This window comes from Phasianus colchicus, chromosome 2 (genome assembly GCF_987193195.1).
Source record: "Phasianus colchicus chromosome 2, bPhaCol1.hap1.1, whole genome shotgun sequence".
NCBI classification, from domain to species: Eukaryota; Metazoa; Chordata; class Aves; order Galliformes; family Phasianidae; genus Phasianus; species Phasianus colchicus.
Genome location: NC_143437.1, coordinates 36,829,214 through 36,901,302, shown reverse-complemented (window position 1 = coordinate 36,901,302; position 72,089 = coordinate 36,829,214). Strand labels below are relative to the sequence as shown.

At 36.4% G+C, this 72,089-nt stretch overlaps 1 long non-coding RNA gene across 2 annotated transcripts; it reads left to right on the top strand.

The window, feature by feature from the left end:
- The first annotated feature begins 31,725 nt into the window (after positions 1–31,725).
- On the top strand, positions 31,726–68,563 carry LOC116232896 (uncharacterized). Of its 2 annotated transcripts, XR_016464684.1 has the most exons (8): positions 31,726–31,808; positions 32,873–32,958; positions 46,274–46,365; positions 50,581–50,715; positions 50,919–51,042; positions 58,774–58,984; positions 59,291–59,378; positions 68,523–68,563. It is a non-coding gene; the product is annotated as an uncharacterized LOC116232896 (long non-coding RNA). The 2 variants fall into 2 exon arrangements; XR_004167816.2 differs by lacking the exons at positions 58,774–58,984; positions 59,291–59,378; positions 68,523–68,563 and adding an exon at positions 52,534–52,748.
- The last annotated feature ends 3,526 nt before the right edge of the window (positions 68,564–72,089 follow it).

Below are 72,089 nucleotides of genomic sequence, written 5' to 3'. Positions count from 1 at the left end.
ATTACTTAAAGACTTATGATTGCTTACATCTTACATTGCGTGTATCTCTAGCTGTAGCTCTAGATGTTTCAACAATGCAACTGAACCAATGCAAGCTTTTCACTTTCATAGCAGTGAATACCCCCTCTCCAGGGAGCTCTCGCCATCTCTTATGCTGATGGATTCTTGTCTATTGCCATACTCGCTTGATCATGTTAAAATAGCATGCTACTTACTCTGCATTACTTGTATGACTTGGTGGTTCACTGCTTTTTCTTTAGTTCTTTAGTTTGATTTTATTTTTTTCTGCTTAGAAACAGCACCAAATAAGTGATTTCCCCTGATGATCTCTCCGTAGCTAGCAAGCATCTCATATCTCTGATCCATTTTCTTCTTTTCCTGATTCAGTATAATCTTTGTCTTTCCTTCTCTGACTTTGGTCTTCCTTATTTCCTGCCTATTATTTTTCTAGTTGCTTTTCTGAGACTCCAGGGAAAGACATCATCTTATTCCTCTCCTATTTCAGGTACTGTCTGCTTTCTTGAAGTGTGCTGAAGGCTCTCCCCTGATGGTCTAGATCCCTGATGCATCTGATTATGATTATGTGTTTGTCCTGACCTACTCTGTTTCATTCATTTTGTACAATTATGATAACTCTCTTGGCCCGTGGAATAGGCTGCACAGCTGTATGCAGGTGGAAAAGATACTTTTTTTCCCTTTCACACCATTAGCACTAAGAACAAAGGAATGCTATATTGTGTGTTTGCAATAAAATAGAACACATTTCTTCCCAGTTTTCATTTTTCTTTCTCTCTCTTTCTGCTCCCACCCTTTCCCCCCCCCCTCCATTCCCTTTTCAATCTTCAAATGACAAAAGAAGGAAAGACAGAGAGGAAAAAAAAAAAGGAGAAAGATCAACCAAAAGGATATTGCAAGACATATTTCTCATCTTAAAAGCCTTTCAGTAAAAACATTTTAAAGCAATGTTTACTGCTGTTTTTGATAATTAATTTTAATTTCCTCAGACAGAATCCCTTATTCATGTATACACTTTGTCTCCTTTCTCCTGTAGGTCTGGACAGTCTACTTGAACCTCACTACCCATAACATCAGGCAGACTCTGAATGGAGCTCTGAGGGCTCTAGCAGCAGATCTAGCTCTCAGACCATGACTCGTGGAGAAGAGAATCTTGTCTGCTTTATTCTGCAAAAGTAGAGCTTTATTATCTTCCCTCTTCATCTGGCTTGCCTAGACAAGCTTGCATTCAAGGAAGTTTCTACAACTTTTCTTCAAGTCTTTGCTACTGCTGCTGGGACCTTATATTCAAGATCCAATGACAAACCATTTGCTGTTACGTTATTGATTATCTTTGTGATAGACCTTCACCCAGTATTCAAACGCTTATGGCAAAATTTGCTCTTTTTTTCCCCAGTCTTTGGCTTCCTGGTTGGCTTAAAATAGGTAAGCAAAAACCTGAGTCGGCTCTGGGATTAAATATTTTTTTTTACATTCTCCATTATTGTTCCGTTATATTTTGATTTCTGTTCTGATTTTAGAATGTGAAAATGTCGAATTTACTCCTCAGTTTCTATTGATAATTATATTTTAAAATTCCCTCATAATATTTAAGAAAGCAGGTATTACAGTCTTTGTTGTTGTTATTTTAGGGACATTGAAGAATTGTAAATGTTTAACAAACATCAGTGGAACTTAACAGGAGACGTGAAATGTTTTGCACAATTGAGGGAAATAGTTTAGCTGATATCCAACAACATTCCAGTCTAACACTAACTGGCTGTTAATCTGCCGCCAAATAGATTTACAATGATAGCTTTTCCTTTCTCTGCAGGACAAAGCAAAACTTGAAATATCAGAGCTTCCCTCAAGACTCAAATTTCAGCTCTGATTTGCTGTAGTTCAAATCTTTTGGTTCCCAGTGTGGTGATCTATCCCTGACTATATTCCATGAAATGCCCATCCAGCTGCAAGACAAGCAAATTGCCAAGGTTCCCCCTCAAGCTAATCCTGAGTTACTAGAGTCAAGAGAGAGTCACTTAATTCTTCACTTGTGATCATATTTCTTCTTTGCTTTATCTTTTGTACTTTTGCATCTATCTTACAGTTTTCATATGAGGTTCATGCAGAACTCCTGATGAAAGTAGAGTAGAGATCACAGGTAACCGAGACCGCTGGATTGTCAGAGAATACACTCTCTGAGAAATTCAACCTGTGTTTAAAATAATGATAATTTTTGTTTTTCAGGTTGCTCACTGCTTCTTGTGCTTTTGCAATATGCATTTTAAGAATATTGCTTTATTCTTCTGTGTGTAAGACTTCAGCAGCAAATAACACTCATCGTCTAGCAGAAGAGAGGGAAGAATATGCAGTGATTGGAAGAGCATGTCAGTTTCAAAGTAAGTAAATATATTTACTTTCTGGTCTTAGTTGAATTAACCTGTTGTTTGTGAAAATTATTAGCTGAAAATCTACTAGAGATGAGGAATTTTTCAGAAAATCTTCAAGATTCCTATCACAAGCAAGAGTAATGAATTGCTAGTAGCTGTTCTAACAAAATCAGAGCTGGTGTTCTGGAAGAATAAAAATTGAGGCTCGGGCCCATTTATGCCAGCATTAGTCCTCTTCCTCTGGGCTAGAACAAGAGAATAGGCTCATGCATCAGGAAAAGCATGGGAGTAGGAAATAGCAAATATAAGAGTTATAAATCATGTTTTTTTTCCCTTTTGTCTCTTATGTGTTTGTTCTGGAGTTATGACCACTTGGGAATGATTATTGCAAATATCAGGCAGACTAATCCAAAACAGTGAGCATGTGGAATTTTTTCTTTCTGAAAACAAAACCAAGTTCCTTTCTCTTCTTGAAAAGGAAATTAGAAGTTTTAACCTTAGAGGGTATGAATTAACGATCAACTAGTGATACTGACTAGGAAGCTGATCTAAAGTCTGCATGTAATGGTTTAAATGAAGTATGGGAGGGCAAATTCCTGTATGATTGGCTTGGCAGATCTGAAAATGAACCCAAGCATACCAGAAGGAATACCAAGAAACAGATCACCAAGATTTGTACTAGTCAGGCAATCCAAATAATATAGAAAAGAAGCAATTTAATTTAACTGTCTATTTATGCATTACAGTGGTGATTCCTTCACTTGTTACACATAAACTCTTTTGTTTTACGGAAATGATATCCTGGGTTGTTGTTAAATACTTAAATAAGGTTGATGTTTAGCTTCAGGTACCAAAAACTATGAATAAAATCATGAATCTGCCTTAAGTTTAATCTTAGTGTACAAGCTGCTGAGAAAACATAAAGTATGACTGCAAAAAGGTTGTACTTTAATCTTCATGGTGAATCTTTTCTGAGCATATCAGCACATTTTCTTTCCTCTCGTTCACTTTGTAGAAACTTCTGATGTCATTTATTGAGGGAACCTTATCCAAAACTTGTTAACTAAATTCAGATTTTGTAATGAAGGTGCAAAATGCAATAGAAATCCAAGACTCTAAGGCTTAGGCTAGAGGTTTTAATATAGTCAAAGTTGGTTAGTGCTCAACAAACTGAAGTAGAGCAAAAGTACACTACAAACTCATATGATGAAGGGAACATGCTACTTCTTCATCTACCAGATTTTTGAATGTATACGTATTTGTGTTTATTCACATTAGCAAATATGTCTTTTTCAAGTTTTTGAGTAGCTATAAGCATAATGAAATTTATGTACAATTGAGATTTCTTGGTATTAAGGAAATGGTAATAAACAAGCAAATCCCAAAGAAGCAGTTTCTGCAAATATTTTAAAAGATGTGAAATTAACAATAATAATGAATATTATCATATTCCAAATACCATTTAACATTCAGTTGAAATAACTCATGTCAGCTTCTTCTTTAGTCCCCCCTAAGAAATTGGTAAAAAATTAATACAGTAATTCAGGATGCTGAAGTAAAACAATGTCTCACAAATGTTGAGGTAAAACAGAGTTTAAAGTTTTAAAGGCAGGGCCACTTCAAAGGCAGCCATGGAAGATGATGAAGGGAATCATGCAGCTAACAGTATTTACAATATAAAATAGAAAAAATAATAAAATGCATCCTTTCTTTGATCTGGTAAAGTTTATGTAGAGTTAAAATCATGATATTGGAGATTTATCAAAATACATTTCTTTCTTTTTTTTTATAACTCCTGTGATATCCGGGTTTTAATATATACTTCTCTCTCACACACACGACATTGTATATGGAAAAAATGATTGAAGGCCATCAAGTCACAGAAAAAAAGTGAGTTTGTAGGAAAACAGAGGAAGGAAATAAAGTATTATTAAAGGTAAATACATTTTAAAAAATCATAAATTTCCTCAAAAATTGATAAATGAAATTAGTTGAATCTTTTCATAAAATCTTAATCTAACAGAAGATATTCAACTTGAATGCTAAAAAATGGTAAAAATTAACACCTGAAAACAAAGGTCTACAATGAGAATTGTGAGGAAACCTAATTATAAGTGTTGTGAGTGACAAAGTATAGGATAATTAAACTTTCAATTCTTAATTGGAATAAGGATAAGCCATCTGGCAAAATTATTCTGTGTAAAAGTTCTTAATCTCAAACTGAAGAGTCTATATTAATTATCTCATAAAGGAACAGCTAAGTCCATTGTCCTTACAGCACTGCTTAGGAAAATTTATATGCTGACATATGTGTGTTGTTGTTTAATTATAATTGGAAAGAAATTAATGCTCTGCAGACAAGAATACTTCTGAACATATGAAAAGAAAGCCTATATTTTTAGTATAATTTATTTAGTTAAAATACTGCTTCTTGAAGTTGATGACAGCTAGAAAGCAGGGTGTGTTTAGAAAAAGAATCAACTTTATAGTAACATTTTCTCAGAATGAAATGAAATATATAGAGAAAAAAAATGACAGTACACCGAAGAGTAATATATTAAAAACAAGGAAGGCCTCATTATTCTACCATTCAAATGCATTGCCTATGCTGCATGAAAAGGTCTAGTGTCTCTAAAATATAAATCTGCTTCATGCTGTGGGACTTACAATTCTGAGGCTGTCTTAAGTCTGCAGTGAGAATCTGATAAAAGAGCAAAAATCACCGTGTGCAGATTTTCCCATGGCTTTCTGCATGATCAGTGCAAGGAGAGGCTACAGTGACAAGCATTCTACACTTTCGTCTGTCAGGATCTGAGAAGATCTGAGATATATTGAGTTTACAGTGGAGGAAAACTGATATACAGTGTTCTAAACGTTATTCTCAGAGAATAAGCTGGGAGACACTTTGCTGTGCATCCAGTCCAAAAGTTACAACCCAAATCCCATTTCAGAGCACTGCTAATCTTAGCAGCAGAAACAGAGTGTGTACAGAGATAAAAGAGTTCCAAATCTACAGGAACAAAAATGTAACTGGAAAGATAGGTTGCGTTTCATCCAGAAAAGATGAGACAGTTGAGCAATTTTTGCATGAGTAAATCCCAGATAAATTCTTCAAGCAGTGAGAGCAAAGGCTTACAGACACTTAAGAAATTGTAAGCTGATACAGGAGAAATTCTCTGGAAATTGAAATTAACCTCCTCTGAAAACAATTCACTTGTTTTGGCTCAGGGATTTGATCCTGATTTATAAACACAGCATACAATAATGAAGGAAAAGAATGGATATTTTGCTGTCAAGTTTTACCTGGCATTTTGAAAGCAAGATCCTGAGACTTAGAATATTATAGGATTAAATGTGAAAATAGATAGCAAAAAAAATCCCCTTTAATCAAATAATGAGTCACAGTGGTAGCTTTGGTCTCCTCTGAGTCCTGTAATGCGAGGAAAGAGAATGAGCAAGCAGCATGAAGAGCAACTTTGCATAGCTACTCCAAGATTTAGAAACAAGAGACCTACCTTCATTTAGTCTTCAGCTCTTTACAGAGTCCATGATAATTCTCATTTTTTGATTGCTCAGTTCTCCCTCCCAGAAAGAACAAATCTGTGATTATTATTATTATTTTTTTTTTTAGGAAGGAAAACTTTTAGACACAGTAGCTGATGTTCCCAAGACAAAGCGTGCATTGCAAGGACCATGATACTTGCAAGTTGTAGAAAAAGGAGAGCAGGAATTACCAAATTCTTTCAAGGGAGTAACATCGCCACATTTATGTTTTCTTGTATAAAAAAGTATACATTATCTGTTGAAAGTAAATTAGAACAGGCTATATGTCATGGATGAAGTGTAGATATTTACCCTTCCAGCTCTGAAATAATAATTTTCTGAGTTTTTTTCATTAGAAATTACATCTTTTATGTCAAATGCAATAGAAGTAATCTCCCTTCAAAGATTAGGGTAGGGAAATATGTTTGACAATGTGGAAGAGAAAACAATTTTTTTCCTTTTTTGTCTAAGTGGAATATTTTGAGTTGATTTCAAACATAGTTTTCTGACTTTTCCCTCCATTACTACTTCTCCATGCAGAATTAATTTATTTCTATTATTCTTATCATTTCAACTTATTAAAGTTCTAATTTAAACTCTGAAAAGAAACAATCTAATACCTCTGAAATAAATAAGTTTTATCTTTCTTAATCCATTGATATTTTTTCAGAAGCTTCCCAGCTAGGATAGAGTCGATATAAAGCACAAGCTGCTTGGTACTGTAACACTGAACATGGTGAAATTTTTTTCTGAACAGGTTCCTGCGTCTTTCTTTCCTGTACCAAATTGTGAGGCTAGAAACCTCAGTTAGTTTAAGAAGAATGTAAACTTTAATAGAAAATTCTTTTAGTTCTCACTGAATTCTTTTAGATTTTGATAGGAAGAATCAAATCAGTTGAAACCTTTTGTACATAGCAGGGATTTGATTCACCATGTAGTTTTTTTCTATTATTGTTAAGCATGTTTATTTATTTCCCAAACTTCGATTGCCTAATGATGTATTTACGGAAATATTACAGTAATATATTGCATATAAAAGGTTTGTAGGATTAAGCTACAAAATCTATATATCCATTTCCAAAACATCATTTTTTTTGGACTATATAAACTCTGAATGTCCTTTCTAAGTAACATTTATCTATGTCCTATCACAATCAATCCATGTCCTCTTAATAATCTCCCTTTAAGTACTGAAAGGCTGCAATGAGGTCTCCCTGGAGCCTTCTCTTCTCCAGGCTGAACAAGCCCAACTACCTCAACCTTTCTTCTCAGGAAAGCTGCTCCAGCCCTCTGATCATCCTCATGGTTCCCATCTGGACCCCTTCCAACAACTCTGCATCTTTCTTGTCCTGGGGACAGTTCTCCAGATGAGACTTCATGAGGGCAGAGTAGAACGGAACAATTACTTCCCTTGCCCAAGGGGCCACTCCTCTTTTGATACAGAGCAGACCTTTGTTTTTTTAAGGATCCCATGCTTTCCAAGCCAACTCAGCCCTGTTGGGGAGCACTGAGGAAAAGGAGACTCTGGGTTTTGTCACACTGGACTTTGTCAAAGGCGTACAGAGACTGGGAGCTGGAAATGAGAAAAATACAAAACAGTGCAGGATACATTTGCCCTTTCTGACTGTAAGCACACACTGCTGGCTCATGTCCAGCTTCTTGTCCATCAGGACCCCCAAGTCCTTCTTGGCAGGGCTACTCTCAATAAGTTATTCTCCCAGTCTGCACATATATCTGCAATGGCCCTGACACAAGTGCACTTGGCCTCCTGGAATATCTTCAGGTTCTAGTGTGCCTCCTTTTCAAGCCTGTCTTGCTCCCTCTGGATAGCTACCCTTCCTTCTATTGTATCAATTGCATCATTTGGCTTTGTAATCTGAAAACATGCTGAGAGTGCAGAAACTCCTTCCACTAGACCAGGTTGCCCAAAACCCCATGCAGGCTGGCCTTGAGCACCTTCATGAGTGAAACTATGTCAGCTGCACAGAGCAGAGGCATGGAGATGCATGTTCAGTTATACCCCGATGATGAAATATTCTCCAATGCTTTACTGTGAGTCAGGGGGCTTTCAAGTGCTACCAGCAGCCTCTACAGAGACAATTCTGCATCTACTGACACTCTTTGTTTGTCTGGGTAGTTAAGCTGGAGGTTCAGTCTGTCACTTACCCATTCAGTGCAGTCTCTGTTGTGCTGAGGGGATCAGATTCACTGTTCCACTTGCCTGCTTCTAGTTCTGCTTCACACTTGTGAGAGAGCTGCTTTGTTGTTATTCTGTTATGTTACAGTTTGGTCAGGTTGAGGAAAATAGATGAAAATTTTTTCAGAATATTGAGAATAGAACATGTATTTTGGTACAGCTTTTCTTGTACACTTTTAATTCATCTTCCATAAATATCTGTGCCTGTGCTATTCTAGCTAACTTGAATTGTCAAAAAATATGTAAGACTATATCTGAAAGATGTTTCCTCTTCCGTTGTCGGTCATGCTGCCTCCCTTCTGAAATGTTGGTAGTCAGAGGGGTGTGGCTGTGCATATATGTTCCTCTGCTCTTGGTATATCATGCTAGCTCTCAAAGCCAATCTCCTCTTTCACATCTTCTAGAGGTTTGAGACCTGAAAACTCATCCTGTCCCCTCAATGTATAGACAATCTGTCTGCCCTCTTAAAGAGAATGGGGAGACAATCTGTGCACCCTTTTAATGCCAATAAATGTTGTTTCCTTTTTTCACTGACTTTTGACAGAAAGCAGATGTGGTAGTAATTATTTGCTCTACAGATGATAGGGGCTAGTGGTGGCAACTGTCTACTCTGAGATATACCATAAGAATACTAACACAGAGTAAAATGCATCTACCCATTGTGATACAACAGATTTCTATCAGGAATCCACTGATTATTGATTACTCACTGGAGACCTTATTAAGTATTGAACTCGGATATTTTTATAATGAAATCAGCTTACCATCATTGTCACGTTTTTCAACTCTTACATGAGTGATCTTCAATACCTGAAAAAATTCAGACACCTCAATGCATCGATGTTAACCTGTTTCTCCAGAAACATAAGGGCTACTTAAACTGGTAAAAAGTCAACTGAAATTGATAGAAATGCACCAGAAAAGAATTTGACCTATAGGTAAAACTTCAGTGAATGTCTTCTGAATAACATCCTTCTCAATTTATCAGTAGTCACAGAATCACAGAATGGCCAGGATTGGAAGGGATCTCAAGGATCATGAATCTCCAGCCCCCCTGCCACATGCAGGGCCACCAACCGCCACATTTAATACTAGACCAGGCCATTTAATCCATTTAATCATCATTATTATTATTATTATAAGAACTTCATCTGTTGTTAATGAACAGTGTGTTTCTGAACTATTTTTTTTTCTAGTTTGAAAATTGGCAGCATTATACACGGTGTCAAAATTCTTCAAAGCCATGTGTGTATTTGCTAGGGCGAGTTTCAGTAAACAGATATTCTCAGAGAGGCATTTTTCTCCTGGGGATATTCTTATCCTAGCTGCCCATGGGGCTTTCATAGCTGACTCAAGAGGAATTAGTTTGGCTGCTTCCCCTGTAGTAAGTGACCAAAGCACAACATTTTATTCATCCTGCAATCTGTGGTTATTGCTGGGAAGGTCAAGTTCACTTGTCTCTTAACATGTAATGGTGGTCAGAAAGAAGTATGTTATTAAGACTTGAGCAATTTCATTGTGTCAACTTTTCCTTTTGAGGAGATTACTAATAAAAGAGAGAGAAATAATTTAGTCTAGCTAAAGTATTTATTTGGCTCAGCCCTAGTTTTTCAATAGTGGTCATATAAAAGGAGCCTGTGGTTAGTACTTAAAAAGTGCAGAGTTGGCTCTTCAGAGCTACGGATGACTTTTATGTAATTTTTTTTCTCCAGATTTTGAAAATACAAGCTTTGTGGGGTAGTAAGGAAGCATGAGTATAGGAATATAAATCATAGAAAAGGCTTCACAATTCTGTGAGTCTTTTTTTTATTTTTAAACTGATCTACTTTTGTGGAATCAGCATGACCATTAATAGTTACACCTGTGGAAAAGTTAGTATTGTAAATCAAAATAAGAACTAACCAATGACAGTGATTTCTAACCGTGTATGGTCATTCTGTTTTAATAGTGTGTAATACACTTTAACTAGTCTATTGGGTTTTGATTCAGCATATATATTGTAATATACTATTTTATATATGTATATATACACACACATATATAGAAAGTATAGATCCAAACAAAAGAATTTGAAATAAATAATTTAGGTTGCAATGGAATGTTAAACTTTATGATTTTTTTTTTTTTCTCAATCCTTTTTGGCACATACAGGTGATTAAGAAGGGCAGGAACAGGGAGGAAAATTCATTGCCCTAATGTTGAATAGGAACATTATTTTCCATTTTTCCTCAATCTTGATGGTATATTGGTGAGGATCTTCTGAACTATATGGAGAGACTGAATTAATGCCACAAGTATTTTCTTTTTTCTTTTTCTGGCAAACAGCTAACAGTCACTGAACAGCAGAAACTTTCTGCTCAGGTGTTAGGCTTGGCCGCGAGATTCTCACTAGCAAGATTCCTGTAGTTCTTAATGGACGATAGCAGCCCCAAGCCAAAGGTAGGAACTTTACTTTGTAATGTTCTCCAATGTGTCACTTGCCTAGTTATTCCTCTTTTAGATTTTTCACATCTTTTGCAAAACACTTCTCTACCTGTGCCAGAAATCTCTACTATGATTTCCTCTATCGAACATAGCTGTCATGAGCTTATTAGTGCAGAAAGATCAGTGTGAATGCAGAGTAAATCTCCAGTGCCTCTCAAAAAGGGGATTTTCTTGAGTATAATACCACAGGGACACACTGTCTGTGAAATCTGTGGGGACAGCATGTAATACTGAATTTGGATGGCAATAAGCTTTAAGGACAAAAATCTCTCTCTGGTGATACATTAATAGACAATGCCTTCAAATTTTTTTCTAAAAAAAGGTGTTAGATGATTTCAGAATCAAGTAGTTAAACTAGCTTGAGCATCAGTAAAGCTATAACCCACTAATTTTTCATTAGGATTTAATAAAGCCATTATTAAATATCAATTAGATATTCATTGAAAGAGAAATTTGACTGCATGCCATAAAGCATTTTCCTACTTGCTATGTCATTACTTTAAAACATCCAAAAATACTGAGTGCAGAAAGTAATTATATTGTTCATACTATGCAACACAATCCACAGAGAACAGATAGGGTTCTAGAAACTTAAAACTGCAGTGATAAATTGCCAAATATTAATTAGCAAAAGTCTATCTTAATGCTTTTCTTGATTCAGATTTCTCTTTATGTAACAACTTAAATATGTTAGATGTCATTTTTAGTAGCAGCACGAGAAAGATACTGTATGGGAGCTGATATTCAATATTTCTACTCTGTAATGTACAGGACTGTTCCTATCAGCCATTAGTCCATACAGGCCTGCATTTTTCTTGACTGGATGATTTATGAAAATTAAACCTTTTATAGAGTGCATTTAGAGGAATTGCACTGGAATTGTGACCTTCTAAAATGAATTTGTATTATTAGTGAAAGCCTGATAAGGCGCTGGATTAGTCTGGACATTCCTTAGTCCTGTGCAATCGGTAAATCCATCTTAGATCCACGATATCATAGAAAGATGTAAAAGAATAAACTCTGGTTCATTTTGTATGATGAGAATTATTAATGGAAAAGAAATTATTAGGAATTTTTCTAAGCACTAATCTTCCATTTCTTAGTGCAAAGCTTCCAAGCAGAGTGTCAGTCTATGATTATATTGTGTTTTTCTCTCATTCCTTTTCAGGGTGATTCAGATTCCTACAATGTTCTTATCTTATCAGTGCTATCCGGTGCATACATAAGATGTAAATGATCTGTGTATATTTGCATCAACCATCCTATTGTTGGGTAAGTAGTTTGGTTAATTACCTTGAGCATCTCATAGATGGTCAATAGAAAGAATAAATATTTACTGAGGGGGAATCTGAGCAGGAGATGAATGTAGTAGCTCTTTGCAATTGCTCTCTGCAGATCGTATTTATTTCCTGCCATAAAAATAGGGATATTAACAGAAAATTTGACCTAGAAGATTGGTGAGAAAATGATGGATGGTGTAAATATACATGACCTTATTGCATTTCTCAGTGTACAACAATTTTCATTTCTGTTGAAGAAATTGGCATGATATTCTATTATTACTATTTCCCTCAAAGTTAATTTAATCTTTCTTGTTATGTCTGCCTCACTCATGATGATGCAGTCATCTCTGATTTCCTTGAGTGTTCTACCTGAATAAGCATGTCATAAACATTGTGCCAAGGAATTTCAGAACATTCAGAGCCCAAATGCAGTTAAAAAAAAAAAATCTGGAAGGAAAAAGGAAGCTAAAGTTCTTACAAAGTCCACGGTGTGTGTCTGTGATGTCCTAAGTGGTTAACTTTTTCACAAACTTATTAAACTATATCTTTCACCCCAATTAAACATTGCAGAAAAAAACTAATTCCCAGGGCATCATGCTATGAAAAGCTGGAGCCAAACCTAAGTTTTGTTAGCGGTTGTACACTCTGTGAAGGGTCTCTTTTTTCTTTATTGGTAGAAGTATGTAACAGTACTCACTGGAGATTTTGTGAACAATACTTCAAGGTATGTTAACTGAAAACTGAAATTAAACAGACAGCGCCTGAGCTCATGTCAAAGGGATTCTGAGGACAAGGCTGAGTAATGAAAAAAGATTCATCTCCTGAGTGAGAAAGGCCATAGGCCAGTATTTTAGAGCACTGTACTTTTTTACATGTGATTATTGAAACATACAACAGATACTTGGTAGAAACTCACTGTTCACAGAAGAACAATGCAAAGATCTTTTACCTGTAAAACTTTTTATTGCCATTTAATGATTTGTTAAATGTACCTTCTAAGTTATTTTGCCCTATATCAACCAGCTTCTGTCAGTCTCTAACTTAATATGATGCATTTACTACATCATGAGCTAAATGTGCTCAATTGTGGAAAACTTGGCAGGGAAAAACACTATTTTTCCTAAGAACAACAGAAAATATGAAATGGGCATTCATAGATTGCCTATAATTACATCTCACAATTTTAGACATGAGAACAAAATAAGGTCCACATTTTTTGAAGAGAGATTTCTGTCTTCAGGGCATAGATAATTTCAAATTGTTTTTGGAGTTAGCTTAAAATAAAATTAGAATCAAATTTTACTTACAGAGAAATTGCTCCATATTTCTTCAGAATGTCATCTACCCAATTTTTTTTTCAGTACCTTATGTTATTTATAATGAGTGGATCACTTTCAATGTTTGGGTTTTTTTTCAGTCAAGACAATAATCCTACAGTCCTAAGGGCAAAGAAAGACTAGCACTGAGCCAAGTGTTATTGTTTTCCTGTTTGCTTTGTCATTTGTACTCATCAATATTAAACCATCTATGTAATGGGCTTTTGTCCCCTTTCCTTTCTAAAAGGAGTACTTAATCTACTTTCAGGCATGTTCACATGCATCTAGTGGCTTACAGTTCTTCTAGGATTTTGAGCTCGATTAGGAAACGTGGCAGAATGAAACTCATTTGTCAAATTAATGACTTTAAAATAAAATCAAGGAATGGTTTAAAATAATATATTTTAAATAAAATAAGACATATGAATTATGAAGTTCCATGCTTAATGCATACAATCTTTTCAATGTTTAGAAATGGATAGTATTTGGAGAAAGTTACCAGAGTAAAAGATGTGAAAATATTTTTTGTAGCTTGTTTTTCTTTTTTTTGTGCGTGTGTGTGTGTTTGTATATGCAAAAATCTTTTCATGGTTTCTAATCATTAATAAATTATTTTTTATGTTAATTTCTAGGGGGAATATATAATGATTTTTCCTGCATTAAACAAAAGCAAGGTGGTATAAGGAGGTAAGGCTGCTGAATAAGAACTGACTTTTTACTTGTTGTATCTGTGAAAAAGTTGATTCAGTGAACTAACTGTTCTTTCTAACCTTCATTCAAATATTCTTATGAAAGTGTTAAAAAAAATCTAAATTTGTTCAAGTCGCTTTGTTCATTAGTGTGAGTAACTGAAAACCAATTACTTGATCTGGTAGCCCCGCTTTTTAATCGTCTATTCTCAAGTCTGTAATCTAATTCCCCCCAAATTTATAAATATTGAGTCTAACCGTGTATTCTTCGAACGGGTGGAAAAAATAAAGTTTCTGGAACACTCTTGCTGTCTTTTCCATATGTTCCTGCAGATAGTATTTAAGGCCTACATTTCAGAAAATCAGATCATATTACTATCTATGACCCCACAGCCATGGACATTTGTTGCTGTGACAATTCAAATAATACATTAGAAGAATAGTTTTTAGAGTATATTTTGCCCTAGGTACTCATGGGAAGTAGAAGTATTAGGTACTCATGGGAAGTAGAAGTATTAGTGAAACAATCTATCTTTTGTTGCCATGTTATTTCCTCTGAGAAAAAATTGGCTTATTTCTTACAACTCTCAAGACGATGAAGGCATCTTCACTGAACAGACTCTTTTTTTTTTTTTTTTTTTTTTTTTTTTTTTTTTTTTTACAATAAAGAGCTTTTTGGTTGTTACTCTGCTGAAGAAATGACTCCTTGAAAAATAGACAAATGACTATATTCTACAACAAATCAAAGAAACAAAGTCAGAATACTGCCTAGTACAAACTTTTATGAGATGGACGGACTGCCTCTTCAGTCAATAAAAAGTCATTGATTCATTTGTAACAGACTTTTAATATCCTTTATTATTTATAACAAATCACACAGAAGATAATATATTTTAAGTAAAATACATCTTCCCACTCAAGTAAATGGCTACACTTAGTGACATGTTGTGATTCTGTTGCTTAAAAGTATTTCATGACACTGTAATTGATTTAAGGCATCCTACACGTTCTCCAGCCTTTGCGTTGGGAGGAAGGGCATGTGATACCCCTTAGCTTCTGTCCTATCTGTGAGGGCTGTACTGAAGTAAAAAAGTTTGTTATTTCTAGATGATTCATATGCTTTCCAAACTGAATTGTGCTTTCACTGTCTGAAATATTATCTCTATTACTATTAATGCTGTTAAGGAACAGTATACTGTGTTTATTTAAAAGAATAACAAAATCATGACTCCTCTAGGTTTGTGTCTGCATCTTACTTAAACTCAGTGTATCTTTCTGCAGAAATACTTTTTTTTTTCTGTAACCTGAAGGTATAATTGCAATTATTTGCAATTACAGTAGAAAGTATCATCTTGCAATTGTAAACAGCAAGTAGGTACTGTATTTTACTTAGATAGCTCTGTTTTTTTCTCAAACATCTTTTATGTCTATGAATAACAATTATTTTCAAACAGAACATCAAAATGTTTTACTTTAATAACTTGTTCAGCTTCCTGACGGTAACGAGGAATATAGTTATATTTGAAGAATAATATTTATATATTTATATATGCCTAGTGATATAACTGGGTGGAAGTAACACAGTTTTAATGTGAAACAAGTGTCCTGTTGCCATCTCAGGAAGATGCAGTTATCTTACAAGTCCTGGGTGTCTATATATGGATGGATATGCTGTTTTCCATTTAGAGTCTAGTTCCCGGCAATGTAGCCACAGTATTAATTTCAGTTGGAATTTCTCCAGATTACAGCTGAGACTGAACTGAATGAGAGAAGACATGAAGTTTTCCATTAACTTTGAGTGATAAAAAAAAATTGTAATGAAACAAACAAACAGAACCCTACAATTTTGTGGCGAGAAAATAAAAACAAGTCTTTCTCACTCTTCCTTGATACCTTATCCAATGCATTTTTTACACTGTAACCCAGACAAATCTTCTTATCTCTTGAGTTCGTGCAGCAGTTTTATTTTCTTGAAGAAAATGAAAGCAGTTGTCTCCTTGCCTTGGAGGCAAGAAGGATTAAAAAACAAAAGAAAAAAGGAAAAATCCTATATCTCTTGTTACTGTACCTCAGTTTATGATCCTTTTCCTTTGCAGGACAGAGATAAGGGAAGTGGATATCGCTGGAGAAAATGATAGCTGCTGCAGCTCAGCAAGTTTGGCCTGCTAGTCCCCACTGTCTTGCACGTTTTGTAAACTGTACCTCAGACATCCATTTTCCAACACATTTTAATAATCTGAAAGCTCAGAACTAGAGCAGAAAGCCAAGAAAGGAATAGACTGGATCAAAACCCATAGTTAAAATGGTTATCTAGCTTGAAATCTTTCCCTCATTTCTACCAATTGCTCATCATTATTACAGACACTAATTTTAAACCTTCATTACTATGCTGAATTCCAGGAAGCCTCCTTAGAAAAATGCAGATAAAAAGCTACAAAAATAGGTTAATGCATTACAAAAATAGGTTAATGCATTAAGTTTATGAGAGATCACGTTTGATTCACAATTTCAGCTCCTTTCTTCCTTCTTTTCCTTTCCTTTCTTCCCTTCCTTCCTTCCTTCTTCAGGACACTGCGTCCTCCGTATCTAGGCTTTTCGTTCAGGTCCCCCAGGGTTTCTCTTCATCCACACCTACAGGAACTGAGAGTCTGTCTTCAGGGAAGCTTAAAGAATGCTGTTCAACAAGGCCTGTTCCCTTCTGACTATATGGCAATTGAAATCACCACTCAGTATTATTTTCTTCTGCCCAATGTTGTACAATTGTGCCAGTGAAACGAGTCCCTTGGTCAATCTTGGCTGCCTAAAGGACATCTCAAGCCATCATCATCTTGGCAAAAACCTTGGTGGTATATGCTATTTTGCTCTTGGCACTGGATAAACCTGCATTAGCCCACTTGCTGTGTGGATGCAGGTCAGGGCATATCTCATCACATTACTAGGAGATCCGGAGCTCATTTTTCTTCCTCCCATGGCTCAGTAGGAGTGCTCTGCCATGACAGGCTGCAGATATATCCTGGAGGTATTTTGCTTCTGCCAAAGCTGACAGACTTTAGAAGGGCAGGTTACTGGAAGAGGAAAGCTCCAGCAGTCATCACCAGCATAAATTATTCATCTTGCTTTGCTTCTAGTGTTACAAAAAGGGGAAATGACATGATAGGCAGCTTTGTCTCTCTTTTTCTTCCTCACCCTCTCTGTCTTCCCTGGGGAAGTTGAGAACTGACATTCATGCCAATGTGAAGGGCCCCAAGTAAGAAAAGAGGCCAGCTTATCTTATGCATATTGCTGTGGTGCATCTCCTCCTTCCTAGTCCTTACCCTGCCATTCACACAACAAAGTGAGGTCAACATGAATGTGATGAGGGGTATATAGTTTCGTCTGGAGATGCAAGTTAAAGCAGCTGTATTAGACCACACTCCCTGCCAAACTATTTTAAGCATTATACAAACACTGCATATTATCCCTGCCTCAGCAATGCTCTCTCGAAAGTATTAATCTGACAAAACCAAAGTGTTTTATGACAATGTATCAATTCTGTCCAAGCTTTCCAATAAAGCTAGTCAAGAAGATGGGGCAACAGGTCACTTTGTCCCCCTTCTTCATATGTTCTCTCTTCTTTCCTGGGCTTTCCTCTCCCCTTCCACTCATCTGGAGAAATGTGTTGAGCTTCTGCTCCATTGCTTCCAGCCAGGTGGGCTGCTGAAAAACCAGGAGGCAGCAGCCCAGCCTGTGCCACGGATTCTGCACCCTGCTGAGCACCTGCGACAGTGGCCAGGGAGTAGCTTTGTTGTCTGGCTTAGCAATTATTTTTTCACAGCAAGTTGGAAAAATAAGGGGAAAGATATTGGGTCTGAACACCTTCTTGCTGGTTCTGATACAACAAAATGTGGTGACATTCTCTCATTTATTTATTCATTTTTAAATTCTGATGCAAAATGACTTTTCTATATAAAATTATATTTTCCATGGAGAATTATACCTATGATTCCCAAAGAACTTGCAATTGATCAAGGAAACTATACTTTAATTCTTTCTTGATAAAGAAGTAAGTATCTTAAGCTTTCTCCCTAATGTTTCAGGAGGATCAAAGAAAGTGCTGAATTGCCTTAGCATGAATAATTGGACTTGGGAAACTTTGTTGTGAAGATTAAGGATGACCTTTGTTATTGATGTGCATCTTCTTTGAAACTGCAAAGGGACTCAGTAGATATCATTTTTGTTTGTCTTTCACCCAATATTCAGAAAAAAATTGGTTGAGTCAAATGAGTTGGATTTTTTAATTTTATTTTTTTATTTATTACTTGATGGTTTTCCAACTTCATTTTTCAAGACTTTGAAATTATCTTGTTATAGTAAAAGCAAACCAGAGAAATAAAATCAAAATCAAGCAGTGAATTAAGCCTCTTTCCTTAGATGAGATATATTTTTAATATTTAGTTCTGTTTTGCTGAATGAATGTTAGGACGATTTTTCTTTCAAATTGAGTTCAGTGGTAGAGCTTTTATTCTAATAGAAGAATACTTATCTAAACATCTGCCATTTATCAGCCCATTTGTGCAATGTACTGCTAGAACCATTAGCAAAAATGACAGGACTGAAATCTGCTATCAGAGTGATGACTGTCAGCACCTGAGTTTTCTCTTTTTTCTGTACGCAGTAATTCATTCATTCCATCAAATATGTTTGACCCTAGAAGTTCTAGGCATGCATTCTGTGTATATGTACAGGTTTTAAAAATTATATCAAAGAAAACTCACAATCAAAAGTCTTGTTAAATTCTCTGAGATAGTAAATGGAAGTAACAAAACATTTCAATTTTCTAATGAAGGCATGCGACCTAAAGACATTTTGTTTCCTTAGGGAACATGTGAAAAATGTTTTTTGTTCAGTAATCAGAAGTTCTTTGCATGCTATTTTCTTTAATGTAATCATATGGTGAAACACTCAGTTAATTTATTACATAACACATCATGTCTGAAAAGCACTCCTTTTTTGCCTGAGTACAGGAAGCAATCCAGAAACTTTTTTTTTTTTTTCTTCTTTTTCTTTTTTTGGAGGTTCTTTCCGGCTTTGGTATTTTAGTTCAACAAAATGTGATATTAACAGCCCTAAAAAATAAAAGAAATCTAAGCTTCTGATTATCATATAGCACAAAACAAGCATGTTGAAAAACAAATACTTGGATGAAGATTGGCACAGGCTTGAATTAGAATGAATGGAGAAAGGTATCTTTCTATTTAAACAGGTTTTCAAGAGACCTGTCGTAGGGATTCAGCCCAGTTTGTCATGGCAGTCAGATCTAAACATTCACTGCTGGATTTGGGCTGTGTCTTCATTCCCTCTTGCAATTCTGCTATTGAACCTGAAAAATCTTCTTTCATCAAAACTGGCTTATTGTCTCACCAGAACATTTTGATTTTGCCAAACAAGTCATTTTTTATAGTAGTTCAGATTTTCATGATAAGTTCTAATTACGAGAATGGTTTACCCAGCATGCTGATTAACATTTTTTCAGCATGTTGATATTTAGACACTGCCACATCTCCCTTGCAGCCAAATGCCATTGAGAGATACTCACCCAGTTTATCAGAAGCCAGAGAAAACAGGATATAAGTTATAATTTTCCAAGTGGGCAAGTGACCTGTGTCTTTTCATGAAACTGCAGAACCTGATGAGTGTCATCACTTCGTGCTATTTTGTGATCAATGTGTTGGTCAGTTAAGTCAGACATTCCAAAGGTTGGTTTCTCCAACTGTGAGACCTCCAAGCAGTTCAGTAGAGGCATTTTATATAAGGAAAGCTTTCGGTCCTAATTCCTCTCTACTCCTACATGGAGTGCACTGTAGACATTTTCCTCATGGGCAGCATTTATGTTTTGTTACACTGAATTTTACTTCCTACAAATGCACATTGTGATTAGAGAATGTAAGCCAACAATCTGCACAATCACTCTTCTCACATCAAATTCTGAAAAATGTAATTCCCACAAGAACAGAGGAAGAAAAATAATACTGCCTTCTCCTCCACGTTCAGTTTGCTTTATTAAATTTTCACAACTTTCAGGATAATTAAGATTTTGTCACTTTTGCACCTCGTTACTTTGGTAATTCACAGTATGAGATGTGTTCTCTTATGGCCTGAAGTATAATTCATTAATTGAGGTCAAACTCTGCTTATAAGCTCAGAGTTTACTCCATCACTAGCTTAGCTAGCTGTCTAGAAGGTGATATGTTGCTCATTTCTTAGTTTATCATAAAATGACAATTTTACATGATAGGAAAGCAGTGCCTTGTATTTGCTTTATAGTCCATTGTAGTGTATTTTAGAACGGAGAAAAGGATACTTAATCCTTATGTGCTCATGGAGAGTTCATAGCCCAGACTGTGCAAAGCTCTTGTGATGCATCTGGAAAATTAGGCAGCCCTACAGAAAGTTGAGCTAATAAGGAGTTTCCCAGCAGCCACTGGGAAAATCATGGGAAGGGATGTGACTTAACCAACTCCTCTGAAAGTGTTTTTGTCTTAGGATGTGCATGAGGAGACTAAGACGCCCAGTGTGGAAATGAAAATTGTATGCAGTAATGATGTCAGCTGCTAAACAGGTATCACAGTGATTCAGGTACTTCAGCCCAGAGAGGTTTAAATGTCTTCACTGTTAAAAATACCCTAATGTCCAGGCAGGAAAGCTGGGGAAAAGGCATCAAAGTACTTTCATATTGTCCAGTTGAAGCTAGAACACTGTTCATCTCAAATTGCTAAATAACGAGACTTGTTGGACAATAAAATAAATAAGGCCTGACTCTCTTGTTAGGTGATTAGTTTAGTCTCTAGCAGGGATATTTTCTGGCTTATATGCTGAGAGAAAAAAAAATCAATAAGAAGCCTGACTTATTTTAGAGTTAAAGAAAAAATTAAATATGAATGGAAGAGAAAAAACAGCACGACATGCTGACTCTTGTCATCTACTGTTTTCCTGCATGAAGGAAGAATTTTTGCTCTTGCTCTTATAGAGGTTAGTATTAGAAAGGTGGAATGATTATGTTTCAGAAATAGTGTACAGATAAAGAAACAACTTTTTTCTTGGAATTTCTTGTTCATTGCATGTCATTTCAAATACCATAGCCAGTAATGTTGTATTATTTGATGGTGCTTTTGATGAGGAGCAGTATTTTGGCTGTAATGAAGTGTATTATTCATTAGTATTTTATCGCTGATATCTTGTTTGGTAGTGAGAACCAAGTTCCCACTGAGTATCATTTTCCTTTATTGTTGTGATTATCACTAGATAATTCAGTGTGATTCATGAATTAAATATGATTTTATTGTTGTAGGTATTTTAGAGAAAAATAACTGCAGAAGATGTGGAGGGAGAAGTAATTTAAACTTTAATTAGTTGAATTGGTGCTACCAGTTTTACTGAGCTATATTCTTATTTCACAGCTCTGATGAGCATGACTGTAAGGAAATGTAGCAATTACAAATAATACAGCAGTATTGCAGTGATCAATAAAAATTCAACTTAAATGTTATCTGTAACAGGCTCTGTGTCTTGATAAATAACATTTTTCATTAATGGTCCTAGCCTGACACTCCTGAATGTGAGATTTCACACCACTGATCCCTTCAGGTTTTTCAAAAGCACCAGCTTTTAGCAGGATTGATAAGGAATAATGACTCCATAAGGACTCCAGCATGCTTGACAGTGAAACTTTTCTGAGTTCCTCTGCATCCCCGGTGCCTCATTTGACAGATCTACAGCACAAAGGGACGAAGGGGCCGAGCTGAGAAGGACTTGAGTGATTTCAGTAAGTGTAGAATTGAATAATTCCCACTCCCTTTAAAAGTGCTTGTGGAAAAAATTATATTTTTTTAATACACATAGCACCCCATGGAGTGTTCTATTAACAATTCCTATTTTAGTACAGTTATTCCTTTGAACCTAAAGATTTATTTCTGGACTTGTGTGGATATACCTCACTAATTGAGCATCCTAAGTTTTATCTTCTGTTTAGCTCAAGCAGAGTCCAGAACTTGTGTGGTCTTTCAGTCACCTTTGGAGCTCACTTGCAAACTGCATTCATTTTCCTTTCAGAAAAACCCCAGAGTCTGGCACATTTAAGTAGACATTGTCATTGCTCACTATCATCCACCTGTTACCTCACATCTCTTTATGTCTTTGAGTACAATAGAAAATGTGAGTAGTAATATTCCAATTCTATATACGGTTAGATATTAGGTATTTTATTAGTGTAGACATGAGATTAAAGCAGTTTGTACCAGACTGATCTTTGGCTGACATGACCTTACTAGTTGGGTTTCAGGAGAGTCACTGAGATGGGATAGGTGAAAGAAAACATAGATGTAGGCAACAGAAGCACAGCAACACTTTTAATAAACAGTCTACCTCAGAGACATGTAATTGTTTATGTAAACCAGTGAATAATTTTTTTTGTTTGTTTTAAAGCTTTTTTTTTTTTTTTTTTTTCACCTTAGCAAATACAACTGAAATGTTATACCAAAATGTCAGCACACAGGAAAATCTTTCAAATTTTATGGAGGATTTAAAGCTGCTATCCATGTCTTTATTCTACATGCCCTATTTTTTTTTTTTTTTTTAGTCTGGGTTCCTCTTTCCTGTGGATAGGTGATAAGAATTGTAAATTGTTTCCCTGAAGAAGCCTCACCAGGGACTCAAGTAATTTCCAGTATCACTGGAAATAGCTTTTGAAACTGATCTTTCCAAGTTTGTATCACCTTGAAGCCTTATGTTCTTTATTGTTCTTGACTACTATATGCAGAGTTCGTATTCCTCTTTTATCATTGCCAATTGCCAAGGGTGCAGATTACAGCAAAAGTTCTTACAGTTGTTCTATGTGTTTCTAACTGTTGTACATTTGGATTCATGTGCAGTTTATGCCAGTTCTAAGGATTAGCTAATTCTTTCTGTCTGAAACAGTGCACTTCTATGCTTTCTACAAAAGTGAACTGATACATTTTTGTATTTTATTTTTCCAGAGATCACTTTCTGATGCATGTTATTCATGAATGTTATTAAAGCAAAATTTCACCTTTTGGAGGAAGGAGTGTTTGGTTCAAAGGGTTTTACTGATGAATCAGGATTGTATTGATGATTACACATTGCAGGTGAGAGTGATAAACATTCAAACTGAACAAACTGACTAATGGGAGGATGAAACAAGTGCTACTCTGAGTGTATGGGTTAAAGTGAAGAGGTGAGAACAGACAGTTTTAAAGATGTATTCATGCAACAAGGATAGAAATACAAACCTTAGTGATTCTATTTTGATCTAGAGTAGGAGACAATTTATTCCTTTTTCTTTTTTCTTTTTTCTTTTTTTTTTTTCTTATTTGGGTGTTTTAATAAATTGTGGGCTGCTTAGGAAATTGTATCTTACAGTTGGAAAGATTGATTTTTTTTTTTTTTTTGTCTTTAAAAATGTTTGGGCTCAAGGGAATAAAAAGTGTTTGAATTATTCTCTATTGCAGTTCTACCTCTTCCTCTTCTTAGGGTTTACTCAGTTTTTAAGGTTTTATTATGGCCCTGTTTGAAGGTAAGAGGAAGATGCTGGACAAAAGTTTCGGCACTTCTGTGCTGTTACTAGGAAGAAAAGATGACAGAAAGGGGGAAAAAAGATAAAAGTTTCACTCCCTTTCATTATTTATTTTTCAAGATTTTTGAATCAGAAGGGAAAATATCCCTTCCATTTTTTTCTGTTTTACCTAATTGATGCTAGGTAAAGCAAGACTTAGAGCAAATTCTGTCACATAGTATTTCTTTACCAGGTGGATTTGTAATGGATGACCTTGATAGCAGTGGGCTGACAAACAAGAAAAATATTGATTGCAGATGCCAAAAGGCACAAGAACAGAGCAAGGGTAGGTGTCAAGTTTTTCAGGGGACATTATGACAAGTATTAAGCCCTTGTGTTCAGCTCAAATGAAAAATTATTATGTAGGTAGCAGTACAGCGGTAATGAACCAGAAGGGGGAGCAGATAATTCCCGTGCAAAAACAAAATATTGTTTTCCTTTGTTGTGCAGTATTTTACTCCACAGAATCCAATGTTGGAGCATTAGGACTGCTGAGAGAATGAACAGTAAATATAACCAAAGAAAGCAGCAACTGAAAGATCAAGATCTGGGGGAAAATATGTCTGTACTGAGAATAAAGTCTGTATGATTCCCTACTCTTCGGGATAGAAGTATAATTACACCCTTAGCATTCAGAACTTTTATCCTGAAAAATGACTGATTTTTAATGCCAGTTGCAGATAGCCCCTCATGATATATATTTTCCCTCTCTGGCATATCTCTGAGTGTCCTGTGGCGTGGTAGGCATGACATTGCACCACCTTAGAGATTCTCAGGGTCCTTTGGAACCAAAAAACTGGCTACACAGAAAGAAAATATCTATAGAATAAGAGCTATAAAATGAAAGCAAAAGTATAGGAAAACATCTTATTTGAAGTGACATGAACACTTTTATTTCCCTCTCAAAGTATCTTCAGTATTTTTAAATGAACAGTTACCACAAATCTTGTTCATTCTTCCAAATGAGACCTACTTTTTTTCTCTTTATTTCAGTGCATTATTGTTTTGATTTTTAAACAAACAACAGTTCACTGACATGAAATAAAATTGTAGTTATGGGTGGTGTGAGAAGTTAGAGTGGGACTCCTGTAATTCACAGAGCTTATAGGAATTTGAAATGTGACTTCTGTGCTAGAAGAAAATCAGCAGATGATGCTCATGTGACGATGAATGTTCTCTTCTGATCTCTAATGGCATAAGAGCAGTGGGATCTGCTGTGTCCTGAGTGCTGGTTACGTGGGGATTGAGTAGAAGCAACTGCTTGGGATGCCACAGAAGGATTCTGTTATGGGAGTGTCAAGCTGGCCAGGGCTGGCAACCACTGCATGGCCATTTTCTTGATGAGAACATTTGGAGCAGTGACACAGCTTCTGCTAAGCTCTGAGTGTCCCCTAGCCCTACTGTGTACCATTTGCATGCAGCCTTTAGCTTCATACCACCTGTGAAATTTGCATTTCTGTAACAATTAGCTCATATTTTTCCAGAGGAAACACTTGAACTAACTCACGATTATTTCATTCAGAACTGTAGCTTTCCAGTCAGATACTAAGAATGGATGTCTGTCTTTTTGATAACTCTTTCCATGTTGTCTTTTCAGATAAGAGCTTTCATTCTGCAACAGTTCTTTGTTGTATCTTGCTCATTAGTGGATGCCTCGTGTCCTAAGTTTCACCATATGCAAGACTGATCATTTTAAGACTCTAATTTTTTTCCTTTAAAAATTACCATTATTATTAGTATTATTATTATTCATTTTGGTCAGCTTCTCCTCTTCCAAAGTACTTCCAATAGAACCTGGGAAATATTATTTATTTTTTTTAAAGTGATCTCAGAGACCCTGTTCTCTTCCACAGATCAAATAAATATTGCTCTTTTTTCTTTCTCCAGTTGCAAAGCCTGGTGCTGAATTATGCTTTTCATGTAGCTTGAAGCAGCCAGAGAAGCAGTGCAGCAAAATCTTGCATGGCTGGCACCCCTGGGTGTTCTGGGTAATGGCTTCTCAAATGTTGACAGAAGACTTGACTGAACAATGTTTGGTTTCCGCTGGGAAGAGCTGCTTGTCATGGTGTTTGAAGACCCTAACTTGCAAATAGCAGTTATGCCCATAAGGGGGAGAATGTTGTTTTCAGAGATATCAATGGAGCTTCTCAGATGTTTTCTTTCTGGAATTCTCCCTCCTTACTTAGATAACAAATGTAATGCAAGAATTCTGGATTGAAGTCTGAAACATGGCTATTTTCACTGTTTTTATTTCAGAAGGGTGATGCTATGTGGTATTAGTAGTCCCAGAAAGAAATTTTCTCTCTACATCATTTGTTCCAAGAACAGTTGTTTCCTTTTGTTGAAATACCAGGTTTCTTCAGACTGAATGCTCTGTGAGAAAAAAATACAAAGATAAATGATTACTCCTCTGGCTCTGCAAAGGTATGATTGCATACTCCCATTACATGATAAATGAATGGAAAAAGAAGTGTCCCTAAAAATAAGGAATGTTCTTCAAGATAAGAGACTAGGATAATTTAAGAGTGAAATGCTGTACTAGAGTTTGGTTATTCATTCCTGTAAGACAAAAGTTGGAATTTCTTTTTGCTGCTCTGAAATACACTGAAGAACAGGAAGTCAAGATGTAGTATCTCTCAAATCGCAAAATTAAAAAAAAGTCCTAAAACACTCAGTGCATAATGGCAATCAAAGTCACAAAATATTCACCTTTCCAAAATAAATGAATATATATTAAAATCTTCAGGTTAATTGATGAGAAGTGGAGATTTTCAGATCATCCCGCTGGTGAAAAACATGGTTTTTTACTTTACAATTTTTTTCCCTGGTTTTCACTACTGAGCCAATACTATCCTTTACAGGAGCACATGAGGAACTGGAGCTATCTAGAAACTCAAAGGAAAGACTGTATCTTTATATTAGAAACATCCCATCCATGCTCCTGGCACTTCTTAAAAAATGTCTTCTAATGCAAATGAGATCATAACCAATTCTCCATCTTTAAGCAGCAAATACTTTCTTCATTGCATTTTATTTTTTAACATCTGTTCTTGAATGCTTTTCTGCAGTAGCTTCTGCCACAGCTTTTAACTAGCTTGACATAAAAAGTTGTTAATTCTGATATTGTATCACTGAAGTTGAGGAGTTGGACTTCTGGCATAACTGTTGTCATTGCACTATCTATGCTGCAAGAAAAAGCACCATGAATTTTATCATGAGCAGAGGCAGAGTAAAAATATTCCTCTTCTAAGCTACCTGTGGGTCTCTTACCTGCAGTGAGGATTTCCATTACCCTTTTTTTTGAAGTAATTTTATATGGATGAATCACCGTGATGACATGCAATTTCAGTGCTCAGCTTCAGACATATTCATGAAAAGTCTCCTATGCACATAGAAAATGTAGACCTGGAAGGGGTGAAAGTTACTTATGGGATATGAAACACTTGCTGGTATGGTAAGTACTCAAGAATAACTTCAAAAATATATATATATATATATATATATCATGAGCAGAAATACCCTAGTTACATGAAAAAAAGGTAAACAGATCATTGTTCTGAAAAAGATGTTCAAAGGAGACTAAATTCTAGAGCTGAACAGGAATAAAAGGCCAGAATTTCAGAGTGCCATACGACTGTTGTAGATATCCATTATTTGATTAAGAATCAGCCCTTGGAGTCTTTTTGAAAAACACAGGTCAAAGAGCTTGGCCTTGCAGTAGCTACGAGCTATTGCTGAAAATCTCCTTAATAATGACAGGGAGAATGCAAAATGCACAGGTAGCCATACCTTATCAAGGGACATATCTCACTCTGGGGACTGGAAAGAAAACTGTGTGTTACCTTCCTCATGGTATTGCAGATGTGCAGTGTGAAGTAGCTGCGTTAAACTTGGAAAAAGATTTCAGGAGACTGAATGTACTGCTCTGTGTTAACTTGAAAATTTTGCTGGAACTGATGCACAACTTTGTGTCGCTAATATTTTTTTCCCCATTTTACTTGAAGTAAGTGGTTGACTCATTTATTTGACATTCTATAATGCCAGAGGCATGGACTGAATGCACTGATTCTTTCTCTGTGTATATGTACCATGATGTTAGTCATCATGACTCAGTGTGTATTTTGACCCATTTGAGACGTGTGTTTCTTTCTAAAACAGTTGTGGAATAATCCTTGGGAAAAAGGCAATTTAATGCTTTTGGATAAGTTTTTCAGGAATTAATTTAAAAACCAAAATCAGTCTAACAAATAAAAAAGCCTGAAGTTATGACTGAAAATGGTGGGCAGTTTCCTAGACATTACTCTTTTCTGTCTGGTGATGAGCTGAAAGCTCCTACAGGTATGTTTGTTGTGTAAGTTGGACTGGAGTGCAAGAATGCTCTTCTTGCAAGTCTGTGCTGTCACGTTTCTTTTTCTTTTTCTTTTTCTTTTTCTTTTTCTTTTTCTTTTTCTTTTTCTTTTTCTTTTTCTTTTTCTTTGACTATTCAAATCTATGTTGATCCCTCACTTCTTTTTCCTCTACTAATTTGGTCATAATTCTGCTTAGTATCTGACATTGTCAGGAAGCCACTTACTGATTCTCACACCGAAACTACTGAATTTGCTCTATGAATTGCTATAAATGTGTGGTGTTTTCTGTAGTTCACAGAGCATACCCTATGGAAATTGGCTGATACCTTGTCATTATGTTCAGGGGTCACAAAAATGCTGAATAGCTCACATTAGGTGACCTCTGGAGATTAATTTACAATCCTGTCTGGATATCTCTCTAGTACTATGTGATTCTGCCATGGACAGGTTTTGGCTTAAATGTGGCTTACAGGAGGGTAAATTTAAATCAAGACCATCACTTAACTTGGATTAATTTTGAAAGCATCTAATTCTCCAGTTCCTTGCTATGGTAGTTACCACAATAAAAGTTTGGTATCAGATGTGGTATGTACCCATTTCCCAGAATGATTATCCCACAGAATCACACAGAATTGCAGGGGTTGGAAGGGACCTCAGGAGTTGAGTCCAGACCTCTGCTAAAGCAGGTATCCTACAAGAGGTCACACAGGTGAGTCACCAGCTGGGTCTTGAATATCTCCATAGAAGGAGACTCTGTAACCTCTCTGGGCAACCTGTGCCAATACTCCTTCACTCTTAACATAAAGAAGTTCTGCATGTTAGTATGGAACTTCCTATGTTCAAGGTTTAGGCCGTTAGTTATTGTCTCATCACTATACAAAACTGAGACGAGCCTGGCCTCATCCTTCCTAACTTCCCTTATATATTTGTAAACATTTATCAGATCCCCCTGTCTTCCTCTCCCCAGGCTGAACAGACCCAGGTTACTTCAGCATTTCCTCATGTGGGAGATGCTCCCAGGCCCTTGCTTCTTTTTATAGCCCTCTGCTGGACTCCTGCTAGGAAATCCCCATCTTTTTCAAACTGGGAGCCCAGAATTGAACACAAAGTTATCGCTAAGTTTGTTAGAAGAACAAGTATATAGTCCATAAATTCAGTGCAGCCTGCTTATTATACAGCTGCTTAATTATTTTTAGATAGCTCTTTTCTATCCTGTTTACTATAATTAAGTATTTTTAACTTGATGTAGAATGGAGGTTCTGTGAATTCAGACAAAAATAGCAAAGTTTAACATCTTCAAAGGTATGTTAACTGTAGAAAATGAAAGTCTACTCTGCACTGTTTTTGGAAAACTCCAAGGCATCCACCACATCCCAGTGTATGACCTGTCAGACTCTCAGATATGCTCTGAAGGTGCACAGACATTTCTGAAGGGAGTTTTCACTCCAGCATAAATCTTTCTTAACAGCTTGAGAAGACATTAGCCAAAATTACTGATTAATTAGCTCTAAGTCCTTCTGTATAATGTGTGCCATAGGGTTTTAGTAACATTTCCAGACTAAGTGCAGTTTCTGTAATGAAGCAATTCATCTACATAGAGCCCCTTGTGCTATTGCTGGTGAGTACCGAGGTCAGCTTGATGCAAAACTGATATCTTCACACATTTGTGATGCCAGGATTAATTATAATTAAAGGTTATTTATTAGGCTATGGTTTACAATTAGCCCCAAAGTTGTTTCAAAATAATGTATTTCCAAATCATGTTTGAATGTTGTGACTTTGCATTTCCACTGTAGTAACTTTATTGTTTTTGCAGGTATCAGTTTATCAGTTTAGTATTCTCTTGACAAAAAAAAATCATAAAATACCTGTGTTTTTACAGTTCACTGATTAGACCTGAAAGCTCAAAATGTCAAATGATTAAACTATTTGCACTTACAGTAGTTCAGGGTTTGCAGTGTACAAGGTGAATGTTCTGGAAAATATCCAGCCTGCTTTGCAGAGATGAAATCTCAGGCACAAAACTGTATGGATATGAGTGGGAAGCTGCTGGCTACAGCAGCATCAGGGCATTGACTGCTTCTACTTGAGCAGAGGAGCCAAGCAGATCTTTGCCCCACACTGGTGTCTTTTTGACTTGGCTGTAGAACAGTATGAGTTTACTTCTGTGTTTTGATGCAGAAAGAGGCTGATCTGCAGCAAAGTTGAAAGAGTGCAGTGAGTGCAGCCTGGGGCTGAAGCAGTTACAGCCTGGCTGCCTACAGCAGTGCTGATATGCATGTCATGCTTTGAGTGGTCCCCTGAGAACGCTTTCTTGCTGAATGATGTCTGCCTGAAAGACCTCTCCCCCCTACTTCTGTAAATTATGCATTACAAATCTACCACCACATTTTCAGCACTCAAGTTTCCTTCATGGTCTTGAAAATGTCCCTTTCTATCACTTTCCCCTGTCAGAATTGGGGATCTTCTAATGGTAATTTGGATCAGAGTTGCTATGACCTCAGAGCAGAAACAGATCTGTGCTCAGTAACTGTTATGATTCTTATGGCCCTTGCCCTGGGCATAATCTGTCTTTCATTGTTTTTTTGACTGGGCTCTTCTTCAGCAGGAGCAGTGATTTTTTCTGCACACTTTTCCTAAAGTTTTACTGAGGCCTGCAACTGAAATAGCAATATAAAATGACTGAGTTTTTGTTGCTGAAATTAACCAAATAAATTGGTTCAAATTTCTATGTTGATGGTTTTATTCAGGTCAGTTTCTTATTGAAATTACTATTTGATACTCTAAGTTACTGCAAAGTATGCATGATCAGGTTTATGGAGAAAAGCAATTTTTTTTTTTTTTTTTTTTTTTGCCATAGTGTACTGTCAGAGAGATGATGCAGTCATTTATTAACAACATAGATTAATGAAAATAATGTCAGAGGTCAAAGAATGATTCATCCTCTTTGATGTCTTTACTCTGTAACTTGTGTTTTATCTCATCATTTTACCATAGGGTAGTAAAGTAGTGGAACTCATGCCCTGAAACACAGATGGAACAGATCCAAAGCTATTACAATCTGCAAAATATCTTCTGCTATAATCAAATTCTTGCCTGTAAGATTTTGCAGTCACTATAAGGGATGCCTGACTGTTTACCACGCAGCATTCTCTCAGGAAAGGTGTGTCAGTTTTCTTTTCCACAAGGTTTAATCACAAAGGCTTGCAGCTTGAGAATTTACTTGAGGACTTCACAAGCCTTACAGATAACAGTTGCCAGCAAAAGCACTTGGTCTAGGGTGATGTTACAGCCACCTAACTGTATTTTTACCATAAATTAGTAAAGTACCAGCAAAAAAAAACGAGTTTAATTCAAGAGGCAGCTGTAATAATGTAGTGTTCTCCTAGGTTTCTTGGGCCTGGTCCTGGGGCATGTAATACATAGATTATTTACTGTTACACAGCACATTTATTACTGGCGTAGACCAGCTATCAGCAGTTCTCAAAAGAAAGAATTGTAAACAGGGGCTAGTAATATCCTGGTATTTTTTGGTGTGTTGTAGTATCAGCTATCCCTGCAAAAAGGACACAGCACATTGAGTTTTTCAAAATCTGTGAAAGAATACACTATTGAATTGCCACTCCTAACAGAAATTATTTAAATGTTTAATGATGATCATGTGTTTCCAATGTATTTTTCAGTTTTCAGGTGACAACCTCTAGTGATATACTTCTAAGTACTTGTAGAAAGAGAATACTTCTGTCACAGAAATGCTAAGTCACCGTCTGAACCAGTGATTGAGCACCTGATAGGAAGGCAGGGCTAACCCAGGGGATCTCAGGTGCATACAATTTACCTGAGTGACTAGAAGAGGTAGAGCCAGGATGTACCCCTTCCCAGACCTCATTTAAGGGTTGGTAATGAAGGAGAGAGTATCTTGCTGGAGATCTTTGTGTACCTGAAGCCTCCTGAAGGTAAGCAGCTTCTTTCTTTGTTTCTGTGACTGTTGCGTTTGAGCAAATCCTCATTTTCTATGGCCTTCAACTTTGCTGCTCTGCTCTTTTTGCTGTGCTTTCTATCATGCTTTCCATCATGTTGTGGTTTCTAAAAAGCTTCTGTTTTATGGGAAAGTGATTAAAATATCCTCAGGAAGAAGCTATCAGGTTAAAAGAGGCCTGTTTGGATGCTAATATACCAATGACAATTGCCTTTACTGGTGAGCTTGGCTAAGGCTGAAGTTCTACTATGACCTTCTGTCATGAGGCAAGATAAAAACAATGAGGTAAGAAGACACTGAGGCTGAGAGCTTCTTTGGTGATTCACATCTGATTTTATTTTGTAGCAGAATTCAGGATAGTTTGGGTTTCATATCAACAATGTGTTTTGGAGCAAGTTCTAAATTTTTGTCTCGCTTATTGCATTTTAGCTTACATCATGGGATGGTTTCAAAGTCTACGAAGGGTTTTTTCTTGGTGAAGCTGGAGTTCTCCGGTAATAGACATTAAGCTAGTAGACTAAATCCAATCCTAAGTAATCCCCCTCAATCCAGAAATGTATGAAGAATGAATAGGCTCTTAAAATTTTACTGCTATCTTCCATTTATCTCAAAAGCTATCTTTACTGAGCTGTAAGACTTGCTACTAATAACGCCTCTTTGTCTTGTTGATTATCAAGCCGTTTCTGGTTTCTTTTTTATCTCAAACCTATCAGCATTTAAAAACTTTCAGACAATTGGGATATGACTTCTTTTAGTCATCTTCATTTTGGATGGTGTGCCAGGAGCAACTGATACGTGAACACTAGATACAAAACTAGATGTGTTAAAGTTAAATCAATTAAGTTCACGTGTCTATTCCTCTATTACTGTAAAACAAGTAATTGGGATAATTTTTCTTTGCTTTCTTGGTAGTTCAGTGTGGGCACTTAATTGCGCTGGGATGACCTCCAAAGATCCTCACAGCAGGCTCTAGGCAATGAAGAGGCCAAACTATGTTTCCTTCTACCCATTGTACTTATCAGCACTTGTACTCTATTACAGCCCTTACCCATGTGCGGAACCCTCACTTCAACAACTGCATTTTTCAGCTTTTGCTGCTGGGTGCTGTACTGGAGGATTTAAACCAGGTGATAATTTTATGCTCTTCATGTGATTTATTGGAATAAGTAATGACTAGAAAGAAAAGATCTGCATAGGCATTTGGTATGGAAGGTGCAGTGGTTGTGTAACGATGGAACTTTGATTTGAGAGCTTACTCAAGGTTCTAGAAAAAGAGCTGCAAAAAACTAAGCTATTTATCAGCAAAAGAGTTAATAACTGTGTAAAATCTTTTGTTTTGAATAAATAGGAAAAAGTAACCTCTTTAGCATAGCACTGCTTTTTTCTTCTATTCTTATTTAAGGTTTCTTCATTGTTTAAGCCAGTAATTCTTTTTTTCACATTATTCTCTTGAGATCTGTCCCACTGTTTTAATGATAAATATGAAGCAGACATTTCACGCTTTTCTTTTGCCTTCTTTTAAGCTTTTCCAAGAACAGTGGATTTGAATATTCAAATCAACCCTGAAATTCTTAGTGTTGCCTCTTTTTTTTTTTTTTTTTTTTGACAAACTGAATGAGGAAAAAAGCAGAGACTTCTGTGGCAGGTAGCACTGAAACTGTTCTAAAAGTTCTGCTAATAAGGCTCAAGAGAGTCAGGGAATGAGGAGGTTGAGATGAAAACAAGCATATGAGACACTGACACCTCAGTCTATGTGGGGGAAGATTCTCAGCTGCTCAGCCCACATCACAGAACTTGGCATTCAGCAGAGTTACTTATGTGACATTTGAAACCAGATTCCCTAGAAAAATAGCAACAGTAGTAAGTGAAGGTGGCACTTTCCTAATAAAGAAATGAATACTTGGTTTTAGTGAGCTAGGGTTTACTTCATCAAATTTTTGGGAAAGGCAGAAGGAAAAAAAACTGGATGATTTTTTTTCAGTTCTCAAGCTAAGTTTTCAAATACTTGATTTGAAATGAACATTACGTTTTGAAATTCATTTAGTTTTTAAGGTTAAAACAAAAACAAAGGCTTTGCTTATATAGCTATCTTAAAAATATTCACTTTTAGGTTGAATAAAAATTATGTTCTCAGTGCTTCTTAATACTGAGCACAATTATCTTTGGAGAACCTCTTAAGAGCATCACAACTTGTCCTTGACTGAATTTCACAATGTTCTTTTATCTTTCATAGTGCGTAAAGATACCTTTCCATAATCTAAGAAAACAACAAAGTAACAAAAATAACACTGCCTAGGAAAGAAAATGTGTAATGTGGTTTGTGATCAAATACCTCTATTGAGCACTAGGTCTTCTGCAGATTGAGAGAGAGGGAAATAACAGTGATGGGAATTGAGTCTTGTTCTACATGCCAAGAAGTCTCTTGCTAGTAAATACAGATCTATTTAGAGATGAAACCATTATTTTCCTTTTCTATGTGTTGTGGGATAAGGAAAGTTTGGATGGTTCTCTGCTGGTTCCCGTCAGAGACACAAGTCTTCTAAATTTATATTTCTGGGAACAGCATTAGGCCATATTCTGCAATCTCTTTAATAGCCACTAGAATATTTCTGTGCTGTTGTGCACCTTGTTTCCATTTTGTAATCCATGAAATTCACTTTTACCAGAGAAACCAGAAATAAAGCTGTCTGTTTCATACAAATATCACAAAATACTGAGCGTATGACAGAATAGCAAGGTAGCGATCATAATCAGGCTTTCTATATTTGGTGTTTGATGGGTTTTTTTGAAAGTTTGTACTTGGGGAAAATCCCTCCTTCGTTTAAACTTGTAATGATATTTATAGATATGTCATCAGCAGCTCTCCAATGGTAAAACTAATTTTATGTAGGCCAGAGACTGTGATTTGAAAAACCTTAGTGTGTTTGGCTTAGTAAATTAATCACTTAACATATTCACATGTTAATCAACTCATGAGTATTGATAAATTTTCATTCAGTATAAATTAATTAGATTGTCAAATGGTTAATACTGTGATACTGGTAGTGTCCATTTAGTCTGGTTTGTATATGTATTCTGCTAGTTAATCACCAGTCAGCTTGAAATGAAATGTTTTAGTGTGGTGTGAGTTTTATTTTGTTTCAGTTGATTGAGAGACAGAAAGATATGGTGTGGAAGACTTGAGACACTGCCCTGCCATGAGAATTAGTTATGGTTTATAACTAAAATTTCTATTTTTACCCTAAAATGCAGACCTCAGATCAGTATATTATCACTTTTACTCCTCATGTCATTAAAGTGTCTTGTAAGTATGTCTTGTAAGTTTTTGAAATTAATTCTGGTGGCTTTGGCTGGGCATGTTTAATCCTTGTCATGGATACCCGTTGCACAATGTCTTTCTCATCACAATTTTTAAGGTACGCTCATTTGGTCATGAAGGCTGTCAGAACAGAGGAGACATTTAAGTTAGCTGCTAGAGACTTATGACTACAAACGTTTTCTGTGAATTTTATTTTACTCTTTAAAAATACTAATTTTTCAGACACAGTTGAAATATGATCACTTTGTAGATTTAGGAATTATCTAACTTCCTGTGTTTTCAGCATCTGTATAGGCAGAATTTTCATCTATAAGAAATGTCTTGGGAATCTTGTTGGGTAAACATAGCAAAGGGTTGTTTGTATAGCAATGATTCTAGATATAAGAAAATGAATCATAAAGTGTTAAAGGATGTCAAAAGCTATATGCAATAAATCCTCTCATCCAGAATTATCTATACATTTACAGTAATGGATTAAGAAACTAGTGTTATGGAACTAATTAAAACATAATTCACACATCTGGTCTAGCTGCTTTGTTATCTATAAAGATGCTTTTGTAGATCTTAGTGAGCCTGTCCTGTGAATACTTATCTTCCTGTTTACAATGCTAGAGACACTGCTTTTTCCCATGTATTTCACAAAACTCCATTGGTCTATAGGTCCTCATTTGCTCTAAAATGTTCACTGTTTCTAAGAATTTCTCTTCAAAAGTCTATGTACAATGACATCAGCAGTGTAGTTATGAGTGGGTGTTTTTGTCACATATACCAGAATCTCTGACTGACAGTGGATGTATTATTGAATTAAGGATCAGTATGCACAAGGCCTGAAAACATACATAGGGTTAGAAATCAAATGAAGTAGCTTTCACTTCTACAACACTCAATACTTACAATCTACGTGAAACTCAAGAAGCCCTTAATAAATTCAGAGCTGGTAATTTAGGTTATTGCATCCAAATGTGGAGTCCTCGAAACAGCAAGGACTCCATATATAGAGACCATCCAGAGGAAGGCCACGAAAATGACCTAAGGGATGGAACACTTCCATTTTGAGGACAGATTGAGAGAACTGGGGTTGTTCAGCCTGGAGATGAGAAAGCTTTGGGCACACCTTATTGCATTCTCTCAGTATCTAAAAGGAGCTTTAAGAAAGAAGAGGACAGACTCTTAACAAGGTAACAAGACAAGGGGAAACAGTTTCAACCTAAAGGAGGAAGGATTTAGATTGGAATAAGGAAGCAGATTTTTACTGTAAGTGTGGTGAGGCCCTGGTACAGGTTGCTGAGAGAGGTAGTGGTTGCCCTGTCCCTGGAGACAGTTAGTGTCAGGCTGGACAGGGCTCTGAGTAACCTGTACTGGCTGTAAAATTCCCTGTTCATTGCAAGGCAGTTGAACTTAGTTATAGATAAGTGGAAGAAATTAAGACAACTGTTAGTTATTGCTTTATAGGGACTGTCCTTATGCCTTGTTTTATTAGAACTGTTGTTAGCTCTTATTGCTGTTGAGATACTAGTACTCTTAACAATGTAATTCTTATTTAATCTTTTTGTTACTGAAAACTCTCAAGTAACCAAATCTTTGACTCTTACTTGAAACTCACTTCCAAGCAGGCCCTACAGCCCAAACATTTCTGTATGCTCAAACAGAAGAGTCTTCAGTGAAATTTATACCACTTTATATATTTTTATATATTTTTATATATATTTATTTTATATTAGATAAGTGCCAGCCTAATAGTTATATTTAATTCATTACTATTTGGAACTGGAAGGCATTCAGAGATGGCTGGTGGGGTGTGATGTCTTCCTCTGCAACAAGAGATACTCATGCAGGTTGAAGGAGAGGATAAGAAAGGGCTCTCTGCTCCCACATGGGATCAGAGGTGTGGTGGTTGCCTGTGTGGACTCCAGGTGTGTGGGGTATGTTGCCCTTGACTGGGTATGCTGTCAGTGGGTAACAGTTTATGTTGTTTCTTGACAAAATTTTAAGCTATAGTGTGTCATATAGCTCATAGGTGGCATAATTTGTAGCTGTTCTTATGCTGTATAGAATCTGGAGGCTGCAGTAGTGCAGGATGTCAAGGTCTTCAGGGGAGAATTTTTGAAGCTTAATTTTCTTCCAGTCTGGCATTTTTAATGTCAAGTTTACTGGCTTAAGTTCAGGTTGTAGGACAAATCCTGGATGCCATAGCTTGAAGAATGAATGAATGTGACCTTTTCTGGAATGGGAGACCTTGAGGTTTATTCTGCAGTAAGAGGATTTGTATTTACGGTTTTCCTGATGAAAGATTTATTTTCGTAAAGATTATTGTTAAGGAAGAACACAATTGCATCCTGCCTGTTGTTTTACTAACCAATTTCTATGGGCATCTGTCCTTGTTAGACACTCTTGGGAATTAAAGGGAAAGGAAAGATTGCATTGATCCTGAATGCTGTGTGCCTGTCAATTGTTTCTGTAAGGAGTCATTTCATGTAACAGATAGGAAGTAACACTAACCTTTGGCTGCTCACTGATTGTTCTCAGGAGATGCATGTTTTTTAAAGGGAGAAGGGACTTGCCTTGAATTCAATTATAGTATGCAAACAAAGTTCAGGATTTATCCAAAAGAGACTGGAAAAAGTGGTGGGGAAATGTTCTCAGCTTATGTTCCCTTCTGAGGGAGGCTGGTCTGCTAGAGAGATAATTGATTTTTACCTAAGATTACTTAATACCTACCAATGCACTGAACATTAGAAAATGTAAGTTTGAAGACCGTATTGCTTTTTCATGCCATTACACTGCCTAAATATAATATTTTTTTCTGGATCATCAAGAGTTCAGTCTTTTTTTTTTAATATAGAATATACTCACCGATATTGCTGTGGATATCCAGAAGCTCAGAAATGATTACTTTAAGTAGCTTGGAGTTGAAGGGTTAGCTGTGAAGTTCAGGTTTGATAGATTCAAGTGACAGTGCATTTCTTGGAGCCAGGCAATTTGGATCCACATTTCAGTTTGAACTATCCATCAGACCAAAGCTTGCAGTTCAGACTGATCTTTGTGTTGAAAACAGCCATTTTAATGCATTAAACATCACAACAGGTTAAGCAAGTCAATAAATGTAAGAGTACATATTGCTGCATTGTAGTTAATGTATATTTGAGTAGAAAAGTCACTTCAAGTTAGTTTTGCATTAGGATTTTTCTAGAATCAAAAAAGAAAACCATCTTAGATGTAAAGCTAAGAATGATAGTACTGTAATTGAAACCTTAATAAGTGAATAAAATAATTATTAATACAGATCTAAGCAAAAGAAAAAGAAGAATGCTACTGCGTGGGGAAAAAAATATAGTAGTAAGAGTAAAATTTAAATTTTCGTGTGCCTATTTTCTAGTTTCTAGCCCTTTTCCTTGTGTTATGGTTACCTTTCCACTACTCCTCTGTACTCCAAGGCTGCTGGCAGACTGTAAAAGGGAGAATAAGTCATTAGCATCCCAAGCTCTTTGCTTCAAATAAAATAGTGTTGTTTTCCTTTTCCTCCCTCTGGGATCTGCTTAGGGTCATTTAATGTATTTGCTAATGTACATTTACGGCTTACTCTTTCCTCATTGTTCAGTAAGTTTATGATGTTTAAATTTTACCATAAGTGTTGATTTTTATGGAAGTTATTTGTATTGTGTTCTATTTGCTTCTACAATTGTTTTTCTTGGTCTGTAGGTCTATATTTTATTAGTGGCTGGCTACTAATGAGTTTGTAGTTAATGCCCCCTCAGTGCTAGCCCGTGCCCTGTATCCCACCATCCTGTCCCTGTGCTCTTCATGTTCTCTGCTTCTTTAACTCTTGGCTGCTGCAGCAGGCCACTGTTTCTTCACACTGAAGTTATTTTCTGTTGCAAATTCATTACAGAATTACTCTATGCTGCTTTCTGTACGAAGAACTATGATTCTACCCTACAAAAAAAATTTAAAAATGAGTTATTCATAGTCAATTTTTCATGTGATGGACTGCTTTCACAGCTAAACCAACTGACAGCAAAGCTGCAGGCAGGTCATGACAAGTGCAGAGCAAGCCAACAATCCTCAGAACAGAGGCTTTACAAACTCAATACATACCTGAGGCCAGCAGCTGGCACTGGCAGTGCTGCATCACTGGATTGTCTTGTCTCCTGATGGGGAAACTGCCAGTGCTTAGAGATGCTGCAGGCCATATAATAGATCTGCTAGAAAAATAAAAATATCACTCATACACCTGAATACTTCAACACTGGAGGGAATAGTTCTGTATGATTCAGTAGTATATATATTGGAGACATTTCTTTCTCTCACTTTTTTACTCACTGTGGAGTAATACCTAGAAGAGTGTGCATCACTGTTCTAAAATACAAATGGAAGACTAATGAAAGGAATCAATTGCTGACCTGAGATGGATATACTAAACTAGAGTTTTTTTTGTGTTCTGAGCAACAGAATAGATTAAAAATAATTATATCTCTGGGGAGGTCAGTATTTCATGCAAGCAGTCATCATGGTAAATTTTGCCCTTAGTGGAAGACAAACTGGCAACTGGCATCAACAGATTATAATGAGAAAAGACCTACTAAATGCAATCATTTGAAAAGAACAAATTCTACTTTACTTCTGCTAGAGTATTGAAATCTTACTACTAGCCACGAGACTACCAGAACTGCTAAAGCCTCTCATGGTCAAGAGAGAATTCAGTGAAGATTAAAAAGTTTCTAGAGTACATTTGACAAGCTTTGTTCAGATATTAAGGATTTGTGAGAGTAATACAAATCATGTAGCAGGCAGAAAGGTAGAGCTTCATTTTTTATAACATATTTCATCTTCACAGGATGTATGGGAGCAGACCAAAATACACTTAGACTGGTGTACCAAGGTGATGGTTGCAGGGAAGCAATCCCCAATCTCTGGCCTGTTTGATGTATACCGTAACATAACTTCCTCTGAAATCTAGAGGAGAACACTTAAAACTAGAGCAGTTTGAAGAAGCTGGTGTGTATCTTGTTCCCTTTGTTGATAAATGTATGCACATATCATGACATACTTTTCAATATTGATTAATGAAGTTTGGCTATTTTATAGACACATATGGTATCACAGATGGTTGTTTCTCAAGTTATGTTGGAAAGAGGCATCTTGTGACATTGACTATATGTGTCAAATAGAAGTGACATTGTAAATATAAGATGTATGCTAACTGGAAAATTTCTACAGCATAAGCTGCCTGGCAGCTGTTATATTCTGAGGAGTCCTCAGAGGGAATGGTTAATGTCCCATATTTCCTTAGAAACTTCAAATAGAAAAGAGCAAATATGGTTCTTGGCAAAGTGGCAAAAATAAACATTCCAAAAATATTGCTGTTTTTCATTTTTTTCCTCAAATAAACTTCCTTATATTAAAAAACAACTAGAGTTTCCTGCATGACCAACTGGAAATATAATTTATATTGACGTATTGATATCTGCTTGAATTGAGTATTGTTTGGGAGAGGATATTGGTAGATGGGCTTCTTCTTTAGATGCTGATGTTCAGAACAGGGTCTTATTTTCCTACCAGAAATGCTGATTTGTTTTTTCTTCAATTTTTACCCTTTTCCTTAAGATAGTTTATGATAGTATTTGATATGCTTTCTGAAGGTTAAAATGTTATGAATGTGGTAAACTTCGTCATGCTAATAAAATAAAGGTAGGTACTAGAGTCAAATGCCAAAGACTTGTCAGTTACACTCATTCTGCTGGCTGCCAACACCTATACTGTCAAGTCTCTGCCCTTTCTCATCCTCCACTTTCAGTCACTGTAGCCCTTTATTGCTTCTTGAACACATACTTGTTATGGCCTGATTCACCATGATATTTTGAACAAGCCATTTGTCTGATGTGCTTCACATGAATCAGTCTCCATATACTCTCCTCCTGGTCTTACATCTTTTGTCATATTGCTTATTCCACCCAGGATAACCTCCCTCACACGAAACAACTTCTTCCACGTTTCTTTTTCTAGTAGTATTTGTCCTTTTTTTCATCATCAGTAATATTCTTCTGTTACTGTCTTCTACTACCTTTTACCTTTTATAGAAGTACTATTTCTTTATACAGTTTCAGTTTATGAATTTAAAAGACAAAAGGTGTGGGGCTGATGTGTGGCCTAGCTGTATTTCAGAAAAGATTGGAGTCTGACCTGTGTGTTATACCCTTAGTTCCTGTAATCTATGTGCTTCAAGTTAAGTTGGACTTCAAATCTCAGAGGATCATGGCATGGAGTCTAACTGGAGGCCTGTAACTAGTGGTGTTCCCCAGGGGTCAGTGCTGAGTCCAGTCTCATTCAATGTACTTGTCAGTGATCTGGATGAAGAGAGAGAATCCATCCTTAGAAAGTTTGCTGATGGTACAAAGCTGGGAAGAGTGGTTGACACATCAGAAATCTGTGCTTGCATTTGCTGAGACTTGGACAGTGAACTCTGGAGGGTTGGGGTGGGGAGGAACCTGATGAACTTCAACCAGAACAAGTGTAGGGTTTTGCACCTGGGAAGGAATGACCAGACACATCAGTACGTGTTAGGGCCTGACCTGCTCAGAAGGAGCTCTGAGGAGAAGGATCTGGGGGTTCTGGTGGATAGCATTTTGGCCATGAAGTGTGTACCTGTGGTCAAGAAAACCAATGGGATCCTGGGGTGCTTTAAAAGGAGTGTGGCTGGTAAGTCAAGGGAGGTGATCTTCCCCCTCTACTCTGCCCTGTTGAGGCCACATCTGAAATACTATGTCCAGTTCTGAGATCTTCAGTTTGAAAGAGACAGCAAACTTCTAGAGAGAGTCCACTGGAGAACCACAAAAATGAAGAGGAATCTGGAGTATCTCTTATATGAGGAAAGGCTGAAAGACCTAGGATTGTCCAGCCTGGAGAAGAAAAAGGCTGAGAAGGGATCTCCACACTATTTATCTAAAATGTGGGAGTCTGCCTCCATCAGCTTGACTCTTTTCAGAGACATGCAGCAATATTAAAAAGGGGCAACAGGCCAAAACTGGAATATAGGAAGTTCTGTACAAGTACAAGGAAGACCTTTTACTGTGAAATTGACAGAACATTGGAACAGGCTTCCCAGAGTGGTTGTGGAGTCTCTTTTTCTGGAGATATTCCAGACCTGTCTGGACACTTTCCTGTACAACCTACTCTAGGGAACCTGCTTTAGCAGGGGGGTTGAACTCTGATCTCTAGAGGTCACCTCCAATCTCTAAGATCCTGTGATTCTGTGCAGCTGAGAATTTGCTATATGAAATATTGTTATTGTGCTCTTTGTATCTGTTGTATTTTCCATGGAAATAAGTAGTAGGCATTACTTTCAGAGCATGATGCATGTGTTTTCTGTGTTTGTGGGCATATTAGACTAAACTGACCAGTGGTAAATGTCCTTGAGAGACACATAATAAAATCTGTGTATGAAATGAAACAATGCAGTTGCAGCCTTCTGGTTGAATACCCACTCTGTTTTAGCTTGGGTTGAATTTACCCCTGAAGCATCCAAAACTTCAAACCCTTCAAGAAACCTAGTGAGACCAGAACTGTTGGCTTTGACTCAAGTCAGAGTGTACAGAAATGTTAGCTGGTATGAGCTGCCTCCATAGTGCCACCACAGTGTGCCTGAGGATATACACCCAGCAGGTGGTGTGCTTGGGCAGAAAAGAGATATCCCTACTCCAGAAGAACTGTATTGTTTTGTGCTTTTGTTTTTGTTGTTGCTTTTATTTTTATTCCCCCCTCCTTACCCCTGAAGGTTTAGAATTAGGGATTTTTCTCTGCGTTCTCTTTTTCTTCCTCTAAGTCTTCTAAGCATCTTTCTTTCTCTTTTCCCCCTCTTTTCTAAACTGAATAATCTGTTCAAGCAAGTCAGAAGCTGTTGAGCTAAAAGAAAAAAACAATTCATGTGTCTGAAAGCATATATCTCCAAACTCTCTAAGGACTGTCACGCAAGCCGGGAGGTAAACTGGCACATGTGAAAGAAAAGGCTTTCATAACTTTCGCTATGATTGCTGCTTATTCCTGCAGAGGCATTTCTTTTTCAGAGATGGTTGGTTGTTTTTGAACAACTTTTTTACTACTTTGTCTAGAAAACAAGAGGTAGAAGAGCTTGGTATAGTAATTTTTGAGTAAATTAGTAATTCATTGGTTTTGAGATAGCAGTGTCATTATATTACTTACCATATTTGCATATCTTTCAGGGGATTTTGTACAAAATAATGAGTGTCCTGTGTGAATAGGGATGCATTAAGACACTAGTGCATGATTTTATTATATTCTGTAATATGAGTTCAGCAAACAGGTGCCACACCATCTGTAATCCTCCTCATTTTTGGCAGTGACTGCAAGATGAATACAGGCTGGACTTACAAATCATTAACAGTTGTGTGTGTGGGTGGCCCCCACTTCAATTCATGCACTCAGGCACGTTTGCATACTCACAGATTGTATACAGAAAAACACAAAGTAGAGCCATGACTTTCTTGTTCATGTTTTAAGTAGCATGCATTATAAGTTAGATCCAGAGCTACTGTGCTACTTGTGGTGTAATTCTTGGAGAATGTAGAATTGCATAAGCTCCCTTGGTAGTTGGAAGATGAGGCACTCCAATTGTACAAGGCTGTAGAGAGATCTTCAGGCTGCAGTGGATTACTTTGATTTTTGCTAGAGAAAATATTGTCTCTTTAGCATGATGATCTCTCCAAATATTCCAAGGTAGTGAGGAGGAGTAGTCTGCTGGAGTACCTGAGTATATCTAGCCGCTGAAGGAAAACCCAGGAGATGCCAGATAGCCAGTAAATGAGAAATGCAGGCATTTTCTTTGTACTTTCACATCAAACTTTGTCTCCAGAGACTCACCTTCAGGTCTCAACCAGAATGTTAGTTATGTTTGACCTCTTGTAGTCGCTTGTATTTTCAAGTCTGGATCCAGACTAGGACCCTACTTCTGGTCAGTACTTCAAGTTTGTGCGATACAAGGTGTGGCATAGTTTGATAGCAAGAAGAGAAACTGGGTGCTTCAGCACTAAGAAATGTTGCTGAAGGATTTTTTCCACATTTTTTAAAATATAAGCAAGCAAAGAAGCATCTTTCTTAATCTGGATATAACTAGGTAATAAGGACTATAGCTTATGCTATACTTGGCACTGTCAGCAATGCTAAAATGCTTGTATCTGCTTAAGATCTTATGATTCCTACTCTCTAATAATGGCAGCAGTAACTATTTGTCCATGGGAATGCAATTTTTCTTCCATCACATTTGTTTATTTCTTTATTCTTCCTGCCTGGAGAAGTTGTGGTACTGGAAGGAGATAATAGCTCATCTCTACAGATGATAGCATCCCAGATTCCAGCCCCCTGAATCTGTCCACCCTTCATATTTTGCAGTTACTGAAGGTTTAACTCTCATGATGTTGATTAAGATTATCATGTTTTTTTGTACGTAGGTGAGGGGAATAGGTGTTCACTGTGACCTATAAGTTATTAAATAACATTTCTTTTGCTCATGGAGGATGAAGCATAGTGACTCACTTGGCCTTTTGCAGATCTATCTTTCCAGGTAATTTTCATGCTTTTCTTATTTTGGTCATAAATAGAAATAACAAAAAACAAATAAGACAAGCTTGCCAAGGTAGTAGTGAGTCACATAGGAGATTAAACTATTTTAACATAGTAATTGCGTACTTCCCTTGCTTTTATTACTCGTGGTTTTTTTTGTGCCTTGGGATGAATTTGTTGGTCTCCTGTGATACTGTTACTTGGATTCTACTCTCTAAGCAAGGAAGTTTCTTTGTGTATGGAAAGCTCTGTCTGCTATTCTGTGTCTAATAGTGGTGCTATGCTTGAGCTGTGAACAGTTTCCTTATTCTATAGTATGTTTTGAATGCAGACAGTAAGAAAAATTCTTCCAACTAGTGAGCAATAATACCTTACTTCTCCTTTGCCAATATGCTTTTGGGGAATGTCAATCTGCGCAGAATCTGGATTAGCATATTTTAACTCTGAATATTCATACATTTTTGCATGCTGTCCATGTGAAAGATAATGAAGGACAGAGGACTGGAATGTCCTCCTACATCAGAAAAAGAATTTTTATTTAAGAAGGTAATTGTCTTTGGAAATGTAAGAGGGCATTTAGCTACCTGTTAATTCATGAGGTGGTACTAAGAATGATTATATTGTATCATTACTACTACTAGTAGTTGTTAAATACAAAGTTCTTAAATAGCCTGTCCTAAAGCCACTAGAATTTTTTTTGGAAATAGCTTTCAGTGATTGAATGCCAGCCAATCTTGTAATAAGAATGTAGGACTTTTTTCACTGCCTTTTCCTCACATGTGTGAACTTCTTGTGTTCTAAACATTAATCTGCCTTCTGGTTCATCTCTATCTTCCCTTTATCACCCTGTATTTCTATGTCTCTGAAGCATTCTTCAGTGACTAAATCATCCCACACAAAAGTCCTGGGCAAGCACAATGGGGAATCAAGGGATGGGAAGGCACAACCCAAGGGTAGCATAAGGTGCTTAGAGAGCAATGTAGTGTTTTCATTTGGAGAAATACATTAAAGTACAGTGAATATTTATGGTTATATTGGTCCTTGAGAAATATTAGACAAGGCAATGGCATAGGATCTTTTTATAGGGACAGTAAATAATATGTATTATAAATAAGTCTTGGAGCTGTAAGCATCCCTCCTTGGCCACCTGCAAGCATCTGTATTACCACTATTTGATAATGCTCTATAAATAAGAGTTTTTTCTGGACCAAAGCTTATGATACATATGAGGTTTTTAGATCAGTCATCCTTTTTCCTAAGGGGTAATGAAAGATAGATTATTTATTGTATTATTTGGGTTATATATATTTTACCTAGTTTCTGAAAAGGAGCTCAGACTAACCTTTAATTTCATAGCTTCAGGTATTTATAAGCTCAAAGAAAGAGTGCAATCAATGAGATTTGGATGTCTGCCATCAGGTTGGTTTATATTTCTTTAGAGAGAAAAAACAAATCTCTTTTCCTCTCAGGAGATATGGAGAGACTGCAAAATGCTTGAGAGCAGCACAGAGTTGACCGTGAAAGCACAGTGTGTCTGTTTCTTCTTCTAGAGCAGAGCAATTGATGCTGAACAGCAGGGAAAATAGCTACTGGAAAGCAGAGCCCTTTGAGCTTTGAAAATGTGACAAGCAGCAACAACATGGTAAGTGTTATTTGTGCATATGCACCACAACAGCTTTCAGCCTCAGAAACACTATCACCATTGTTAAGTACTTGTAGATACATTTATTTAGTTGTGACAGCATCAGACCACAGCTACTCCTGTTATTACTTGCAGCTATTGCCACTGAACAACAGTATCAAGATAAGCGGACAGCTATTAAAAGCAAATGTTACTGAGCCCACTTACTACTTATAGTTCAGCAGTGCATAAGAACTGTACCTCCATGCTGAGAGAAAAGATAATAACAAGCCTTAAAGGCTCCAGCTGTTGATCATGCAGTTGTCTTTTGGCACCCTATATCAGGAAGAGTTTCCAGGAGTTTTAGTCCTTATCTTTTTTTCCTAGCAACTCTTTTTGATAAATGAAATTTCCACCACAATGTCTGTCCATTTGATACTTTGGTAATTTTGGGAAAGAATGTGACACACTGAATTGTGTAGTGTTTTACCAAAGTTCAATGTCATAATATTTTCTTTGCCAAATGTTTACATTCTTACTGCAGTATTCATAGAATGGAAAAATGTCAGCTGTTGGTGAACTGAATGTGTCATATCACTACTCTTTACTACTCATGTCACATTCCTAGATGATGCTTCTGGCCACGAATATGCAGCATACACACTTTAGACTTCTGCTGGGGAAACTACCAGCAAAACTGCTAGTAGGAACAGTTACTCATTCCAATCAAATGAGTCTAAACCAGCATATTGAACAATCCCAGGACCCATTGTCTGGCTCTGAAACCAATGGGTGTGTTACACTGTCTTATCATTCAAAACAATGGTTGCATCCAGATGCTCTCATAGGAAATGTCCCAGAGACAAATTTCTGATCATCTCCAGGAGTTGTCTGGATGTGTGTCATGTGGCTGCTGATTTAAAAACATGTTAATAATTTTCCAGCGGTTATGCAGTTAAAGAGACCATGATTAAATACGAGGATGCTGGCACTATTGAATTTGCTGATTTAGATATAGCCAGTAAGAGTTTGATTACTCTGAAAATACAGTTTCAGGATTCTGGGCTAATTCCAACATGAAAGTCTTTTGTGTGTGCATACGTTCCCTTGTGCTGTCATATGTGTCAAAGCATGCTGAAGTCTACTTTTTTTTTTTTTAACTTACTTTACTGGTTTGGCTACTCCCAAAGGCAAGACAAAATAGTTGTTTCCCAAGCTTTCCTCTGGTCACTATCCTGATGGCCTGATTACTGCAATAGGGCTTGTTCCCTTCCCCCACAGTCCCTTCAATGATAATGACTGGGTGGAGGGACTCTTCTAAGCCCATTGCTCAGACACATACAGGTATTCCTGACAGCTCCTGTGGATAGGAACTTAAGCTGCACCAGCTACGGACTCTAACCTCAAATGCTCCCTTTGCCAAGAAAGCAGTCTAAATTAGTTTAGCACTTGCTATTGCTTCCTGAGCTTAAATGCATTACCTCAGTAGTACAACAGAAGGACACAGCAATAATCAGCTTCGTGAAGGCTACTGGGGTGTCTTGGCAGTTTCTTCAGACACTTCTACTTCTTACCTCCATGGCTCCTTTCTGATTGAGGCATGTATAACTTGGATTACTTGAAAAGTTAATCTGGTGGCTTCCTTCCCAGCTCTCAGTTTCACCATTTCTGAGATGCTCTGTAATCAGTCACTCAGCTATCTAAATATGGGTAAATTAATTTCAATTCATATGTGAGAGCTAAACACACTATTTGCCGCTATGTTGTGGGGATCCAGCTCAGTTGTGCCAGAAACAACTTTGTACCATCTCTTCAACATTACCAATACTTTCTGCTTGCCAGGAACAGCAGCACCATCCTATCTAATATGCAGGCCTGGACTCCTTAACATGATCTTCAGGCAAGCTGCAGCCACAGGTTGGATCTCAACTTCTAAGATTCTCTTTGTCTAATGGTTCTGAAATGCAACATTCCATTCCCTCAGTTAGATCCATCCCTCATTCTTTCCTAACTTGAGAATTGCAACAGCCTGTCATCTTGGTCTGACAAAGCTCATCCTGTTCTGCTTAAATTTACCGACTACACTGTTTAGTCTCACTACTTTCCCTCTTAAAAACTTCGAACCTCTCTTCCCTCTCCAAGTATCATTCTTTCAGCTTTGTATTGCCCATTACATCTGACAGAAATGTTTTGGTTGGAGGTCATTAATGGATTTGTCTTGTGCCAGCACACAGGAGACAGTGCAGAAATCACTGTCCATATTACTTGACTGTTCAAGCAGTTAAGTCCTTCGTGTTGTTGGCTAGCAGTCTGCCAGGTAAATCCCAGGAGAGTTTAGGAATTAATATTGGAGAAACTACCAACCATGGCAGTTTGGATGTGAGCATCCTACTTCCAGGCCAAGTCTAACAGCATGAATATGACCAGACTATGCCAGCTGGTCTGATGATGAGTGAAAGGGCTCTGGCATTACATCAGGGCATCAATATTGTCTTCAGGCTTCCTAGGGATATGAAATAGTGGAATTCTACTGCAGAAATCAGAAGAGTAAGGTAACAAGTAACTAGAAAGTGTATTAAAATTGTTTTTGTTATGTATTTTCTCCTGGGACATAAACTCCCAATTTTACTTAATTACTGCTGCTTAATATCCACTCTCTAAACAATCTCCTCGTTCCTCTGAGATTATTTCAGCCACCTTTACCAAAGATTAATGTTCCAAGCAGTGATTATAATTTTATTATCTAGTAATTACTCTGTAAAGTAATTGAGTCTACAGCCTTTCATAATATGGTGACATCTACCTACAAGTTGTTTTTTTCATGAAGGGAGAGAGATTATTTGAAATGATTCTACAATACTATCTTCAAAATCATGCTGCTATAGTTTCTTCAGCAAAGCCTCAGATGTGCCTTTCCCATGTACGATTTGCTTTGTATATTTTTCACATATGTTTTATTTGTTGGATCTACTGTTGTACTTATTAATATTGAGTTAGAAGTTGGCCTATAAAAGGTAAGTAATCTACGGCTAGATACCTAGATCTCAAAAGAGAAATAATAAAAAATGTATTAAGATAGATGAGAGTATTTACTATGAGTAGTAAATTTTGTTACAACGTAATTTAATTATATCAGCTGTTTCTCTAGCTCATTGCCAAGTTCTATTATTTTGCAGACACTGGAAGTGTCAGACACTGTAAAGACTACTGAATGTAAATTATGTTTTCCAGAGAGCCTTTGGTTTTGCAGATGTATGAATGATTTGGCATAGTTATCCTCTGGTTAAAATATTCAAATAGCCAATAATTTACTACTAAGGGCAGAAAACTGGGCTGGGATTCAGGAAACCTGGTTTTCTTTTCTGAAGCTGTATCAGCCTTGATGGAGGATCCTGGGTAAGCACCTCTCCTTTCTGTCTTATTTTTCTCATCTAGAAAACAGTGTCTGACTCTATTTCTTTACTGTGAGAGTGGTGAGGTGGTGGAACAGGCTGCCCACAGAGGTTGTGAATGCCCCATCCCTAGAGGTGTTCAAGGCCAGATTGGATGGGGTCATGGGCAGCCTGGTCTAGTATTAAATAGAGAGGTTGGCCCTGCATGTGGCGGGGGGTTGGAGGTTCGTGATCCTTCCAACCTTGGCGATTCTGTGATAAAAAACAAAGCATAATAGATGTGATTATTATGATTTTTATTTGTCATAAATGTTATCCTGTACTTCATACAACATCTCTCTCTTTTTTTTTTTTTTTTTTTTTTTTAAGAAGCAATTTCAGGTCTCTTTAATTAAATATGTGATACCATAATGAATTACTGTGTGTAGCTGGTTTTCTTCCATTGCTGATTCTGAACTTAGGAAAGCATGCAACTTTGAAGACAAAGCATGTTAAGTGGAGTTTTATTACTGGTTTCAGTTGCTTGCAAATACTTGTAAATATTCTCTAATTTTTCAATCTAGAGGTTGTTCCAATATCTATGGACTTGTTGCCATATTTGCAAACTAAAATAGTATTTATATTCCCCATAACATTAATTAAGCAGTGAAAATTGTATTAGAAATTGTTTATTCTCTAATTCAATCACCAACACAAAGGACAATGTGATCCTGGTAAGACTGCTGCAGTCTGAGCTCTGTGCATCCCACCCTCTGAAGCTCAAAGTCATGGGCTCTGTGATGCAACCCCAAAAGCAAGCTGCACAGGCCAGGTGATAAGTGTTGGCTCCTATTCCTCCTTTCAGGAATGAATCCATCCCAAATGCTAAAAAGCAGCTCTGCAGGTGGAATGGTCAGTGACTGACAAAGAGAAATCAGAAGGGAGGAGAAAATGTTATCTTTCATGGCCTGATTCCAGTTCATACAGACTCAAGAGTCAGGTAAGGGTCTCTCACACAAAAGGCACGAGTTTAATGTGCAATTCATTTTCTAAATGTATTTTTTTTCTCCCCCAGTTATCTTCATATTTCCACCTTAATGTTTTCTTTTTTTAACCAGCAGCAAATTTTTTAAGGCTTAGATGGTAGAATGGTTGATGAGATTTGTCAGAAATTTGTAAAATGCAGAAACTTGTGTTTTCTAGGTTACTGTTTTTCAAAGTGCTCTGACAGATACAGCTGATACAGGAAAATGAGCAGCCATATCCCAGCAGATCTGTGATAACAGTGGTGCCTGGGAGCCCCTGTCATTCTCCACTTGCTTTTGTGGTAAGGCTTGCACAGACACAACTCTTTGTCACCCGGCCCTGCCCTAACTGTTGTGTCAAATCTCTCCAAACCTTTCTTTTCCCATGCCAAGCTCAGTGTGCCTGGCATGAAGCCAGGATAGGCTGTTTCTTTGTTACCAGACAGGGCTGGAGAGAGATCAGCGGCATTCATTATGTTGTAAATGCCCTTTAGTTGTATCTCAGACTCATTTCTATTTCGTCTATAGCCGGTGCAGAGAAAGGCCTCTGAGTTTATCGCAATAGCTCAGCTGATTATAAGAGGAACACAGCAGGAGTTGGGGTTAACTCTAATTAAATACTCTGGAGATCTTTCTTAATTTCTCTGGCCTCGTTTCAACAGAGGAAGTCAAGCTGATATCTAATTCATTGAAGTAGCCGTTTTCACTCAAGTCAGGTAGGTAGATTGCAAACTCTCAATAACGTTTCCCAATGCATCTCTGCCAGGTAAAAAGGCAACATCTCTGCACATCACAGGTCATCGATCCTTAGGCACTCACACAGATATATATGTAACTATCTCAGTTGTTCCTTTAGATTCAGGCAATGGCTTGTGCTTAAACTAGGCAAATACTTGATTGGATATCTGTCCTAAGTTCTCTTACAGTAGTAAGTTGCAAATGCACAGAACAAAATCAAAGCACTTGTGAAGTACTTTAAGTTCCTTAATCATCTATGAAAATTAGGGCGTTGTGTTTTTGGCAAGAACAAATAACATGGTAGGTAAGGATAAAAGCCTGTCTGGCTGGATCTGCCTCCTTGTGAAGAATAGGATATATAAGTGGTAGTGGAGACTGGAGACTTTTCTCCTTAGGAGGCTTCAGTGCACTGGAAATTTCCCATTACCATTTTATCCAGGTTTAATTCAAGATCTCCACATGAATTATTCAAATAAGGAAGCACAATTTCATGTAGAAAAAAATACAACAAGAAATGTTATACTGCAGTAAAATGCTATATCTTTGTCTATTGAGACAAGTTACAAAACAAACTTGTCTAGAACAAACTTTTATGATTTAAGCTTCTGCATTTTATCACATCTTTATGACATCTAGCTATCTGCTCTGTCTCTTTAACCTTGCTAAAATAATTTACAAAAAAAGTCCAAACCCCTTCTCACTTGATCATTCCTACTCAGTTGTATATGTAAACAAGACAACCAGGTATTAGCTTTAAAGTCCAAATGAGGCATCCATCACAACATATGAGGAAACAAAAAATACTTAAGTGTTTATTTTTCCTTAATAACTCTAGATTCTACAGAGAATTGTTTTCACACCTAGTACTTCAGGTAGATATTAGATGCAGATTTGCTGCACAGTGAATTGGATGCCATATATGAAACAATTCCTAGGAAAGGATTGGTTCTGTTATTGGAAACTGGGATATTGCTGTTATTTCATCTAGGATCTTATAAGAACTGGATATATTCTGAGTCACTTTTCCTATTTTGTATTGTTTCCTATTTTCATAGCACCTCCCTTCCTGACTTCTGCAAAGCAAGTTCCGAAGTACTGTGAGAAAGATTGTGCTTCTAATGATAACACCAATTATATTTTCAAAGCTGCGAAGCCATCTGAGTATACTTGTTATGCAGATCCAGAAGCTCCTTCTATGTCAGTAGGATCAGGAGTGGAGCCACACTTGAATAAAAGCACTTGATATATGCTTTCAGATTTTTGAATCTGTTTTAAGCACACGAGGAGAAATTTAGCTGATGTGAAGCAAGTTGAGGGAGTTCTGCCAAGGTACATCTACCTAACACCCAGTATGGTATTCTGCTCATTAGATCAATTCAGCCCATTAAAGAACTTTCACTAACTCAGTAAGAGTGCCTAGCTGACAATAAGTATTAAGATATGTAACTTCTGCAAAAAAAAAAAAAAAAAAGGGGGTATTTTTTTCTTATATGGTATAAAGAAGTGAGAAAGAACTAACAGGCAATGTGAAGGGGAAAATATATGCATTGCTTAAAAGCATAATTTAGAAATAAAATGAACAGAATTTTGTGGAGTTCACCCCTGAATTCTTGTTGTATCAGATAGCAGTCTATCTTGTAGCTATGTATATCTAGCAATTTTTGTATAACTCTCACTTAAAGGACAACACAATTTTTAGAACAATGCATCACAGACTGCCTCTTTGCCTAAGTGCTATTAAATGTTAGTGATCATTTCAGTACTTTCAAAATCAGAAGATGTAATGTTAGTGGAGACTAGCTTTTACTACTTTTTTTTTTTAGACTGAATACTTTCAGTGTGTCAAGCCATTAATTCTCTGTTAACGTGCTTTTCAACAGACTTCATATGGAGTCAATCATTTGAAGAAAATATGATTACGACCTGAACAATTTCTGTTCTTTACATATTTAGTCTCTTCTTCTAATGTAGTATATACATAACTTACATGTTAGTAAACATGGCAGACTTCCTACTTCTTATGGTAGCCTATTGGCTTAAATGGAGATCTAGTTTCTGGTAAACACTATGCAATGCCAACAAGATGCAATGGCAAGACCTGTGTGTGCTCTGATACCCTGGCATGAAGGGTATGTTTAGATCCCAGATTCATTCCCCTGTTGAAATAACTGAGGAGGTACTGGTAGAGTAAAGCAAATCTACCTCTGCTTTAGAGTTAAAGCCTCAAGGAAATTCAGCAAGAAAACACATCTTATCCTCTGTAATTTATACAGTTGTTTTCATAATACTATCATAATTTCAATGAAACACCTTGAGAAATGACTGTACACATGGTTGTACTGCTCATTTTACTTGGTTATGTGTTTAAGGGCAACAGTCAAGTGAGCAGAACATCAGATATAGATAGTTTCTAGAGTGTAAAGCAATCAAAATGATTTCTATTGTTAACAAAAGGTCTGCAGATATGGTCAAGAGTGTAATAGGATCTGAAATCTTAAATGCAGATTGTTTTTTTCTTTTAAATTACCATACAGTTCTTGTACTGTCCTCATTTTGTTGCTGTGCTCTGTACTTTTTTCTCTTTAGCAGTTAGATTAATGATTATTCTACACCAACTATAATATAGAAATTAAAAATATTGAGTAGAATTTTTTTTCTAATCAGAAAAGCTAGTAAGAGTTTGGCAACTGTTCATCAAATCTGCAGGTTGTTTTGTAATTTGAGATGTCATCCAAAAATACTTTTAGAAATGTGAGGGTTTTGAGGAAAACTTAGTTATTTTCCACTGTCACATATAAGAAATTGTAAGTTACAGCAGAATAAAAGTTGTTTTGTTCATTTTAAATTTAATGATTTGACTGCCTTCTCTACCTGGCAATGTGTGAGTTGATTTAAAATAAATATAGGGTAGAAATAATTAAAATGTAAAAGAACTTGAAGTAATTTCATAAAACATAATATTTGTTAAGAGAACGAGTTATTTAAAGTTACTTATTTGTATTACTTATGTAAGAAATGAGTGTCAATAAGAGTTTGCAGCAGAGGAATTTAAAATAGCTGAACCATAAATGTAACTATTTGATGGCGTTGGTTACATTGTACTGCAGAATTGCCAGCTAAAAAACTGGCTATTTAATCCATACGTAATTTGAAAAGAACAGGATCTCAAAATAAGAATTCTTAAATAGTTAAAAGGGTATGGGTATTACTACTTATCTGTATAATTTGTATTTTGAAGTGAGAATACACCATGAAATGCTTCAATTTTCATCCGTTAAAGCTAGTTTTATCAGAAAGGTCAGTTATGAAAAGATGGTTCTGATCTAGAAATGCATGATTTATGTTAATATATATTACTAGGTAATGAAAGATGACAAAATAGAAAGATCTTCTGTTCTATTTTGTATTGCTTGCTGTTATTCATCTTCCTCATTGTCAAAAACTGGATCAACCTCTGCAACAGCATGACCTTTACAGGGGAGTATATTCTATTTTCACCATTTGTGGAAATGAATAGTATCACTTACTGGTATGCAGAATTGTTTGCTGATTGATGGTAGCAGTCTCACTGAAATTAAGATGGGTAACTTTAGCTTGGGTAGAATGCAGAAATAGTTGCAACTCCATGGAACCTCTGTGGAACCTCCGTCTGACATCTTTCCTTTTACTGAATGATACCTAAAGTAATTCTTTTAAGCCTCTGGAGAGCTGGTGTGCTTACATGTCTGCTAAAGACACCAACAATATCCTCAGCTAGAAGTGTACAAGTTTGTTTGAAGATATACTGGTCAGAGAGCACAAATGCAGCAAGATATGTAGCTTTAGAAAATTAGAACTGTTGTAAATGTACCTGCCAACATGGCACATTAAAAAAGAAGAAACCTGATATCTCTTAAATGATCTATTGAAGCGCTGCATAAGCAGCTGATCTCTCAGTGTGCCATAAATATGACCAGTAATGGATCTTTGACTTACCCTATGTACTCCATGAACCTAACATATTCAGAGCTTGCTACAGCTGATGAAGAACAGAAAAAACAATTGCTTTACATACGTAGAACAACAGCATTATTAGAATGCCGTAGGACAGATCAGTCATGGAAGAGCTCTCATTGCAACTCATCAGAAAGTCACCTGTAAATGCAAGGTTGGTGAAGTTATGTGAAAAGCAGTACTCTGGCAAGAAAAATACACGCACTACAGTAAAGGAACATGATTCTTGCCAGGTGCTATAGGCTATCATTCCTTAGCATAGAGCAGTGACTTAGCACTGTCATCATCTGAGTTATCTCCTTTAATTCAAAAGCAAGCAGAACCCAACTCTAATTGTGCTAAATCTGCTGAGAAAGCCATTCTTTTTAAATAGTTCTGGTTAGCTTTGAGCAGAGTTGGTATTCGACTATTGAAATAAATAGATACACATTGTCTTAATTATGTCTTCTACTCATTGCCACATTTTATTGGTTTGCCATGTGCACAAGAACTTAAGTGCTTTGAAAGTCCAGACTTGTGTAAGATGACAACTTCTTTAGGCAGAAATGACTGGAATGAACAGTGCACTGCAATAGATATTTAGAGGTTGTACAATAGCTTGAAAACCTCTTTTTTTTTTTCCCTGTAAGAAAAAATAAGCCTCTCTGTATGTACTCACCTTTCATGGTAGAGACTTATTGCCATTCCATTCTTGGGACTCATTTGATTCAGTGTAAGGATGTTAATCAATGTCACTTGCAGTGTTGATGAGTATGATGCAGAAAATTTCTCAATGGATACTGGTAGGTAACTGGACCATACCAGTTAATTTCCCTTACATCACAAGACTTTTTTCCCCCCTCTATAAAATAACTCTGCTCTGTTTGAATTATTGTTCTACAGTGTCCATGAAAGGATGAAAGGGATTGAAGGCTAAGTCTTCGTCTTTTCAAAAAACAAAACAAAACAAAAAAAAAAACCACACAAACCAGGAAATGTTTCTGCTCACAAAACAAGATAGAATTTGTAGACTCAGAGGCAAAAGAATAAAATACTTTAAGATTATCTGTAAAATATACAATTGTGCTCTAAAAATGTTTAATGGAAATAACTAGCTTAAAGAGTCAGTTCTTCCACTGTATTGTTTGAAGGACATTCTATATGAAATTAAATGTTTGACTGGCTTTGCTTTTTCACTGCACTTCTTTAAGATAACATAATGAAAAATAAAGGACCATCTACTCATCTTGAGATACTCAGTATGGTTCCACTCCTCATAATATTGTTTAATGTTCAAATATAAGTAGGAAGGAGGTAAAGATAATTATTCTATCTCAAAACAAACAAAAAAGCAGTTTTCTGAAGTCTTACCTTTTATGTTGAGAAAATAAAACCAGAATGTTTTGTTTCAAACTCAGATCTAAGAGCTTTGAATTGATTAGTTGACTGAGAATGCTTAACACTGGATGATATTTCCTAGCAGTGCCCAGGGTGGTGTTTGGGAGTGCACCTGTCTGTGTAAGCTGAACTCTAAGGAGGATTATACACAGTGAGGAACTCCCCTTTAAATAAAATTGTATGAAATGCTCTGAGATGAGAACAATTACGAAGATATAGCTTGATGAGGTGATTTGCACTTTAAGTCATGTTATGTACTGCATTTTAATATAGTTAAAATGACATGTTGTACATCAGCCCTGAACTGAACAATGTTGTTTGCTCAACACTTTTAAAATGAAGCATTTCAGCATAATTCAAACAAAATTGTTTTACCATATGGAAAGATTTGCTATTCTAAATTTTGTCTAAGCAAAGAACTATGTATGAAATATACACTTTACCATGAGCTGGAAAATTGAAGTTTGATTAACGTTAGATTGAGAAAAAATTCTTGTTGGGATAGTCTGAGTTTTAGTGATTAGGTTATCTGAATAAAATGCCTGCTGCAACATGCTTGTATTTATAATTCTTGTTGGCATACAGGGCAAAGGAAAGTGCTATTTAACATTAATGAGACTATGTTTTTTGGAAGGCTCAAATATGTTCTGAGTTCAAATATGATTGGTGCTAAGTGACTCATTTCTTTAAGTCCACGTATGGAAGGAGAAAATTTGTATGTTATGATGTTATGCTGGTGCTGAAAGTTTCCAGAAGTACATGGGACTTTACTCAGATCTGTCCTTTAGAGTAATCTTAGGGGGGTAAAAAGTTACTTCAATGTCAAACCAATAGCCAAATTAGCCAGTTTAAATTATAAAGTGTTCCCAAGACAATCACCTGGATACCTCAAGTGACTATGCAGTTCCCATTGGATAATCGCTAGTAGTACACATCTTGCTAGAAGATTATGAAGTAGATTTCAGCATGCATTGTTCAACCATGTAGTGCAACAGATACACACTCAGACCAGTAAAGTCTGAAAAGAGCAGAGAGACAGTGATAACTACTTAACATTATTAGAATCACAGGTATTAGATCAACTACAGTTATAATTTCTTGCCTTTCTAAGTTGGAACAACTATATTTGAAATTGTCTAGAAAAGTATCCTTCTTTAATTTGTCTCCAGTTTTAATCACTAATTTAATGTGATCTGTACAACAAGAATGAACTTTCTGATTTGTAAATGTTACAACAAATGTATATTTTAAAAATAATGCTTTTTAATGAGGGAATAGCTTGTTCCAATGCATTGCTAAATGTCAGCTACTCCAATCTCAAATGATGCAACTGAGCATTAGGCCATTGACTTCAGTGTTATGCTAATTGACATGAGCTTAGTAGTTTCATCCCACATAAATTCTATAACCAGAGAAAGAATACAGATTTGTGGATTTATTTAATAGTGTCTTCTAATTTGCTTTTCTTTGCTAGATTTATGGGTAATTAACTCATAAACCAGTATGAATTAAAATAAATGTAATTACTGAATACTACCTATGCATCTGCTGCTCAGAAGTTGTTTTAATTACTCTGCTGCTTGTTCAGTGTGAATCTACCAGATGCATTGTCATCTGTGAGCTTCTCTGTTTCTTGAATGAACAGATTTGTGAGTGTTAAGTTTTAATAACTGTGTCCTGCAGCTCTGTCTTAAATGAATTTCAGCATGTGAGCCAAGAAAAAGCTTCAGGCTCTGTACAACCTGATTGGTGTCAGTAAATGATAATAGCACAAGCTCCAAGAACTAGGGATGAAAACAAGATAAGCCTTACTGTTACATGGTAATCACTAGTTTTGAAAAGTGTGTCATTATTTTGGTTGAAAAATATTGTGTTTTAAAGGTGTTTTTCATATTTTTATCTTCAATTATCTTTCTGATGTGCAGGTCTGACACTTTTATGCAGCTGAATTCAAATTTGTGAAACATTGGTCTCATGGAGAGTTTAGTGTCCCTGATGAGATGAAAATCAAGGATGGATCATAAGAAGTGAAAAATACTAGTCATCTGGAAAGATCACAACTTCCTCTAGGAACACCCATGCCCTCCCTCAAGAACTAATGCCCAAAATTCTAGCCTGGACAGGATTGACAACCAGGTATGTTGCTCACCAAGAAAATTACTGGAATGTGCAATTGCTTACAGAGAGAAAATTGCACAAATGAGCAGGAGAAATAATCCTACTTTAGTAAATACCAACTTTAAATACAGTAACTACTGTTTATGTGGGATAACTACATTTTTTTTCTTCTATAAATATGAAAACTTTGCATACAGAAATTGAATACTGGATTTATGTTGAAACATTTTTTATAATCTGTTTGCTGTAAAAATACTGTAACTAGAGAATTGAACACAATAAATCTTTGCAGAGGTGTTTTTTTTATGAATTTTGTATTCACAGAACCACAGAATTGTAGGGGCTGGAAGGGACCTCCAGAGATGGAATCCAACTTCCCTGCAAAGCAGGCTATCTACAGCAGGCTGCTCAGGTAGGCATCCAGGTGGGTCTTGAATATATCCATAGGAGAATCCACAACCCCCCTGGCATGTATATTATTATTACAAAAATTTATGAGTAGTCTTAGTGCTTACTGTCATGTTTAGGTTAAAATATGCCACAAGATAATCCTGCCTACATTTCACATGTGGAAAAAATATTCTGTTCATTCAGAGAGTTTACTATAAATCTTGTAGATTTTCCTCTAAGGATTCAACCTACATGAGCCTTCTCCAAGCTTCCTTCCAATTACTGGGGTCAGAATTGTCAGCATTGCTTGTTTAAATGTTCAATTCCAAGTCAAATTTTGAAACAAAAAAGGAAATCTGAATTATAACTGAAATTTAAATTAGCAGGTGCTAAAAACGTTCATGATTAGATCTTAGATATTCAGCAATCAAAATCAGGCTTCGTTTCTAAAGGCTTTTTTTTTTTTTTTTTTTGTCAAGGAAGCTGGTCATAAAGCTGTTGAAGTTTCACCTGCTTCTGGGAAACTTATTCTACAGTGAGAAATATTCTTAAAACATTATAATAGTGTTAATTACTACTTTACAACTAGTATGGACAAACACTGGTCTGGATAAGATATCTTCAGTTTCTCACCGTCCATTGTGCTAATGCTTTATATCATATCAGTATATTGTAGATAAGCTCTCTCAACTTTAGGCTCAGGAGTTAGTTCACCTGCAATTGCAGTGACAGGGTTAAAAATAGGCATGTTTCAAAATCTGATCAGAGTGCTCAGGGGATTATAGAGTCCTCTGTACGTGTAATCTAGTGTATAAAATATTCCCTTGAAAACATTTTACATAAAATTAGCATTCATTACAGACACTCACTTTCTTTGTCATGGATGTTTTCAGTGAGACTATGTGCTCCTTGATTGCTAATCATGTAAGTGAGGAGGAACATCCTAGACATATCTTACTATTAGGGTAACATGGGAAAACTTCTTTTATATTCAAGTCTATGAAAACACAACATCGAAATAGTTTTAAGTTAAATATGCCAGTGTATATCTTAGAGGTTGAATGGGGTCTGGACTTTTTTTCATCTTTTCATTAGGAGCTGAAGAGAACTGCTCTGTTCAGAGGCGATCAACTACATACCGGATCATACTCAGGCTGCTTTTCATTGAAAGCCTTGTATTTTGCAGTTTTTGTGTATTGAAATAATGATCACACAATGCGAGTAATAACACACATAGATTTTAGTCATTGAACACACTATTTGGGATCACAGGCACACCCAGGATTTGCTACCAATCTACTGTTATTTAATATCTTTGCTTAAAATCCATGAAGAGTTTACACACTCTGGCTTGTTGATTTTTTTTTTTCTATTAGTATTTTTCTAAACATAATTGAAAAATGGAGTATATATGTAATGCTTTCAGAGAAGAAAGGTTCTGTGAGAAGCTTGCTGTCTGCAGGTCCTGTATAATAGCTGGAACAAGCTGTCATTGTAAAACCCTCTTTGTAAGGAAAAATTGCAGAGGACTTCAATTTTAAGTAGTATGGATTCAAACTACTTGTGAATTGTGTTAGAACACCTACAAAATAACTTTTTTTTTTTGCTTTAGCTCCTTGTTTGCACAAATATTTGGTGATATACTTAGTTCTTCCCACTAGTTTAGTTCTTTCTACTTTTCATTTTGAAACTGTCTTTCATAATGCATCCTGACTTACTGAGGATGCACTTTTGCAAGGTGTTTTCTGTCAAAGTATGTTGAAGATATAACTGGAGTCCTCTTTGCCATTCCTTTCCCAAAACCCTTAAAAGAAATAACAGATTGTTGTTTCTGCTGAATTGCAGCTGTAGCACTCTGCTTATAGGAAAAAAAACAAACAAAAACAATTGTGTGTGTATGTATAAAAGAATTAGGATATAAATATGTACTTGAAGATTCATTTTGATCAATTCAGCTGCATGAGAAAAATTGCAAATGTAAAGCAGTCACTCAAAAAATGTTTTTCATGCATTAACTTTATGAGAAAATTATAAATATGTTAGATCTCTTGAAGCAGGACTGTGACTCACAGCCTGTAATAGACCAGAGAGCAGAAATTATGCAAAGCACTTTTGCCTAGGATTTGCTGTGAAGATGGTTGTGCATGGAGACTATTGTCTTAAAGAAATTCAAAGCTTCTATTTTCTCAAGGGCCATTTCTTCCTGTCCCTGAGTTTTCTTATTGTGATTCTACTTAACTGCCTTTCATTTACCCAGCAGAGAAAGAAGAGGTGATGCAGGCTTTCAGAATTATCAGTCAGAGAGGGGGAACTGAATGGAGTGTCAGAACTGGAAACAGAGGGTTTTTTGCCCATTCCAAGTTCAACTGTGAGGACATGAAACCAGATTGGGAGCTGTGTTAATATTTGTTACTAGAGGACGATTGGATCCTTGAGGAACCAACAAAATATCATTCCATTTTAAGTTAGGGAAGCTTAACAGCTACAGTGCTAAATGCTGCCATGGAGCTGTTTTCAACAGATTGTTTTGGTTAGAACTTCAGGAAGAGAAGCATGCCCAGTGGTAGCCTTTTTTAGTGCAATTAGGGAAAACAAGAGTGCTCTGAAGTGAAGCGGCTGCCTTCAGATCTACATCACTCTTTTTGACATGCAGAAGAATTGAGCACTCACATCCTTCAAGCACATGATGATTACCAGTAACTGAATTTCCATGGTCTTGTAACCTTCCTCTGGTACTTTCTGGGAGTAAAAGGGCAGTCAGTTACTATTGCTGGGCATGAAAGATTCTGAGGAAGAGGTGTGCCCAGAAGGATCGGTGGGATTCAATACTTGGGAATGTTCAACCAGGAAGTGAAGCAGCCTTGATGGGAGCAAGGAAGATGCAGAAACTGTGCTACAGCAGACAAAATGTAGTCCTGTCTGATAACCAGTGATGGGCTGGGAGGCAGACCATACAGGAATTGTTACTGCTGAGCAAGTTCTTGAGGGGTTATTGTACTGGTAGCATGCAGCAAGAACACAGGAGAAGTAGGAATACAGTTAATTCAGAGCAAATTAATTTTTAACTTGGCCAACATTCATTTTTAATTCAGTTATTGTGACCTGGAGCACAGGCTATCACTGAAAGCAAACAATACAGATAAACAGGAGAAAAGTCAGTCCAGGAATAGGGTAGGAATTAATAGATAAAAGGCTGAGAGAGCTATAGAATGAAAATTTGAGAATAAGAAATATTTTCAAGCCATGAGTTGTTGAAGAGAATGTAAAAATTACCCATTGAAAGCACTTGGGTTTTGTTAAATACTTATTGTTATTTGTGTTTTATGCTTTTCGCTTTTGGTACAATTATGCCATCAAATATTCGTTTAAGTCTTTTTTGCTGCTGGGATGGACTGCCAGCATTTTGTTAATTCAGGCCAGCTGCTTCCAATGCCTGTTCTTTGTCAGAATGTTTAGGGAGAGACAGCTTCTCTTAAACTCTTTATTTCACATTCTCTTAAATCCTCAGGACACTGGCTTTTCTGTCATATTCACCGGATACGATCCACCTGGTGATGAGATATTCACTGGCAGACATAAGAGAGACTTATCTGCAGTAATTGGAGAAAATATTTTATGATGATACTTTGATGTTTGTAGACAGTTCAAAGTTACTCCCATTTTAAACATGAATGAATGGAGAAAAGAGTGAGGGAAGTGTCATGGGTATGAAAAGATGTATCAGTTGAACAGCGGCTATTATATGCTAAAGCTGCTCTTTCCATATCCTACTGTTTCCTTCCAATCAGCATGCTTGTTGGCTTCTTGCTGAAGTTGAGCATTTTTCAGAATTTCATAAGTAAATGTCACTGTTGGATGCAGAAAGGTACGAACTAGGGTTCAGTCAAAGGAATCCATGAGTAAGAAGTGTCTGGTCTTAATCTAGTGAGGTATGCCCATTAATTTATCTGAGTTGAAATTCAATCTCTGTGAGCAGAAAAATATTGCAACACTCTTTTATTAATTGCAAGTGTGTGAGATAAACATCTTTCTGTGAGATGATTTTCCTTACCCTCTGCACATCAAAAGTCTTGTTTTCATCCTTTTTATGAGGATCCCATCCCACCTCACACTTCTAGACTGAATATCTCAGGAAAACAGTTGAGTCAAAAATTTGTGAAGATATCCAGAAATCTGGGCTGCCTTCTCATGAATCTGTGGACGATCTTTTGCATGATGATCATGTAGGAATCACTTCAGTGAGTCACTGCACATATAATCCAGGCATGGTAGAGAAAAATAATGTTACCAGTTATGGTTTTCAGATAGCAGATACATCATGGAAGACCCACTCTGATATATAAATAAGAAATAAAAAGACTTTGTGAAACTTGTTAAGTTAGCAATTGAAAGTTGCATAGGAAATTGAGAGAAAGAACTAGCTATGCATTACTCATGTATACTGGATACACAAAGGACAGAAGCATACCAGATTGTTATATAGTAGGTGGAAAATAAATTTCTTTTAGTGCAGTGTCTTTGATTTGAATTTAGGTTGTCATTTATAAGAGTTTTCTGTACTTGGAGGACTGGTAAATTTTATCAAGCAATATTTGTTGTTGTTTATTAGACTTTTCCTTACTTTGCATTAGTATTAGTATTTGCTTTCATTAACTTTGTTTTATCTTTTCTAGCTTTCCACTCTACTAGTAATTGTGACAATGTTTCTTTCCTCTACATATTTGCTATTGGTACAATGGAGACATGATCTGGAATGACTTGGAATATGGCTACTCACTATTTCTGTGAATATGGTGGTCTCAAATGAGAAGAAATCGGGGGGGTGGGGGGGGGAACCTCAAACCTAGTTACTTCATTTCGCTGCTCATAGAGATCAGATAGCCTGAAGTCTTAGCCACTGCTTGTGCTGGGCAATTATTTTGAGTCAATGACCCACTGAGCTATATCTAAGTAGGACTTAATACCCTTGTTTCTACTGGGGAAAAAGAACCTGTTTCTACTTCCCATCTCTTCCATGAGTGCCAGTGCCTGTTAGAGGAAGAGCTATGGCTGGGAACTGATTTGTTTTGGTATCATAATTTTAAACAAACAAACAAAAACCCCCAGAAAAATAATAGTTTTGGACAGTGACTTACATCAACTTCTGTGAGGGCACATCCACAAGATGGAGACCCCCATGTAAAGAAAAATTTGAAACAATTTCTGTTGCCTACTGGACATTATGGCTGTGCTATCTATAGATCCAGGCTGGTTAGTTCAAATGGTCTGAGTGTCCCCACAGTTGTCTAAAAGCATGGTTTATTTACCTCAGAAATAGTGCAAATGATTCATTATTTCATTTTGAGTTGTGCTTGGCCTCCTTTGTGATTTATGTCTGTTCTGTACAAAGCCAGGGTGGAATCCTGGTGCTGCATGGGCTGGCTATTGGATGGCTGGCAGCACAGACCACCTGGGATGTGCCAGTAAAGAAAACTTCTGGCTGTTTTGACACCTTTTTGGTAAATTCTCCCCCATTATCCTGGCAGACTGTGGTTTTTATGTTTCAGTAAGTTCAAGATCTTTAAATATTTATTTGACCACTTTCCTATTAGAAAATAAGGAGGCAGTCTGTTTCCTAATATCTGCAAGGATCTCTTTTTGTGAGATCAACCTTCCTAAAATTATTAAGAACCATCTTTGCAGAGAGGGATGCGCTACTGAAGAAATGGAAAGCAGCTAGAAGTTAAAAGGGGAATGTGGGCTAGCTTGGTTTTTCTACTTTTTTCTTTTTCTTTTCTTTTTCTTTTCTTTCTTCTTTTTTTTTTTTTTTTTTTGAAGTACTGGAAACTTTAAAGCAAATACAACACAGATTACAAAGCTTATATCTTCTCTATAGTCAATTTGATATGACAGACTGCATTTTCATAGAAACCTACAGTTATTTAAAACCAATCTACTGCTGAACATAATTGGTATAACAGACTTTTATCCACTGGCTGTCACTCACCGTTTCTGTGTAAGCAGCCAGAGACAAAGGAAGCATGACTTACAGCCAGGAAGCAAGCTGATCGATTGCTGGAATGGGTATGCTCACTGTGGGCTGGAACCTCTGCTGTCATCCTGCCTTTTTCTGTTCTATTTCAGGGAGTTCTCCCGATTTGGAGAATTCAGGTATCACATGGAATTTGTATGTCAGGCACCATGAAGGGTTACAGTGAAGCCCTATGCCATATTTTTGCTTAGTGGAGCACCTTCTGCATGCTGTACAAGAGAGCTGGAGGAGCTACTTTGCTGTCCCAGTTGACATCAGTGAAGGGCCCTCTATTTCAGAATTAACAGACTCCACATACGTGCAGCTCAGGTGCAACAGCGAGAGCCTGATGATTTCTGACTTTAGAACACAACCACCACTTAAGGTTTTATATATATTCACTAGGATGAGAAGTATTAGCAGCTGATCTTTACTAATCTCAAGGGCACACTGGGGCAAAGGTGACACTTTGGTCATAGCTTCAGTCTCCTGAACCCCATGTGTGTTCTAAGGGTAATGAATTTTCTTATTTGTGATAATTTACAGCTGATGATTATATACATGAAAACTCATGGTATTAGTATAATTGGTGTTACTGCCTTAACTACTCAGTACAAATGTTCTTTCAGAAATCATTTTTCTTCTCATGCCAGTGAAAATTTTTTGTTTGATTTCAGACTTGCTCCAATTCAATGGACTCTGCTTATATAAATACTGTGTTTTGACTATTTAAACCAGTGTAACTCATTTTGAGTAAAACAAATTGTAGAGTGATTGCCTCAGAAAGGCTGGTCAGCAGATGGAACTGAGAAGTGTCTTCCAACTGATGTCATCTGGGAGTGTTAAGGTTTTTAACTGGTGCGTGTGCCAAAAGAATGTGTGTACACTAACTTGGCAAGCCTTCTGGAGCACTCACTCTCATCTGGTCATCTGCGCAGTGCCAACTGTGGGCCTCTGGTTGGGATTCAAAGCCTTGCTCTAACAGAAATATAAAGGCAAACAATGTGGTCCCAATCATCAAGGGAAAGACTATGTGTGATGATTTATTTTTTTGTCTTCCCTTTTATGTTAACTTCCATCTACACAGAGAAGAGAAAGAGGTCATTGCCAAATTGCGCAGAAAAGCATTCACTGAATCACTTGGTGTCTATTAACTAGAACTGGAAGAAAGTGAAAGAGCTAAAGAACATGGAACGTTTGCAAAACAAGTTTATAGAAAAGGAATTTTAGTTTAAACAAAGCAGGAATGTGTATTTAAGAGATGATATGATTTTTTTCTAATTAGTTGGATTTTGTTTAGTTCTTATCTTTTCAGGGAGGGCTATGTGTTTAAGAACCTCACTTTCAAAGCTACTAATCCCTTTCAACTTAACAAAACTGCTTCACTAATCAGTGAAAGCAAAAGGAAGAAAAAAGGAATCTAACATTCACTATATTACAATGAATGCATGGATTATAAAACCAGCAGTCAGCACCATCCTATTGCGATAAGACCTACTATGGACACTGAAGAGTGTTCACACTGTAAGTCAGACACTGCTAAACTGAGAAAATCTTGTTCTGTTGACACTGGGATAACAAGTATACAGATACGGGTTAATTTTTTTTTAGTGAACGTGCAGACCAGAATGTCAGACCCTCTGTTTTATCCTTATTTTTGCTGATTAATAAAAGAAGGGTGAGATAGGACTTCACAAGGCTTCAGACATGACTGGTGTTTGAGACAAAGTTCAGACAAGAAAGAACTACCTTATTTTTAGGAGTCAGTAAAGGATGAAAATTTGTCTATTTGAGGGAACTGGAATAAGACAGTTTTCCTTTGGAAAACAAAGTAAAACATTAGGAATTTCTTTCAGAAGTTGAAAGCAGGGAGGTTGATTGTATAGATGTCACTCTTGTAAATAGTTTTTTGAATGAGTGTTTTGACCACGGGGGGGGGAAAAAAGCAGTAAAGGGCAACTGATCTTGCTTATTTTTAATTTAACAGAGTGAAGTTGTTATTGGTGTTACTATACAAAATAGTGTATGTAAATGAAAATTGCCTTTTGATGTACAAAATTCATGAGAAATTTTGTTGATATTTTGATTCATTTTTCTAGTACCAATGCACACAAAGTTGTGCCTAAGGGGTGTCCATTTATTTTATATTGTTTTCTTTTGATTTTAATTTTTTCTTTGCATAACAAAGCTGAGAAGTGAAGCTTCATCCCAAGCGATAGTGAAAATGTGTTGACAGTTTGTTTACCCTTTGATACATTTCAAAGAAATATCAGCGGGAGCATTTTACTCAGAAAGAGTATCAGAGCTCCTGCAACGCAAGTTTTACAGTTCTTAATGAACAATTAAACAGAGGACATTAATCTCTTTCGGAAACAGAGAACAGTTGATGGCCTGTTGCCTCTGAGGTTGCTGAGAAAATTCTGTCAATTCCCTGCTGCTGGTTTTTCCCCATTAGTTATCTCAGATAGTTAACAAAACAAGTCCTTCTAGTAGATGCATTTGTACTGAGGTTAGAAATTGAGTTGTGTTGGCAAACTGGAACACAAAACAGTCACTTGAGGTGACAGAACAGTCTTTTTGGTTAGCAGACAGGAGACTTCCAAGCCATTAAGCATGTGAAGCTGGAGAAAATTGAACTGATCTATTCTAGGTCTCATGATGGAGTGAACCTATGTGAAAAAGGTCTGAATTAACAGATCCTCAATACAAATGCTAACCTCTTCTCTACCACCAGGAAGAAGTGTGTTAATACTATTTTTTTTTCCTGGAATCAGTAGAGAAAACATTGATATTAGAGCATTTTTATTTACTATTCTCTGCTCTTTGACTTATATTCCTTAATGTCAGAATTTGTGTCTATGTAACTTGATTCATAATAGGAGAAGCAAAATGTTTCTATATATACCTGTTTCTATTTCCCCAACAGTCAGATTTTCTTCCCTTCCTTGCACTACAAACCAAATGAGCATCATAATTGCAGTGACTTTGAGAAATGTTAAGTTCTCCTACTGCGTTATATCAGATTATAAGAGCATAAAAAGAAATATAGAAGACAAATTAATCTTATTGCACAAGAATCATATGACTGCTTTAAGATACAGGAACAGAACCAAGACCTTAATAACCGTGGTTCTAATAATATTTTCATTCTAACAGATCTGAGAAAGCTATTGCTGAAGAGGGTCTGTGAGAGATGCACTTGTGTGAAATTTTTGATCGTACGTATTCATTACATTTCTTATTACATTACCTCTCTAGGTTGAGGCAGTGACCCAGGCTTTATACTCTAGAAGAGGCTGGAGAGTAAAAGACAGATGTAGGACAGATATGGGGTTGAGTGGTCAGTGATATCACTCTTGGTTGACATTTGGCATCAGCATCATTCTAGTTCATGGTATAGCATTACTACCTTCCTAACATGTTTAATACCTAACCTATGAAGTTTGTCTACAAGCAGATAATCACGTAAGTGAGAATTTGAGGTAGGTTCTGACTCACAAAATTCTACTGCCAAAGGTAAATTGGGTTGTTGAAAGTATTCATCAGGCTTAGTGCCAGTTCTGGAGAGGATTTCATAGACAGCTCAACTGAAAGTGGACTGAAACAATAATGAATTGATTACAACCCCAGGAAAGAGAATGAAGCAGAAGGTAGAAGTGTGAGGAGGAGAGAAAAGTTATTTGTCTGCATCCTTAAATCTGTAGGCAAAAAGCTGCTCTTATTCTGAATTGTCTAGGCCGTTTCTATGAATTGCACAGACAAACCCAATGATACATTTGGGATATGTATTTGCAACAGGTAACTGACAGTTTCAGAATATGGTGGAAATAATGAGTTAAGGATGCTTTAAAGCAAAGCTTTGCATCATTTAAGAATGGAAGTCCCTATAAATTTCTATTTGCTGTCCTCATCTAGTGTCTCTCTTCCATCTAATTGCATAAATCCTAATCCTGCTGCTTGTCTGGGGGCCAGAAAGCTTTAAGATTTCAGAGCACAGCAAGGAGCACACTGCATATTCCCATTTCACATTTGTATATTAGAATAGTGTTCTAAGTTAATTTAGCATTTGATAGAATCTAATGTCTTTAAGGCTTAGATTTTTTAACTTTCTTTTCTATATAATATTTTTCCTTTCTGAAATTCATTTAAATATGTTTAACTCATCTGAAAATAGAGTAGCAGAATGTTTTAGCTGAAACTATTAAATCTTTTTTGGACTGAGTGTATTCCTTTATCACTGTTAGTTCCTATGAAATACTTCACATTCTATGCAAATAATGATGCATTATGTAAGTAACTGAAGCTGAAATATGGTGTGTTAATTTTTTGTAATAATAGTACTAATGGATAATTCGTTATTGTGTAATGGTTGAAATAAAAAGAGGCAGAATATCTGTGTGGTAGCCTGTCACACTATTCTCCAGCTCTTAGTAAAAAGAAAATGAAATAAGGAAGTATTAAAGCAAGCTAGTATTTTTTATTCCAAATAGTTTAGTGGGGACTACTTTACAATAAAGTCAAGGAAATCTGTTGTATCCTCATTTATGATTACAAGTCTATCTTCTTGCAGATGTGACAGCACAGTATTTTCATGGCATTTTACAAATGCTTATAAAGAAAAGCAATATTTAGAGATCTTTTAGTAAATTTTTTCCTGTCCTCTTAAATCCTGCATTCCTCTTGATACAGTGGATTTGTGCTGAGGCTATCAGCAGGTGACCAAGCTCAGCTGAAGAAACTGGAACAGAAATTAAAGGACAAGGGGAACTAGGACTCTCTTTGAGTATATTGGTAGCCTTTTTGCCATAAGGTTAATGTTTTCCTCAGGATAAGTGTATTGCAAGGAGACTAGGAGACTTTTCAAATGAATTTCCTCAGATTTCCCTATAATTGCAAGAGCAGTAATACTTCTTGCTAATCTTTTGGTTTTTTTGACTTGTGCATGGAGTTAATTGTTTGCAGGAAGTGATATGTCCTTAAGGCCTTTTTGAATACAGGTGATGTGCAGAAAAGTTAAACTAAATTAGTGCTAATGAAAAATTCTGTATGCATCTTAATGAAAGTATGTGGAGAGAAAGACATTTTCAATATTTAAGCACTATTTATTATTTCATGTATTCATATCAAATACATTTGCTTTTATATATTTACATCTGTATTTAATCTGTTGGTATCCTCATATTTCTCTTGAACAAGATGTTTATATCCATGACCTTCGAAAAAGGCGTAGTTTCTTAGCTACAAACTTGCTGAAGGGTGTGCTGCAATCTATTATAAATTGCTACTAGTATGTAACAGTCTTTTACTATTATGGCAACTGTACTGTCAAAGTTACTTTTCCTTCCCCTTGACTTTGAGCTGAAATCTATTGAAAACCAGTTAGGGTATGTTCCCTCATGCTTGCTGCTTGAATCATGTTTGAGTAGTTTCTTGGAATGAAACGAGCTCTTTCAAGATGGGTGGAAGTATTGCTACTGGTTACAACTGTAATTCTGAATTTTGAATACAGAAGTAAGTCACATAGGTAAGAGAAAATAATTTCATACCTTTGTTCTTAATCCCATTTAGAGATTGGTCAGACCCAGCTGTAGCTCATTTACCTGCACAGTTCACACTTGCTTGTGTCTACGGGGTAGTGTTTAGCCATTGAGTTTTGTGTGTCTGCTGTCTATGGTGTCTGACTTACTGTGAAGTAGAATATTTCTTTGAAAGAAAAAATTGTCTTTTTTTTTAAGTTGATAACCAGAAAGCCTCTGAAGACAAGCATTACTTCTTTCCACTTTTAAGTTTTCATATAGAATGGGTGTCATTTCAAATGACAGCAGATGTCCCAGCAGAAAGATATGAATATGTCAAATAATGAGTTGTGCCATATAACCACAATCACATTAACTAACATAAAATGATACTAATTTTTAAATCAGCTATCATATACACAGGTGGTACTTTATTTTGTGACTTGTTCCATGAAACAAAGAAAAATGATCATTTTGAAAAAGATTTGCTTTCTTGTATTGTAATATTCTTGGTATATATGTTTTATTCTGACTTTTCAAGCATAGGTAAATCAGATTTACTTTTCAGGACAAGAAGGAAATAAGCTGTTGTTGTTCAAATGCTGCATCTATGTCTTAAGCTCAAATCCATAATATGATGTAAGTACTCAAGCAAGAACTTAACTCTGAGAACATGTAAAATCCAACTTTTTTTAGTGGAAAAAGGCTTATAGATACGTACTTCTCAAAGCAAGAAGTTTTGCCATTTAGCCACATGATATCCCCCCTAGTTTAGCCATGTTCTTACCTGTTGCTTTAGATTTAGAATTCCTCCTTCTTACTGGTGTATCTAAGCACACTTCTCTCTGGGAAAGCATACAAATTGGGTGGGGGGAAGAAAAAAACTAGCTCAACAAAGTAAGTAGATTTTATAAAAATGCAGTTGATAAAAAACTAGGCAGTAAGTAGACATTCCTTTTAATGCAATTTTTTAATGGTTGTTTGAATTTTTTTTTAGAAAAATATTTTAACAGGGCATCATAAAAGAGCACTGTGTCACTCATTAATTTAAGAAGATGGAAAAGCATTTTCAGACTGATAAAGGAATGAGATAGTTTATAAGTGCTAAAACAAGCAGAAGGAAGGAAATCTCTCTAGATTTTTAAAATTATTTATGATTGCAAAATGAAAATAATTGCAAAAGCGTATAGACCTTTTTAAAAAGTGC